The 72089-nt window shown below is 37.2% G+C and overlaps 1 long non-coding RNA gene across 2 annotated transcripts; it reads left to right on the plus strand.

Moving 5' to 3' along the window:
* Positions 1-474: 474 nt before the first annotated feature.
* On the plus strand, positions 475-31749 carry LOC113254877 (uncharacterized). 2 transcript variants are annotated; one of them, XR_006409458.3, is made up of 7 exons: positions 475-2663; positions 11868-11945; positions 12544-12672; positions 16803-16992; positions 21191-21263; positions 26943-27085; positions 28830-31749. It is a non-coding gene; the product is annotated as an uncharacterized LOC113254877 (long non-coding RNA). The 2 variants fall into 2 exon arrangements; XR_006409459.3 differs by lacking the exon at positions 26943-27085.
* The last annotated feature ends 40340 nt before the right edge of the window (positions 31750-72089 follow it).

Below are 72089 nucleotides of genomic sequence, written 5' to 3' on the forward strand. Positions count from 1 at the left end.
GAAAACCCAGAAATTTATTGTCTCATGGTTCTGGAGGCCAGAAGTCCAAAGTCAGAATTACTGGGCTAAAACCAAGGTGTGGGCAGGACCACACATCCTCTGGAGTCTCTAGGGTAGAATTTTGTTTTTGTTTTTGTTTTTTGTGGTTTTTTTTTTTTTTTTTTTTTTTTTGCCTCTTCCGGTTTCTTGGAGCTGTTGGCATCCTATTGCTTGTGGCAATGGGACGCCAACTCTAATCTCTGCCTAATCTCTGCCTCTGTGTTCATATAGCCTTCTCTTCTTTTGTCAGCATGATTGCCCTTGGCTTCTCTCTTATAAAGATACTTGTGATTGTTTTTAGGGCTCACCCAGATTTTCTTTCTTTCTTCTTTTTTTTTTTTTTTTCAAATTTTTATTTAAATTCTAGTTAGTTAACATACAGTGCAGTATTGGTCCAGATTTTCAAAATAATCTCACCATTTCGGGGCACCTGGCTGGCTCAGTAGGAAGAGTATGCAACTCTTGATCTTGGGGTTGTAAGTTTAAGCCCCACATTGGCTGTAGAGATTACTTAAAAAAATAAAGTCTTGAAAAAAATAATCTCACCATCTCAAGATCCTTAATTTAGTCACATTTGCAAAGACCCTATTTCTTAATCCTGCAACATTTACAGGTTCTATAGATTAGGATATGGATATATTTTGGGGGAGGGGCATTTTTCAGCCCACTAAAGGTATCCTCTTCGGGTTTCCATTACAATGTCTAGCCCTGTTTTATGAATTCAATAAACTTCCCTTTCCTATTCCTTTTCCCTCTCTTCCTCCAAGTCTCCATATCTGTCCTCCATAGCACCTCCTTCCACCTACAAGCTAAGTAAAACTATAAAATAGGCGTGCCTTCCAGTCTTTCCTTCGTAATTACTCAAAACCATTGGGGCACCTGGGTTAAGCATCTGCCCTCAGCTCAGGTCATGTTCTCGGGTTCCTGGGATCAAGCCCCACAGTGGGCTCCCTGCTAGGTAGGGAGTCTGCCTCTCCCTTTCCCTCTGCGTCTCTAGCTGCTTGTTCTCTCTTGCTTGCTCTCTGTCAAATAAAATCTTTTTTTTTAAATCTTAAATAAAATAAATCTGTAAATTCACTTAAAAAAAAAAAACCAACCACTTATGTAGTGAGTCTAAGTGCAATACCTTAGACTTCGGAGGATTAAAAGAAAAGAAAAAGAAGAAGCATTCCCTAAGCACAGTAGCTTACTCTCTGGAGTGGGAGATGGATAAACAACCACTTGTAATGCAAGGGAGAAGAGTATATGACTTACACAAAAGTATCTGCAATGCACAATAAGGTAATAAAGAAATTAATGATTGTTATTGAGAGGTAGAGGTTAGAGAAAGTATTTTGGAGCCAATTAAATTTGAACTGGGCCATGAAGATAAGAAGGATGTCAATGGGTTAATAATGTTGGAGGAATTTTACGGGCAGGAGGAAGGCACAGAGGAAAAAGAGCTCTCTCTTTTTCTCTAGAAAAATCAGTTTCTTCTCACTTCGCTCTGGCTGCCTTAAACATTCCCCCTGGGTCAGCCTATCCAAACCTGCTTTCTCCTCAGGGCACTATGTGGGAAAATATCCTCTTCTTTAAATCTCCCTCCAATTAGCTGCTTCAATCTAGGTGTTGAAAGGAAAATAATATGATTAATCTAATTCACTATATGGTGCATGTGGCTGATAGCTCCTACAATCCCCTAGAACAATAAGGGGAGTTTCTTAACACCAATAAATTTCTGTTGGGATTTTATGCCATGTGTAAAATTATATCCGGGAAGAGTGTGTTCCGAAATCACTTCTATTAAAGAAGATTACTCTAAACGAAGAAAATGATAAGCATAGGAAATATTCCAAGTGGTAAAAGTGCCTAATTAAGCAGCAAAGATTTTGAGCTGTAGAAGACCACTTCTTATTTTTTTATTCTCCATCATGCCAATGTTGTCAGAAGAATTCTGCCTCCCGATCTCATTCCTACCCTACTCTCCAAAAAGAGGAAAGAAAAAAATCTTATTTTTAATTTTCTCTTTGCATCTTCTAAGAGGCAACTTGGGAAGCAATGGACAGAAACAAATCAGGCAACCCTCCCTTTTTTTTCCAGCTAATTCAGAATGAATTGGATTTACACAAGCAACAGTGCTTAAGCAAAACCGTTCCTATGGTTACACAGGCGGCTTTCTAAATGTGGCACAAGGTGCAGGCAGCCAAAATGACTTGACTGTTTATGTTAAATATGAAGTCTATTCCCTATTGAAATTTAATGATCTACTAGCTGCATTTTACCAGCTTGCACCCTGATAAAATTAACATTTCGAATACATTTGGAGAGATAAATTGCTTGAGCAATTGGTGAGTATTCACTCATTTTTATTTGATCACATCAGTGATTCCGATGAAAGCATTTCGCCCGTACTATTAGAAATTGGGTCTACAAATTATCCTCATCTCTGGGCCTGCAAGTCCCCAAACACGTTTTATTATCTTTTTGCAGGTTTGCTGGTGCCAGATGTTAAACTTAACACTTGGCAAGAGAGCTCAGGAAAAAAATCTGTATTTTTACTTTGATAGCAACCAGGCAGAATAGAATCAACACTGTTTCCTGTGGCATCTCTGGAGCCACCCAGCAGTTCTCAGATATCCAACAAGGTGAGCAGTTCAGCCAGGGTGAAGGCTGCTCCCCACCTCCCCCTGCTTCTCCTGAATGAAAAAGACAATCTGTCTGTTTTGAAAGGCTGACAGGAAATTGGAGCCGGAAAAGATATATTCGCTGAATATTTTAGCTGACACCATTCAAATTTGCTACATAAGGGCGTTCCTTGATGTCTGTTAGTGGGAACCTCCCATTCAGCAAAAACAGAAAACGAAAGCAGCCTACAGGATGCCAACCTCCTGTATGTATTTACATATTTAGTTCAATTTAACTAATATTTATTAAGCATCTTTTATAGACTAGGCACGATGTAAAAGACTATGGTTATAGAAATACAATACATAGTCCCTAAACACAAATAGCCCTTGGTCAAGTAGAGAGATGGTCAATGAACTTTGTTATGCCAGGTCTTTCTTCTCAATAGCTGACTATGTGTATCTCCATCTCACCGTTATCATCTCATACCAAACACGAACGTCTCACTAAAGATTTGAGTTGTCAGAGAAGGCTTACTGTGTACATATCACCTGGAGTATCTCCCTAACTCATTTCCCCTAAATCACTCTTCAGTAAGGTCACCCACTGGAGAATTTCCTCTTCCTTCCCTCTACTTCTACAGAGCCCCAGTTCACTAGCATCTGTCTCTTTCCCCCAGGATCCCCCTGCCAAAACACATTCAGGCTCAGAAGAGGTGTGAGCTTTTCTATGCAGCGCTCAAGTCTTCATTTTCCAAACCTGAGAAGTATGAACACTGGGATCTTAATAGATGAGTTATATGAGATTCAGCTGCAATGCATTTAAATCCTTGCAACACAAGTTTATCAACACTTCTCTAGCCTTTGCTCGTGAGAGGCAAACTATTTCATTCTAAATCACACACCAGACAAGCTGGACATTTAATAGTGGTTTAATTATAATTTATCTCTTGAGATGAATGCACTTAACAAATTTGACACTTGAGAATTTTAATCTGTTTGGGGAATTTATTTTGAATTGGCAAGTAGAAATACATTCATCATATATTGATTCCCTTGTCATGGTAATTCCCAAATTCAAGTTACCTCTTAGAGCTCTAATTGGTCATTCTGGAAGTGATTCATTATGGTCATTGTTATTAATATTTTTGTTGAAATTTTTAGTAAATTTCTCCCTGTAGAATGTTCATTGAATGAATACAAGATGCAAATTTGTCCTTTTATTTTTGAAAAAATAGCTTCAAGATCTCTTCTTTCAGAATAAGTTTCGAGGGACTGGTCTCCAAAATACGAGAGACTTATTGATATATGTGTGTTTGTAGACTTTACAGATGATGTCCTGAAGTCTGACAGTGGTTTGAGTTTCAAAAGTGATCCATACCTTTTAAGAGAGTAAGTTCTAACAACTGAGTATAGTTCAGAGGAAGTCTACTCTGCATTTCATAGCTTGGGGCATATTTTGGAGGAAAACTGCTTTCTTCAAACCTCATTTCTCTAAGAATATGGGGGTTCCTGAAAAGGACTTAGAGTTTGTTAGATAAAGAACTGAATAGTCTCCTAAAATCCAGCTTCCACATCATCAATTATTCACCAAAGTTCTACTTTTTTTTTCTGTTCCTAACAAGTCCACAACTCCATTAAAATATTGTTCTGATGAAGAAGAGAGTTGAGGTAAATGCAAATTTCTTTTTCCTGAGAGACTAGGTCTTCATAGAGAGTTCCATAATGGTAGAACTTGGATATAAAACTACAGAGTTGGATTTTCATTCTGTAGGAATGGCTATTGTGGGAGATAAACACTGAACATTTTTTAGTAGAGGAGTGAAATTATCGAACTTGATTTTGGACAGATGAGGAGAATATTACAAAGGACATCACAAACTTGACAGCATGGGGTCATAGACATGAATGTTACGCCAAATCAGAGAGCCACATGGTTTTAACTGCAGGAGACAGATCATTTCTATGTACCCAAATGCCAAGAAGAGCACTGGTCTGCAAAAACTGTTTTTCCAAGAAATGATGAATCATTTTCCTGTCTGAAATTCACTATTTCAAATTCAAACAGGAATGTTTATTATGCAGTATCTTGGAATACATATTTGCTTTTTCCATCCTTGTTCTCTTTGCCCTTTTTATTAAAAAAAAAAAAAGTGGGGTGGGGGAAGACAAATGATAGCTCTGAGTATCAAATGGATTTTAAAATAATGACTCTAAAATATTGATGTCTCAAGTACAAATATAAGGAACTTTAATAATTGTTTTCAATATGCAATTAAGGAGATTTAAATAATATTTTCATGGAGTAGAAACAGTTAATTTTCCAGGGCTGATTTCCAGTGTTCACATCAACAGTCCATGCATAACATAATGTAAGATGTATTTAAATACCCGAAAGTAATTTCATCGGGCAATGAACCACAGTGTTTTTCCCGTTTGTTCTTACTGGGAACACACTCACCAGTTCACTCGGCATCCATCACTTTTATTTTGTATCAGATACTCATTGTCTGAAGTAATAATGGATGAGTGATCCAAAGAAGAGTGTATTGCTTTGAACTGCTGACACAGTGAAGAATGCAGCATTATGCAGGGTTGTACTGCTAGCCAGAATACCCACGTTTAGCTCATAGCTCTTTCCAGAAAGCATGCCATTGCTCCCCCATTTCTGTATAATAGGTATTCTATAGTGGGTGATTAAAAATGGAAGGTTTTCTCGTTTTGTTCAATAGAATGGGAAATGGTATACAATGTATTTAATTTTAATCATAGCACTCCATGGACACATTTTTCATGAACTATGTTTGAAAGCCTGCTTTTCGTTTCTTTAGTGTAAAATATCTTGACATAGTAACCAGTGTGAGACAAAAAAATGAAAGAGTGCTTTTATATTTTTATGTGAATTGTTTGGGATGCAAACTTGCATTATGTAAAGTTAAAGTTGTGGGGGGAGGGTGGAATCTATCTCACCAAAACACGACAGGCTAACCAAGAAAACATAGAATCAAAGTAGCACCTTTCATTTTGCCATTTAAGCAAGATTCTGGATTTGTGATTGTTTTCTAATGACCCATATTCAACGCAATGACACAAACCCAGGAGATGTCTATCTACAACATGAGACCATTTGCATGAATGTTGTGGCAAAGTGGACATAGTTTACCACAGAAAAGAGAGAAGACATTTTTTTCTTGGTACCACAAAGGTGAAAATCTGTGTATGTTTTAGAATGCTGGAAATGTGTGAGTGTGTGTGTGTGGCTATCTGTGTGTCTGTGTCTGTAGATACAGATATGTATGGGTATCATTTTTAAGAGATATATATATTAAATGGAGTCTTAAATTCAGGGAAGAGGTAGTATGTTTTTGTTCATTGAATTTAAAAGTCACCAGATTGTTAGTGAGAATTTCCCTGGCCTTTCTGTGAGCACCAAAGACTGTGACTAGCATGGAGTTGTGTGAGCTCTTCCTTTGTACATGGTGAGATACACATTTTGGTTTTTTTCTACCATTTGATTGCATATAATATTGAGACTACGTCTATGTCTTTGATGATTTGGGAACTTGAATTTCTGCATGGTAATACAGTGCCCGATAGCCCAGATCCAAGTTTCACTTTCCAAACTACAAAGAAGACCCTGGAAATGGGAGGAATGGGGAAAAGGCCAAGCTACAACTGTTGTGTTGAGTGGATGGAATGGAAAAGGATGTGCAGCATTATAAAATTGTCTGGGTAGCTGAAAAATATTGGTCTCTAGACTTGAAGTTGTGGGAGATACATAAAATGCATGTTAACCTCATGGCATTATGCTTGACTTACTAAATATTAGTATTACAATTTGCCTTTCCAATTCTAAAAATTGAATGTGTCCATTATCCCATTGTGGTTTCTTGAAAGTTCTTTCTAGTTGAGTTATAGACAATTGATGCTATTCTATATTTATACTTATGAAAAGTCACAAACCTCCTTCATCACTGCTTTGAAATCCTCTGAATATCTTCTAGAAAATATCATTTGCAATAACAAAAGTCCTTAGGTTTCAATCATACAAACTTATTTCTTGACCTGTTACAATTTCAGTTGGATAGTTTGCTGCATGATAACATGAAATGAATATATTTGATGAATTTTAGTGTTGACCATGTTGGAATATTTGGAGGAATTTTCCTCTGAAATTAATTTACTTTCAGCACCCAATAGCTACTATTTTCCTTTCTAGTGAAGAAAATTCTACTGGCCTTTATAGTAGAAGAAAATGACACTATTGCCTTCCCTTTACAGGAGGATTTTTACTTGTTTCTCCATTAGTGTGAATAGATTCTCATTGATCCATTTGCACTCTGTTACTTTGACTCTCTCGTGGTTGAAGGCACGGTTTGTGAAATGTTGACCAGGGTAAAAGGAGCCGTGTAGATAGCTGAGTGCTGCCACATTCTCTGCTGGAAGTGATCTGGCTCTGATATTATCCAGTTTCTTGGGTAGGTCACTTAACCGGTCCCACCTCAGCTTTCTCCTCTCAACTGAGTTACTTGGACTAGATTATTCTTTGTCCATATAGAATTTTGAAAAACATATTTTTGTCTCTCCCCTGCCCCAATTTTATTAAGAAAACCTTCATATATAAAGACAGATAAAAGAACAATACAATGATCTGTTATTCACCCCACCTATATTTAAAAATTGTTAATATTTTTCCATTTGTTTAAATTTTATGAACCATTTAAAAGTAATTTGCAGACAACATGACACTTTACTCTTAAATATTTCATCATGAATCTTCTAAGCATAGCATTCTCCCACATCACTATCATACTTTCATCACAACTTAAAAAAGTAACAATAGTTAAGTTAACTGTGTTTCTTATCCAAATCAAATTCAAATGTCCCCATGTGTCTCAAAATTGAGTTTTCTATTCCCTTTGTCCCACCTTCACTTAGGATCTAGTTCTGTTTCTTACATCACATATGGTTGTTATTTGTGACAACTTACAGTGGCATAGATTGCATGGGCTTTCACGTGACGGTTGTTTTTCATTCCGTACCAGTTGATTAAGAAAATACATAAGTAGCAAAAATAAATAAATGAGTGAACAAGGATACCTAGTACATGGTAGGTATTTAACATTTCTTTGCTGAATACATGATTTTGGTAATGTCTTTAGGTGTCATTGCATTTTACTAAGCACAACTGCAACGGAATATATTTGCAAACCAATAAGACGTGTCTGTGTGAGAGGCATTTTTAAATTCAGTCCCTAGACTCCAGAAATTGCTAATGTGATTTTGATCATGGACTATGCACCTGGTGTGGAGCCAAAGGCTGAGTATTAGCTCATTTAATCTTCACAACAAGCCCATAGAGTACCATTTTATAGATGGAGAGACTGGGCATATTAAGTATTTTGCTAAAGATTTCAGAGTTAGTAAGAGAAATAATCTATACCAACCTGAGCTTGAGACCTTATCACAAATACTACAGTACTTTGCAAGACAACACTTGCTTCATGAGGGGAGTTCATCTGTCCTCTCACAATTCCTCCTCAGCCCCATCTAGCAGATGGCTTGGTATCTGTCCACTCAACTGTCCCAGCAGAAACACCGGCAAACACTTAGCTTAGTTATTGCTGTGGCTTTAAGGGAACTCATATCTCTGCAAGGAAGCCCTTTGAAATACAAAGGATCAGTGCACAGCTTTTTGTTCAGAAAGATCTTTGAGCAAGGTCATGTCTGTTTCCTGAATGAACAGGGTTAGGATAGGAAAACTGGAGAGTTTCCCAGCTCCAAGAGAGCCAAGTTTTCACTGTGTCATTTCATTCTTCTCTTTGAAGTAAATTCCCAGAAAATCAGACACACCCATATCCAAACTTAAGTACAAAACACATCCTACAGCCAACTGGGCATGATTCAGGGAGTCTGCCGCCATTTTGGACTGCCTGTATTTTTGTTCCCTTTCATTAGTGAAGATAATCGCATGTTTCCTATAACTTCAAAAAAGTGCAGATTAATCCAGCACAGGCATATCACTGTAAAGGATCCTAAATTGTAAAGAGGATAAGTCAGAAAAGGGAAGAGATCAACTTTACTAAACATCCAGTCCCATCACAGCTGCAGATTTAGTTTGGTCTGTTCTTTCAAACTGCCTGTATAGACTCTCCCTTATTTTTATGACTTCATTTCCCAGGAAGTGAATTTTTATCGTTGATTCTGTAAATTAGTGGTCTGCTAACTTAAAATAGATATATTCATACTCTTTTTTTTTTTTTTTTTTTTTTAAGAACAGACCAGGAGTGTGAGATTATCCTAGGGCCAAGTTCAAGGCATAAGTCATTTTTTTTTTTAAGATTTTATTTATTTATTTATTTGACAGAGATAGAGACAGCCAGCGAGAGAGGGAACACAAGCAGGGGGAGTGGGAGAGGAAGAAAGAGGCTCATAACAGAGGAACCTGATGTGGGGCTCGATCCTATAACGCCGGGATCATGCCCTGAGCTGAAGGCAGACGCTTAATTGCTGTGCCACCCAGGCGCCCCATATTCATACTCTTAAGGAGAGAATCCTTCCTAACAATCCAAGTAGATGAATTAAAAAAAAAAAATAGTCCCCAGATAAATGTCTGGCCAGCAGTTGGCCTTCTTTGTGGGATTAACTTCAAATCTGCTAGCACATTTTTTTAAAAACACGAATGAACTAAATTAAATGTCAACAAAAGTCAGAATTAATCATAAGAGTGATCAATACTCTATGTGAGAGAGACTTGTTCATCTGGATATAAAAACACTGTCTGTGAGACACATATTTTTAGATGCCTTATAAACGAAACTTACGGAGGAGAAATCACACAAGGTTTGACCACAGATGAAATGTGGATCAGTCCCACGACTTTCTAGTCACCTAATTTGTAAGTGCCCTGAATGCCTCTCATTCTGGGCACTCAATAAATACTAAACAGGGCAGCAATTTCCTTTCCTGTCTAGTCAGGCTATCATTATTTCTGTACAGTCTCTGAGCTAGTGAGCGCATAGAAAAACACAGTTCACCGCAACTTGAAATATGCCTTTTGCTCTCCCACCTCCTCTTTTCCGTGTGCCTTCCGTTGCTATAAAACCTACTGGAAATCTATGAATGTTAGCTCTCAGTTACCACTTATTAAACCTTAACCTTTACTCTCCCAAATGCCAGGTTCTAGCGCGTCTAATCAGCATATTTTATGCCCTTTTCAATCAGCCCTTTGGTGATGTTGATTTGCTGCTAAAGGAAGTTTATAAAAAAAGAAATCCACTAGCTTTTGAACATGTCTCAGTTCCTTAAGGAAAATGGCATTTTACGTAACTGCTCGTCAGGATGTTTTCAGTAGTTGCTTTCTCCATTTTGGAGATCCTTGGGGAGAGTTCACTTGTACCTTTCACATCTCTTTCATTTATTGAAGTCCAAAAATCCCCAAATCATTAACATCCAAATATACTTAATACCCATGGCATTGAGCCACCTTTCACGCTGCTGGGCAGCCATCTCTGTCACTACACCCCATGATATAAGTCCTATGCCTCAAACATTCCCTTGCCTTCCAGGATGCCACACTTTCTACCTCACTGGCTTTTCCTTTGCAGCCTCTTTAACTGGCTGTCCTCTCTCTGTCCTTTAAATGTCAGAGAGGTTTAGTGTTCAGTTCTCTAGCCTCTCCCGTCTAGGGACATTCGCTCCTTGGGAGAGCTTCTCATCCCTCTAGCATTACGTATGTAAAACTTCTCAAGTTTTTCTCTCCATTTTGGAGCTCTGAGCTCCAGATTATAACACTCCTTATTCAACGTCTTAACTGAGTGTCTGTAAGGTTTTACAGGTTTACCACAACAAAAAGTTGAACTTTTGATATTTTCTCCAAAACTACACTTCCTCTAGACTTCCCATTTTAATAAAATGTGCTACCATTTGGTTGGTTGGTCAAGCCAATATCATATGGGGCATCCTTGGTTCCTTTATTTCCTTCCTTTTCCATATACAGTAAAGTGCGACTGTCTCTTTCTCCAAAATATAACAAGAAGTTGTTCCCTTCCGTCTTCACTGACAGGACCCTCACCCAAGCTACCATCTTCTCTTCCCATAAACTACTGAAGTAACCCCTAGGCTGCTTTCTAGCTTCAGTCTTTCCCCTCGACAGTCTATACAACTGAATGATTTAAAAACATAAATATGCATGTAAGATGATGTATCTTGCTGGTCGAAACTCTAAAATCGCTTCCCATTAGAAGTCAAGGAAAATACAGCTTCCTGACAAGAGCTTACGAAGCCCGGCATGGCCTCCCTGGCCTCATCTGCCGCCACTTTCCCTTCACTTACGCCGTTGCAGCCACTCTGGCCTGCTTGCTCCAAACACACAAAGGCCAACCCGGCCTTGTGGCCCAATACTTGCTTCTTTCTTTGCCCGGAACAAGGCTTCTCCTTTACATCATTCAGGTCCTTCCTGCAATACCATCTCAGAGAAGTTTCCCCTGCTCCCTCCCCCTTTGAAACTGCTCTGCCCTATGTCTCCAGTCTGGTTAAACTCAAACTCCACGTGCTGCTTTACTTTTCTTCATGGCATCATTATTGCTTGGAAATATTTATTTTTTTAAGCAGTCCATCACCTGCCTCCTCTACGAGAATGGAAGCTCAGTGGGGACAGGGACTTTTCCTGTCTCGTTCAGAAGTCCTGGGTAAATAAGATCATCTAAGTCATCCTGTGACTTGTTTGGTTCTTTATGAATTATGCTATTTGTTCATCTGTTTGTTTTGATATCAGTGGTCCACTAATTTAAAAAAGAAGATAGCTACACTCTTACAGAGAAACCCACCCCACAAATCTGGGTAGATACGATTAAAACAGCAGCAAGAAACAAAACAAAACAAAACGAAACAAAAAACTGTTGTTATTGCTGAAAATTTGGATTTATATTGTCACTTAGTCACCTGAAAGTTTTGTGTCCGAATCTCTAAACGATTATGGCAATGAGGCTTAAACTTTAATGTTCAAAATACTCAGCTAGGAGAGCTAACTTTATGGTAAATCTGGTTTCACTTCTAAATCTTGATTTGTTAATAAACCCCCAGGTGATGTTGACATAGCTGCTGCTTGAACGGCTTTCAGAAATACTGGGCCGTGGGTTTTGTAATTTCTTTCATAATTTTGAGAAAAATAGATACATACCTATCTGATTTACCTCTAATGGAGAGACAAATGTTGTCACTTAGGTGCCGGTGTTGGGTTCCCAAAGAGCACAGCTCAGTCGTGGGAGATATCTGTCAACCATCAGGAAGCCCAGGTGACGAGTAAGTTGAAAGCAAAAACTTCTGGACGTTCCATTGCAAGACCACATGGAGAGGATACGTAAGGAAACAGAGACAGAGACAAAGAAACCAGAAGACCAGGAAGACAATAACAGGAGGAAGAACAAAGCCTAGAATGGGAGCAGAGGTTTTCTTTCCTAAATGGGACCCAAGCTCTTCAGAAACTGCCTGGGGCAGGTTAAACTTGCCCAGGCGATAACAATGCGAACAGAGTTCTGCCCCCCACAGAGAGTGCACCAGGAACACGCTGTGACAATACAAAGTAGTCAGCAAGCCCTCCGCTAACCCTTCAATTCCCAGGTCGCTCAGAGTGGGAGGCAACTGGATAAGAGTTTTAGCCAGTGAGACAAGGTCGTGGACATTTTTTGCACCTCGCACACTTACTGTGATGTGCTACGCAAACTGGGAGGTAGGCCGGGGATCCCAGAAGGACAGTTTTTGAATTTGACATACATTCTGCGATTTCAGTTCTCGCCAGTATGCCATCTTAATGTCATTAATACCACACGTCATCATTTCCCATTCCCATACATTCAGAGGGATTAATTCTATTGTTTCTTATTTTTCTTTCATTTTATAGCGAAAATGTCCTGAGCACCTCTTTTGGGTCCTTTGAAGTGTAATAGCAATTTTAATCAAATGGTTATTACTGACATTCATTGGAAGCTTACAGATGAAGGAACTGAGGCTCAGAACTGGGAATTCAAAGGTAGGTCTGTCTAAACGAAGCCTGTGCCTTGAACAAACTGCCTGGAGTCAATGCTAGCAGTCCAGCCTTGCTTCCCCTCTCCCCAGCGCTTCCCCTCCTCCCTACCCCACAAGTTGGGGGTACCAGAAGCTCCAGGAGAAGTCCCACCCCGCTACCAAACTGGAATTCTAGGAGCGAGGAGGGGCTACAAATAGAGGTGCTGAGACTGTACCCGTTGGTCTTGGTGGTGAATATTCTGGTCTGGTTGGCAGTATTGACATCAGGCTGAGGCCTCCCATCTTCCCCATCAGTGTTTGACCAGTCTGCCCTCCTGGAAGTCTGACTGCTTATTCCTTCTCTGTTCCACTCCCACTCCCTGAAAAGTGAGCCTAGTCCAGAACTCCAGCTGTCAGACTTTGGTTACTTGAAACTTCTGCCTAGTTCTTGTTAGTAATTTTCCTTGGTAGTGGTCACCGATTCCAATATCATACCTATGATCCTACACTGACTTTTCTTACCTATATCTTGGACACCTGCCAATTGCCAATGAGTAGCCCTTCTAGAAACCCTGACACCACCACTGTCCTACCCTATCAGCATATGATACTACCCCACTGTGCCTAGGGTTCCCTGCACTCTCTCAGATACTGTGGTTTGCACTGGGGAGACCCATGCCTTTAAGACTGATTTGTGGGGGCGCCTGGGTGGCACAGCGGTTAAGCGTCTGCCTTCGGCTTAGGGCGTGATCCCAGCGTTATGGGATGGAGCCCCACATCAGGCTTCTCTGCTATGAGCCTGCTTCTTCCTCTCCCACTCCCCCTGCTTGTGTTCCCTCTCTCGCTGGCTGTCTCTCTCTGTCAAAAAAAAAAAAAAAAAAAAAAAAAGACTGCTTTGTGGGCAAGAGAAGCGAGAGAAGGATGAGATCTTCGTTAGATTTACAGTGAACTTGTCCTAGCAAATAGGCCAATCTCACTCCCTGTTTTCCGGCCAGAGGATAGGGACCTGGAACATGAAAGGATTTGACAATCAAGTTAAAGGTGAGTTCAGATTTCTAGATAAGATACGCTTCAAATGGTGTTTATGCTGTTTGGATATCAGGCTCAGGAAACTGAGCGGGGAAGAAACCTGTTTCCTTCCATCGCCTGGCTAGATAGATAGGACACAGGAGGAAATCCTGGTACAGAGCTATTCCTGTCGCAGGGAGGCAAAGGATCCTGAGTGGAAAATGGAGCAGACTTTTCCATTTTTTATCCCCTCTTGCCTTTTATCCTTTAGCAGAATTTATTGCAGTGATTTGCCTAATTGTCAGTCCTCCCTGGGATAGTGTGATCCCCGGGAGGACCACCGGAGGCCCTTCTGCTCACCATCCTGTCCAGTGTTGGGTACAAAGAATGTGCTCAATCCCTGCCAGTTGCTGGAAGCAATGAATCAGTGAACGTTTAAAAGAACAAAAGACCCTCATATTAGCAAATAAACTATATTGAAGAGAACACAGGTCCCGACTCACTTCACAGATACTAGACGAGATACCCTTAAGTCTTGCTAAAGCCACCTCTGCAATCATTTTAAAAGTCAAGATTATAATGATAAGCAGCAGAACTGTGCTCTTCATATGCACATTGCACTTTTCAAGTGACAACTGCAAAATATCTTGCTACAGTCCTTAAAGCCCAGAAATAGTTCTATGTGAGGTCTATGCCAACAGAATGGATATATTTAATACACTGCTGGCTAAAAGCCATGTAAAACTTCTCTTTTTATTTCCCCCTCACCCTTCTCTCTCCCCACGTTAAGCGTAGACCTAGGCACCATGGTGCAAAATTCTACAATAATATCACTCCTGGAATTACGTGGCTTTGGTACATTTGTACATAACTGTTCTAATGTAACAGCACGAATTTTCCCCGTCCTGTTTATTTCTCTGAAGCTGTAATAAGCAATCCTGTGTGACATTGCCTGTGGAGCCGTTGCCAGGCAGCAGAAAGAGATCTACAGCGGGAGGCGGGAGAGCTGGGGGAGGAAGGGAGAGCAGGGAGAGAGGAGGAGGGGAGGAAGGCTGAGCCAGTGGGGGCTGGGTTCCCAAACTGCTGAGCCAGAATTCCATGTCCTCGTCATCCTTCATGTTCCTCGAGCATAATGAGCCAATAAGCTGAACCTTAGAGGGGAAATAAAGATGGAAAAGAAACAGTTGAATGCTGTCATTAAATAGGGTGTCAGAAATGTTTCTTATTTTGTGAAGAAAGGGTTTCAGATCAGGTTTGTGTTTTTTTTTTTTTGTTTTTTTTTTTCCTGTTGAACTTTGCTTCTTGGGAAATGCAGCTCTACAAATATCATAAAAGAGCCGGCTTCTCAGCGGGCTTGCTTTGCTCTAGAGCAACAAACAATTAGCACATAGTATCTCCCAGCACTGTGCATGGGGCACATACACATTATGACTTGAAAGGTTTCAACTTCTCTCGCGGCGTGGAAAAGTAAAACACAGAGAAATGGTACTCAGCCCTTTACAGATATGCAGTACTGGGAGGCACCGGTGTGCCTGTGAGCCAGGAGGTTATCCAAGGTGTTTCAAGAAGCTGGCTTTCTCGGTGTGAGGCTTTGTGTAGTTTGCAAAATTGGGAGCTACAGCTGAATCCCATCTCTTGGCTTTATAAGAACCTTGCTCTAATGAGATTAAAATGATTGGACTGGGATCTGAGCAGAAGGGGTGGGGGCAGATGGCACACAGGTCCCTCCATACTGGCCTGGATGTCCCCCAGCACAATGCATCTTGCCTTTTGCCAGCCTTCCAAGCTGTCTGTGACTAGTTGGACACTCTCCAGTGGTAACAGACAATGATTTTTATTTAGATGTTTGATTATTCTTGTTAATCAAATAGAACCAGAACAGAAGGTTTGTTCAAAACAAACAATGTGTTTACAGATAGCTCTACTCGTTGGAGGCACACTTGAAGGCTCTGAAGTTGCTAGTCATTCTTCTCAGAGGACAGAAACCTGCCATCTGGGAGAGAAAATGGGACAAAACATGTTAAAATGGCAAGAGGATCCAAGTGAACCTGGAGTTAATGTAATGATGACCGGGTTCATTTTTCACTTTAGCGATGGGAACTAAGGAGGGGACGGGGAACGTAAAATGGGGATGATCAACCCCGAAAACTGTGAGAAGCAGCACATGGGCTCTCTCCCCCATTCCCTGTTGTATATTCAAGCTTATTTCTCCTGTCCAGTGCCTGGCCTTTTAGTCCCAACTAAGATCATGAATGAATCAATCAAGGATAATCAGTGATTTTCTGCACATTTTAGGGAAAAGGTAAAGTGTCAGGAGAAAAATACTCTTTAGCATAAACCACACAAAGAGATAAGAAGGGGGTACAGATATGGGATGCAGCGAAGTGGTGACATGACCGAAAGTGAACCAGCAAACCAAACCCACCAAGAACCAGGGCTAGATGCAGGCGCAATCTCACTCTGCTGGTTTTCGGAAGGCTAACAACTTTTCCTATGGAACTGCAAAATATTTACAGACACTTGACAGTTCTCTAGGTAGCACAGTTGGAGAATGGACACTCAAGCTCTATGGAATGTCCTATGCTTGAGGTTTTGTCTATACGGCACAGCAGGGGAGACCAGTCAGGGAAGCTGCTGGTTCGCCTGACCACACTGGTTAATGGCCTCCCTGGAAACGGGAGATGAAATATCACACTATTTCATGTGAAATTGCACTTGCAATCAAAGCAAAAGGGAAAAATACTCTGGAGTCAGTCTCATAGTTGTGCCACAATGGAAATTTCTACCAAAGTCTACCAACGTTTTTTATTCTTTATAGATTTTATCTCTTAAGTTTAGTTTTTATTTTATCAGAGTTATGCATGACATAGAAAATGTTAATGGAATTTTTCCGACCCTCTTGAAGTTGATAGTAATGGATGACAAAAGGCTCACATTCTAATGAGAGAAGATAGACCCTATAGGCAGGACTTGTCAAGAAGTAGTCAAAACATGGTACTGTGACCTTGAAACCATATCTACCTCCGGCTTAGTTCTAAGATAATAAAAGATAATGAAAGGCCATTTTTGTAATAGAGCTAAGTCTAACGTGAATGCTCTAGCATCACCCCTTCATTTCCTTATTCTTCCCTCTCCCCAACCATGTAGGAGGATTCCACAGGACTTATGTCACCACAGGAAGGAGCATGAGGGACTCTTAGGGGAAATGGACTTGTGTCTACTGATATTTAGGCAGCCATGGGTTTGAAGAACAGGAGCATTTGGCATTGAATTTGTCCAGAATGAAACAAAGGCATCATCCTGGATCATGAAGAAAGTAACACAAGAGGATAGAAATGTAAGTGGCTAACTTTTTATTACTAAGACAAAGGTTCTGGTCCAATTGAAATTCAAAGTGAAATACATCTGGTGGATTTAACTCAGTTGGAAAAGATTAGACAGATTCCATTTTCTACATGTTGATAATAATGCTTAGGGAAGGACTAAGGAATGGAAGAGATCAAACGCACAGCCTCCTTATAAACACACCTGTGCACAGCACTTAGAGTGTACACAGAATAGTCAGCATATCTTTCCTCCTGAGGTTTAGATTGTTGAAAAGGTGTTAACGCAATTCACAATGGGGTTGTGTTTTTTATTTGCAGTGCAAATAGGAAAGGACTTTTGATCCGAAGCCTTCCCAATGCAGAAGCAAGACATAATTTTCAGGGTAGGAAAGATAAAGAAAAATAGAATCTGCATCTCCTTTTGAAGATTCCAGCTCTAGCTGCCAAGAATAACAGAACAAATAGATTCCTGTGAGAGGATAAGCACCTTTTCAATCCTGGGAGCTCTGTCATTTTTCAAAACTAGCACATTTTTCATAGTTTGCCACAGTGATCGTCAAGTGGATAAATGGATATGGTCAGAAGCAAGTTAATTCCCATCTAGTCCCTTTTTTAAGGATAACGGATATCCTCAAAGAGAAGTGGCAAAAGGCAATGGTAGGTGAAGAAAATAAAGGCACAGTCAGAAAAGGAGTTGATTCAGAAATCAATTAAAATAAAGCACAGCTTTAAAAGATTCCTTAAACTATTCACGTGTTGCACTACTGGAAAAGCACGGTTCCTCTCAGCTATTTCTTCCAAAATGTTTTGTTTTTGTTTCCAGAAATAACAGGTTTAATTAAATGTGCAGGATACATTCAAATGATCCAGACTAATGCACACAGGGATTTTGAAGTCACTTAGAAGATTTTAGAAAGGATTTTGATTTGCTGGGCTCAGATACTAATGAAGAAAGCTGGTCTTAGGGAAAGAGCATGAATGCTGTGTATGGCTCTGTTACCACTGTCAAAGCCACTTATTACATTATTGGGAAGGAATGGTTTTGAAAGTAGCAAACATTAAGTAAACTGGAAAGGAAATTAGCTTTATTAAGCTCCTTCTATGTGCCAAGGTGTTTTCACATGCACTATTTCGATTAAATCTTAAAACAACCCTGAGGAAATGGATATTATTGCCCCATTTTTAAGGGGCATGAGCCAAGAACTTAAGAAAGCCAAGAATTTAAGAAAGCCAAGAATAGTAGGGTATGTGGACCCAAGCCATCTCATGGCAAATCCAGTTCCCTTTCCATTACATTGACTTGTCCGCCATGCTAATGAAGATTCATGGTTAGTAAATGGTGCCCCTGAGCAAGAGATCAAGGTGTCCGGTAATGCACTAAAATATTCTACCCTTTGAATACAAAACAACAATATCCTTGAACAGCCCAGCTAGAACACATTTGTATGTTAAGGATTGTAATGCAACATCAAGCATTCAACAGAATTCAACAGAAACGCTCACAAAATGTTGACAGTAAGATTTACTGAACTTGAATACAAATGCTAGTTTCAGGAACACATAATGTGACCTCAAGAATTATTTTTGTATGAGAAAGGAAAAGAGAGAGTGAGAGAGAGAAAGCTGCAAATCAATCAAGGCCACTGGAACTATCTGCAACTATGTTGCTATTTATCTGCGATTAGAAATTTGAAAACCAACTGTATAAAAAACTTAAGTTTTAAAAGGAATAAATGCATTATACATGTCACTAGTAGTACCGTCTTTTTCTATAAGCCACAAGGATAATGAATGAAGCTCAGCACATACTATAAGTAGGTCGGACGAGCTTATATTTTATTACTACACAGAATAAAGAGCATAGTACCCTGGCAAGTCACATGGGTGTTTAGCACTGGACTGTAAGTCAGGGGACGTGGCCTCCAGTTCTATTAACTATTCACATGAGATTTTTTTCAAGTGAATTGGTCTTTCTTGGCCCCAGTTTCCCAGATGTCATATACAAATAGACGTCAACACACATCAGCACTTACGAGGATGTATAGTAAGTGGATTCGTAGCATGTATTTTTAAATGAATTTATAAAATAAGGAGTTGGGTTAGATTTTTTTCTAAGGTCTCGTAATAATCTAACTTTCTATTAACTGGGATTTATTGACATATCCAGATACCGGATTCTTCCAGAAGTTATTCAAAATAAAATACAAGGATAAATGAGCTTTCCTCCGAGTTCTCTGCCGAGGACACAAAGCATGTCAGACTTTTTCAGCTAAACAAATGTGACTGGAAATAGGATATGAAGTGTGAAGAGAAAGGAGGATAGATTTACAAAGAAGCTAGAACATCTACATAAGACTTCCCATGAATAATGTGCTATGTCGTAGGAAGGGTATGGAGACAGGAGCCAGCACATAGATCAGATTCATTTCTGGTTCTAGCACTAAACATCTCCATGCCTTTGGCTGTCATTTATTCTCTCTGGTTCTTGGTTTCTTCAGCTGTAAAATGAACTGTAGCAGCATAATGTAGAGGAAAAATGAGGGATGGGCCAAAATGCCAAATAGCCAGGAAAAGCAGATCTTTGAGGAAAATCCACATTGTGAAGAAAAGCACCATATTGAACCAAACAGAAAAACCGATGCCACGTAATCATATCGGTGTAACAGTTAGAAGGAAATTTCCTTATTATTATTATTATTATGATTTTCCAGTAATTTCATGTTTATCCACAAAACAAAGATAAACTAGTATGAAAAATATCGAAATTCTTTGCAATTAGAAATATCATCCTCCAAATACTCTTTTCAGTCTGTTTATTTATATAAAAAGTAGGGGTCTGGAATAACTAAGTTGCAGAAAGCTGGGTAAAGAGAAAACAGAATGAGATGGCAAATACAAATTTAAATATTATTCAACTACTACAAAAAGGAGTGGGTCTGAATGTACTGGTGTTAAAAGATGGTTTTTATATTGCATTAAAAAACAACTTATAGAACAAAACATGGATTTGTTTTAAATATGTATATGGAATATATATATATATATATATATATATATATATATATATATATATATAAATGTATTTAAAGATTCTGAAAACTGGTCCCCACTGGGGAATTTACCAGGACTGGACACTGGGTGAAAGAAGTGATGTGAAAGCAGTTTTCACATTTACTGCTTATACTTCAAATTGTATGGACTGTACCCAGTGAGAATATATGTATGCATTACACTGTCATTTAAAAAATAATTTTAGGGACACTAATGAAAAAAAGAAACAAAAAGAACATGGTCTACAGAGTCAGATAGTGCTGGGATTTATCCTAACCCTATTCCTTATTAGCTCTTATATTTGAATAAGTTAATTAACTTTTCTCACTGACGTTGTTCTTATCATAGAACAGAGATAAAAATAACCGTCTCACAGTGTTGTGATAAGGATTAAAGATAATGTATGTAAAGCACCTGGAACATATTCAAAATTTAATAAATTGTAATCATTATATGAAGAAGATAGATGAGATCATCTGGTTTTATTTTATGGATCAATGAAATAGATTCTCATTAGAACCCTTTATTGCCTGATACAAACCCCTCTCCTCCTGCCCACTTGGTTAAAAAAACATTGGAGGATGGGAAAGAGAGACTAGAAGATGAGTGACAGAATGGATGCAGCCACACAGCCTTCTGGGGCAGCTCTCCAGAACATGTGCCGATCAAAGCGGAAAGGAGAGCATTGCACGGGTCTTTGCTCCTGAGAAACTTGCCCCCGTGTGGCACATGAAAGAGATGAAAGGATGAGTAGAGACTTGAGGACGCTTCCTTTGGCCGCGTTCAACATCCCATTGCACAATTCTGTCTCCTTACGGCTTTTTTCCTCCTTTCCACACTCCTCCTTGGAGATGTACTTGGCGGGAAAGGAGAGAGGCTGTGATTTGAGGCAGCTGGTCATCCGACCAACCAGCCTCAGCTAAACCATCAAGATCAAAACATGGAAAATGCCTTTCAGTCTGTGAAGCTTTTCCTAGCAGGAAAAGCAAAGCAGCACGACCAACACAAAGTAAAGAGTTGCGGGTACCCGGTTTTCTGCAAACTGATGTAACCATGGCTCAGAAGAAAGATTGGAGCTTGGCAGAAGGAAGGAAAAATGGTTGAAATATCAAGACCTGTTTAATGTATCAGGGGACAAATACGTATTTTTGCTTTTAGTTTTTAGAACCAACAAATGAAAATGGCTCACAGGCCCTGGACTTAAGGAAAGGAGATGATCAAGGAGATAATGGTGAGTGCCCTCTGGAACTCTATTCCTCCCTGTTTAGGATTAGGGTCACAGATACACTTAGTCAAATTTCTTACAGTTCTTACTTATTCAAGATCACCCTTAGCTCACATAGTATGTAAAGAAAAATGTGTTACTTCCTCTGGGCAGATATGCCAGGGAAGATGGCTGTGCGAACAGAATATGGGCTGGTCTTTAACCTCACTTGCCCCTTTGGGCTGGCACCCTTGTGCAGTGAACAACCTGCACAACACTATGCAGCAGCCCTACTCTCATTTACACAAAGTGCCAATCAACCTGGAACACATGCTGTGTTTTGTCATCTTCTTACCTTTGTTTATGTGTTTTCCTTCCTCTGAGCTTGAAACTGGCCAGAACTATGGTAACTGCTTTGAAATTAATCCCCCCAACAATCCCAAGAGTTAGGCATAGTATCATCCATTTCTTCCAGATGAGAAAAGCCAAGCTTCAAAAATGAGTTGAGTTAGTCACCCAAGGCTGCTGCATGGTTCATTAGTAACAGAATTAAGTTTGAACCCAACTTCGTATGGCTCAGGAGCCCATTTTTAACACTGAACCTCAGTCCCTTTCTAACCACAAGGTTGAATTGATATTCAAGCTCTTTGAAGTAAAATAATTAAAATTTCACATATTTAAGTATAAGGGAATGTCCTCTCTCTAAATATTGTTAAGAATTCCTTTGAATTGCCTAAATAAAGGTCATTTTTGGAAGCAATCCTAACACATAGGCATTTTATTATATAGCTATTAAAAGGAATTCCTATGGCCTACATCAGTGATAGTGATGACAAGTGCACCAGTCTCCAGTTCTGAATTCAAATAATTCTCTCTGCCGTCGTCTGAGTCTCTCAGTTGAATTGACCTCTTGTCCCCAGTTGCATATTTCTGTGTGTTAACGTATCAGCCCCGTGTTGGTGCAGATAGAAATAACCCATCATGTGAGCTGTTTCTTAACTCCAGGTCGAAGAAGGACAAAAGACTGTAAAGTGAGCTGCTATAGATGGAGGAGAATCTCCTCCACACCTTAACTCTTTGTCAAAACGTACTCCTGACACTGAATTATTAAATAAACTGTTGGAATATGAAGAGCCTTGGGGGAAAAAAAAAGCCCAATTTCCAACTCAAGATCAAAGAGGCTCACTCAGCCAGAAAACAGTCAGATTGCTAGGACGATGCTTTAAAGCAATTCTCCATCTGGTCTGCTTTTGAAAGATTAGCAAATTAATCACATGGAAGTATGAGCAAACAAAGTATAAAGCCATCCACAACAAAAACAAACAAACAAACATACAAAAGACATTCGCAACACAAAATACAAAGCAAAAGGAATGAAGATAACTGTAGTCCAAACTCTATACCCTAAAATACCTTTCCTCGCATAAAAGGGAAATTTTTAGAAAATACAGGTGAACTTATGGCAATAAGAAAGCGGAAGGAGAGACGACAATCACTAGTGCTACCCACCGAACATTTTCAGTCCTCTACCTTTCTGTGTATGTGGTACGACTCTGTTTGCAGTCCCTTGTGGTTAGGTGGAGTTATATAACTAGTGTGAACCAATGGATTCTGCTCAGAAGTAATATGCATCATTTCAGGGCTAGAGCGTTTAATTGACATACCTTGCAAAGTGCACATTTGCCTTTAGCACCAGACTGGCAATGTTTGCTGATTCATCACCCTGAGTCCCCGTGTGGCTACTACGAACAGGACCCCAGTGGCAACCCAAGACGATCATGGACAGTGGCCAAGGAATACATTTTGTCATTTTAAGCCCCTGGAATTTTGCTATTTGCTACTGTGGCATGAACTAGTCTATCCTAACTAATCAAACATTAAGCAAGACCAAGCAATAATGAGAACAGCAACTGAACCACTGACATAATTGTTGAATTTAGTAGTTATTAGAAATATGATAATCAATAAGCACAAAAGAGCACACTAAAATGCAAGACCAAAGAACAAATATGGAAGATGGAACCTGAAAACATTATTTGTGAAAAATAAGAATTCCTAGTAAAGACAAAAATAATTCAACTAATCTTATTAAGTATAAGAAATTAAGACTTTGAGGGGATTAAAAGCTCTTCTCATATCAAAAGAAATTACTCAATGTAACAAAGTAAGAATATAGGTTACTAGAGTCACATATTAACAAACCAAAAAAAAGAAAAAAAAGGTGGGGGTAAAGCTAAAAATCTGAGATTGGGAAAAAGTTTATCAATAAAACATAAACAAATTTAAACATTTAAAACAATCTAGGTATTTAAAAAAGAGAAATGATTAATTATGGTGCTTCTACTTTATATAGTATTATATATACATTAAAATTATCATTTTAAGGATTAGGTGAAAACAGGATAAAATATGTATCATATAATGTAACACTTAAAACAATGGAATCCCTAGATTTTAGTTTCCTTATAAACATAGCTTTTCTAGATTTTGCATTTCAAATGGGCAGGAAAGTGAAATTTTAAAAATTGTTATACTAGAGCAGTAGAAATAGAGATTATGAAAATATTTATTATAACAATTAACTATAGTAAGCATTTAAGTTAATGCACCAAGACTGAAGAGCATAAAGAAAGGCCTCTTTGTTTTTTGAATAGTTGATTTAAACGAGACAGATTTTATGCCTGAGTACTCATACGTAAGCAATATCATAAAGCCAAAAATTTTATAAGAAATTATCTCCAACTTTTCTATCAGAGATATAGTTTTTGACTGTTTTTTTTTTTTTAAGATTTTATTTATTTATTTGACAGAGAGAGAGACAGACAGCAAGAGAGGGAACACAAGCAGGGGGAGTGGGAGAGGAAGAAGCAGGCTCCCAGCAGAGAAGCCTGATGTGGGGCTCGATCCCAGAATGCCAGGATCATACCCTGAGCCGAAGGCAGACGCTCAAGGACTGAGCCACCCACGCACCCCTAGTTTTTGACTGTTATCATTTATTCTGAGTTAAAGAAATATGGAAGTGTAAGGATTTACTATAATAAATTAATCACTTCTAAGAAAAATACTTAATTGGGGTGACACAATTTTAATCATTTTTGTAGTATTTCTATCATCATAATTAGTCTAATGCATTATATTTTCATTACAGGGTGGCGTAATTCTTTTTTAGCAAGATTATTAGTTTCTGTTGGAGGTGGTGGGGCCATGTTCCACTGTTGTGTTTGACCTATGTCAAAATTCTTTCTTATTGAAGAGTAAATCTTATTGTTGATTGACAGAAGCTGACAAAAAGACATCAGAAGCTTGATGAAGACAGTACTTGTTGGACTTTTAGATACCGAGGTCATGCATAATTTCTACATTTGCTTTAGGAATTTCGGTAGAGTTACATCCTTAAGGACATAAAATACATGTTACAATCACTATTACTGATAGTATCTTTAATGAGTACTGAGCACACAAATCCAGGACTGGCCAGATACAAAGATAAATATGCGTTGGTTTAGTAGCTATAATAGATTGCAAAGGCTGCCGGATATACTTCAACATAGATCACTGACTTCCAAAGCAAGGCTAACTGGCTCCTATGTTACCAACATAATGTGATGCACATTCAACATCATTTCACTTCTATTGAAAAAATTATGTTATAAATACATTACATGATGGAAGAAAATGCACTAAAATTTAAATATGGATATTACTGGGAAGTGACTTTTACTTTCTTCATTTATTTTACTAGTTTTCTGTAATCTCTATAAAAGCATGAATTATTTTTGTAATAAAAAAATTAAATTTAGGCTATGCAGAAAGTCACCTTAAAAAAAGCAAGCTAACAGTCCTATTTTTTAGAATTTATTTTATGTCATTTTATTTAAGTCTATATGTGGTATAATTCTCATTCCAGAATGTGGAGCTAGTCTTTGTAAATAAATCATTTTATACATCAAATACCTTTCTAGTAGTGACACTCCCCACTGCACCCCTACCCCAAACCCCACCTTCGTCTGGTTGCATGGAGTGTTTGGTGTTGCATTATATCAAAGGAATCCCGGTGAACAAAACGACGTAGGTAGAATCCTTCACCATGTTCTGTCTTAGCGAGGCTTATTTTTTTTTCAGGTATGCTGTATAAATACACTGTCATTGGCTCTCTACCTCCTGCAGTCATTTTCAAGGACTTAGTATTAACTGTGACCTCTTCGCCCTGTGAATATGGAAAATTCATTTCAGATCACACTCTGTCATTTTCAGTGATTTTAATGAATTATGAAAGTCTGATCTTATAAGACTCGGCCACCTACATCCTCCCCCAGTTCTCCACACTTTGCATTTCCCATTGCCTCTAGGCCTGAAGTTTCATTCATTTGAAAACTATTCTTGGAAAGATCTCCCCTCCTGCAGCTGTTAATCTGTCATTAATGGACCATAAGTCATTCAGATATACTGCACTATTATGCAACCTCAACAGAGTGGAAAAAATCATTTGCTTTACTGTCAATGTAAAAACTTTTATCTTTTTTGACAGTTTTATTCAGAAAACCTCAGCTTTATTTTAATTTGATTCTAATGATGGTTTTCAGAAAATGAGTAAGTAAAAGTTTAGTGCAATGACAGCTGTCATGATTTCTGTGGTGGTTTCTTTCAGGGGTATTTACTGAAAAGATGCATTCCAAATTCAGTGCATTACTTTTTGGCACAGTGGATGGGAGTTAATTATTCAGAGCTGATAATGTGGTAGTATTTACACAGTCAGGAATTTAAATGAGAAAGGCCCATTCGTTTCATCTCCTCTCTCTTGTCTAGCTAGAATTTCCTTGAGCAAAACTTAGATTCACAGATATCCCCATAGCTTTGAACTTAGAGCAATTGTTGTTAATTGTAAGGATGAGGTAAAATGACCTTCACATTTTCTATTCATAAAAAGAATGACTGAAATGCAGTGGAAATGAAATGGCGTTTTGCTCTTTCTTTTCTTTTCCTTTTTCTTCTTTTTTACCTGTGAACTGCTGTATTGAAATCAAGGGTAGAGGTAGATGCACCCATCTGAGGCTGCTCTGTTTTGGACAGTCATGACCTGAATTGAGCATAACTGTGGTTCTGTCCTTTCAAACTCATTTTCATTTAGTGGGGAAATATTAACCACACCTGAGTTGACAAGTCTGGAATGAATTTATGCTTGGTTGGTAGTGGTTAAAAGAGACTAAAGCCTCTATTCTAAAAAGAATTTTATTTGGAAATATTTACATCAGCTTTTCACAAAGTAATATGACCAGCTGAAGTCTACATTTGCCCACGTAATGGAGTATCTAATGGCAATTCATTTGGTTATCAGTAATTCTGCTGTAGAATATCATCCTTCACAGAAATTATGGCAGTGAGAGCTAAGGAAACAAAGCTATGCACGTTTTCAGGAAAGAAATCTATGTATGAGCAATCTGAAAAATCCATCGCTGTACAACTGCTAAATTAATAACACTTTTAAATGATTTTAACACTTCATTGTGGTTTCAAAGAACAGCCAGCTAAGGTTAGCTCAAGAATGAACATTTAATATAAAATCGAAGGTGGACTTTTTCCTCTCAAAACTTAATTTTATTCAGAATTGCAATGACGTGAAACAGGTAACAAATAAAATACAAGTCAAAGAGGAATAGTTCTTTTGTTTGTTTAATTTGTTTTATTTGTTTCTTTACCTGGATAAAGGCAAAGGTGGGCGATAGCTGCCATGGAACAGGTGTAGAAAAAGCCTGGAAGAGGAGTATCCTCAAATATTACACACAGGTGTTTCACACAGTTATTTGCAGCAATGCATTGTCCCTGGGGAAATTGACATAGCCCAATAAAAGGTAACAGTAACATCATGTTCTATATTTTGCAATTTTGTTATTTGGTATTAAGTGAAAAGGAACAAAGCTCTTTTCATTTTTCTTTCTTTCTTTTTTTTTCTTCCAGATTGCATCTTTAATGCTAAATTCCTCAGACTTCACTGAGGAAAAAACATGTTAGTGAGAGGATTATGTTCCCATTCCACCCTAATTATTTTAAACTGAAAAGTTCAAATCAAACAATGAAGCTTTTCTAAATCTGAAAATGTTTCCAATCTGAAGATCTAAAGGCCCTAATAGTTTATAAGCTCTGACTGCATAATTTAGGCAGAATGGTAAACACAGCTTCGAGAAATTTTAAGCCACGCTTTCTAGACAGCCTTAGCTTTTATCCTCACTAGATGAAATCTTATAATACCTTACTGAATTGCTCCATTGTATTTAAACAAAAAAACATACAGATTTAGCAAATGTTAAAAAGGACATTAATTTCACTGTACTTAAGAAAAGGCAATTCACTACTTAAGAGAAAGTTATACACGGGACAACCATCTAATTCTTGTAGGCATATATTTTGTTAATTAACACAGGTGAAAGTTTGCTTTGCAAACATCTAATGGGTGGGGTGGTATTCCTATCAGAGTAATCCTGGGAAGGAGGTACTCTGATGCCTGCTATAATTTCCAACGGCTTACATTTAATCACTTTTTGTCTATTTAGCTTGGGTGTGGGCCATTCATCATTGCACCAAATGTCCCTTCTCTACAGGAGGGATGGGCTCTGCAAAGTCAGTCCTCTGGACTTCATTAGCAGATGTCAGAAGGATTGAGAGGGAGGAGGGGGAATCATTCCTTCTCATGCACAGGCATGGTGATGTTGCCCAGCTGTAGTCCACCCAGACATCAGAGCAGACACACCAGTTCCCAGCTGAGTGTTTCCAGGGTCAGAGCCAGCAGACATATAAAAGAGAAATACTTATTACCCATCCAGTCCTTTGGGACTGATTCCATATTTACATGCACAGCAATCTCAAGCAATTATATTGTTTTGATTCATTCTCAGTGTGTTTTTTTTAATGTTACTTAGGGGTCCTGAGAGCCTGTTTAAATCCTTACAGATTTTTCAGTTCCATTTGCCTTCCATGATTTTTCAGAATTTGTTTTCAATTAGTTTGGAGAGTGAAAATCTGGTTTGGAATTTATGCAAGTTTGAAGAGACCACTCAGCTATTTACTGCCAATGCATATATTGTTTTTTTTTTTTTTAAGATTTTATTTATTTATTTGACAGAGATAGAGACAGCCAGCGAGAGAGGGAACAGAAGCAGGGGGAGTGGGAGAGGAAGAAGCAGGCTCATAGCGGAAGAGCCTGATGTGGGGCTCGATCCCATAACGCTGGGATCACGCCCTGAGCCGAAGGCAGACGCTTAACCGCTGTGCCACCCAGGCGCCCCAAATGCATATATTGTTTAAAACCACGAGATAAAAGTGTTTATTGGAAGTAGTACTTTTAAATAAACAGGTTATTTTCAATATCTGAATAAAATTACTTGGATTAACGTCTTTGAGGTAAGGCCATGTTCATTCTAGCCTTGATAATTCTCCGCTCTACCCTGAAGAACACTATCTTTCTTTTTTTTGCAGTTAGACCAAATGAAGACATATAATAAAAATTGTTACTATTTATTTAATAGGAGCTATATATACATTACTTAATTTAATTCTAATAACAAATATATTACCCTGCTTTTTATCCCTATTTCACAGATCAAGAAACTGAGTCTCAAAAATATTTGATGGAAGTCTATCTGGGTCTAATGCCAGGGTTTCTAACCAATCCACACCGTAATGTTTGAATACAAAGAAATATCCTGCCATTGGTTGGAACCACTCCATCTTTTCCTCTGTGAATTCTCTTCATGCCTGGTGACAGGTATGGCACTTTCACTTTCTTTTTCAGTTTGCTCCTTAAATTGGTGGCAATACCACATAGCAAATAAGGCCACAATGCTTGGAGTCTGGCTGAACTTGGGTTTGAATTCTAGCAATGATCTCATGAATATGAAACCAGAGGCATAAGCCACAAAAGCAAGAATAGACGCACCACATTAAATTAAAAAGCTTCTGCACAGCAAAGAAAAGAATCAATAGAGTGAAAGGCAACTTACAGAATGGGAGAAAATATTAGCAAACCATATATCTAACAAAGGATTAATCTCCAAATTATATAAGAAACACCTACAACTCACTAGCAAAAAAATTAATGACCCAATTTAAAAATCAGCCAAGAACTTGAATTAGACATTTCTCCAAAGAAAACATGCATATAGTCAACAGGTATGGGAAAAATTGTTCCATGTCACTAATTATCAGGGAAATGCAAATCAAAGCCACAATGAGATATCACTTCATACCTGTCAGGATGGCCATTATCTGAAAAGCAAAAAGACAACAAGTATTGGAAAGGATGTGGAGAAACTGGCATCTTTGTAAATTTTTGGTGAATGGAAAAGGGTGCAGCAGCTATGGAAAACAGTGCAGAGGTTCCTCAAAAAATTAAAGGTAGAAGATATATGTTGTAATCCTAGAGAAAACACACACACACACATACACAGAACAGGCAAAGCAAAACAGAGAGGTATAATGAAATACCAATTAAGAAGTGAATGGGAATAATAAAATATACTTAACTAATGCAAAATAAAGCTATAAAAGAAGGAAAATAGCAAAGAACAAATAGAAAACAAATAACAAAATGGCAGGTTTAAACCAATCACAGCAAAAATTATATTAAATGGAAATAAATAGACTAGGTGCTCTTCTGGAATGGCTGAGTAGCTCCTACAAGATGGTAGCCTCTCATAGATAACCACTATAAGGTCTAGACAAAATACTATATAAACAAACATAAAACAAACCAAAAACAGTGCTTGAAGGCAATGAAGAACTAGTAACAAAAGCAGTCAAACTCTGGAGGCCAGGAGATATCTGAGAAAGGCAACAGCACAGGGTGACTTACTGGGCTTTACATCTTTTATCTTGAAAGCAGGTGAAATTTGGAACACATGGGGTGACTAAATTTTAAGTAAAATGCACAGACTTTCTTTTTTTTTTTTTTTTAAAGATTTTATTTATTTATTCGACAGGATAGAGACAGCCAGTGAGAGAGGGAACACAAGCAGGGGGAGTGGGAGAGGAAGAAGCAGGCTCATAGCGGAGGAGCCTGATGTGGGGCTCCATCCCATAACGCCAGGATCACGCCCTGAGCCAGAGGCAGACGCTTAACTGCTGTGCCACCCAGGCGCCCCTAATGCGCAGACTTTCTAAACTGAAGAACTAAGGGATAGAGTCTGGGGAAATTCCAGCTGCTTAAAAGAAAGTATGCATTTTGGAGCCTCTGGGTGGCTCAGTCAGTTAGGCATCCAACTCTTGATTTTGGCTCAGATCATGATTTCAGGGTCGTGAGATAGAGCCCCATGTCAGGCTCCATGCTCTGTGGGGAGTCTGCTTGAGATTCTCTCCCTCCCTCTCCCCCTCGCCCTCATGCAGCCACTCTGTCTCTGTCTCTTTAAAATAAAAAAACAAATAAATCTTAAAAAAAAGTATGTATTCTGATAAGGAGAGTGAGAGACTGGGAGTGCTAACTTTGTGTAAACTCTGCCCAAATCTCTGATTTTTCTCTGAAATATGCATGTGTGGGACAGACGCCAGTTAAGGGGGGAGGGGGAAAAAAGTAAAAAACAAAAAACAAAAAACAAAAAGCCACAAACACACACACACACACACACACACAAAAACCAAAAAAACTAAAGTTTGAGATGCTATCAAGAAAGTTTGGAGTATAAGACCAAGTTGAAATTTCCAGATTCCATATTTTCTACAATATGACATTCAAATGTCCAAGACACAATCCAATTTTCTCATTTAATAAGAATGCAGAAAAACATACCCATTTCCAAGATAAAACAGCAATCAAAGGAGACAAACCCTGAGAAGATCCAGCTCTTGGAATTCACATACATGGATTTCAAAGCACTACTATAATTAACATCAGGCTGTTTTAAAAAATGCTCAAGTGAATGGAAAGAGGACATCTAAGCAGGGAAAAAAAGTATATAAAAAAGATCCAACTGAAAGTTGTAGAATTGAAAAATACAATATGCTAAAAAAAATGTTCACTGGATGGGATGATCAGTAAAAAAGGAGATGACAGAGTAAAGAGACACTGAACTTGAAAATAGATAAATAGAAATTACAAGTTTTGAAGCCTAGAGAAAAAAACATGTAAAGAACAGACCTTCATGGACCTCTGGAACAGTATCAAAGGACTAATAAGTGGAACTGAAATTCCAGAAGCAGAAGAGAGTGAGAAGAGGACAGAGAAAATATTTGATGAAATAATGGCTAAAAATATCCCAAATTTTGTAAAAGAAATAATTTATAAATTAAAGAAAACTAGCAGACCCTAACCAGGACAAATACAAAGAAAAGCATGACTAGAAACTTCACAGTCAAACTTCTAAAAACCCAAGATAAAGAGAGAATTTCGAAGTAGCCAAAGAAAAATGACACATTAGAGAGGGAGCAATAATTGGACAAATAAAGACCAGAAGACAGTGAGGAAACATCTTTAAAGCGCTAAAAGAGGGGGAAAAATCCAAAAATTACCTGTCCACTCCAAAGTCTATATCCAACAAAATACCTATCAAGAAAGAAAGAGGAAAAAAGACATTTTCATGGGGAGGGGGGGCAAAACCTTTTAAAAATTATCCTCAGTAGATCTACACTACAAAAAATGATAAAGGAAATTCTTCATTATGAAATAAAATACAGTTGACCCTTAACACGGGTTTGAACTGCGTGGGTCTACTTAATCACAGGTTTTTTTCTTTTCTTTCTACCCCCTCCTCCCCAGCTCTGCAAAAAGCTTTCTTGTTTCCATTTGATTTGGGCTCCAGGGTTGTTTAAAAGTTGCCACGTGGCTGCGGGGAAAGGCGAGGCAGAAGCCATGATACCAGGGGGGTGCCAAGGCGATGTCAGGGGTGCCAGAGGGGCCCCTCAAAGGCGGCTGGACTCTGGAGGTTCCTAGTCTTGCTCGAGGGTGAGCCTTTTCAAGAGATACTCGTCCAGCCCAGGCTAGCCTCACGGCCGGCCAGCCTGCAGCGGTTAGTCAGGTGGTCGCCCATCTTCCTGAGGAGTTTCACCTCCTCATCCAGGAAGTGGTTGTCCGGGAAGTCACTGCGTCTGCGCAGGCAGAGCCCGGGGCGCGGAGATATAAAAGGGCTTGTTTCTTCTGCAGAAGCACGGGAGTTTGCATGGCGTTCAGGATTTTACCTCTTTATCTTGGGTCAGCTTCCGGGCGTCCTGCAGAAGGCCGCTGCCGCTGCTCTGGTTTTGCATCTTCAGTCCCTTGCGGCTCTCCTGCTTCTCCTCGGCCAGCTCCTAGAAGTGGCCCGAGAGCCCCGTGGAAATAGACGCCGGGAGAGAGGTAGGGGTAAGGGGCCGGTAGGTGCCTGTCGACTGGGTGGTTGATGGCGGCCTCCATCTGCGTGCGATAATTCCAACAAATCTGGGAGTTCGCGGTTGATTAGCAGTAAGGAGCTACTTGGAGGTGGAGGTAGGGGATGGCTGAGAAAATTATTTCTAAGGTTGCGACTGGAAAAAATGTTGGAGGGTGGTTGGAGGCTGGAAGAAGTGGCAATCTCCGGTTCTGTTCCACCTGAATATTGTTGAAGCAAAAAGCAGAACCAGGGGACCACTAGGCATACTGCTTACATATAGATGTTTTACGGTACTGTAAATGTATTTTCTCTTACTTATGATTTTCCTAATATTTTCTTTCTCTAGTTTATTGTAAGAATACGGTATATTAATACATGATACAAAATATGCGTACATGAAGTAAACAAAGTATGTGTTAATGGGCTGTTAATGTTACAGATGACTTCTAATCAACAGTAGGCTATTAGTAGTTAAGCTTCTGGGGAGTCAAAACTTATACATGATTTTCCACTGCCCCAGGGATATTGGCGCCCCTTATTCCCGTGTTGTTCAGGGTCAATTGTAATACCAAATGAAAACTCAGATCTTCAGGAAGGAATTGAGATTGTCAAAACTGGTAAATAGCTGGGCAAATTTAGAAGCCTATTTCTTTCTATCTTAATTTCTAAAAATAATTAGGACTAATTAAATCCAAATTTTAACGTGTGGGGTATATAATGGTGTAGCGGTAATGCCTATGACAACTATAGTATAAGGGAATGTGGAGAGGAAAATGGATCTGTAACATTGCAAGGTTTATATATTTTTCAAGAACTATTACAATATTTATTCTAAGTAGGGTGAAAAGTCAAGTATACATATTGCAATTCCTAGAACATGCACTAAAATTAATGCAAAAAGATGTAACTAAACAGTCAATAGATAAAATTACTTTCCAAGCATGTGAGTAATCTAAATACTCCAATTATAGGACAAAGATTATCAGAATAAAGAAGCTTTTTTTTTTTTTTTTTTAAGGAACATGCACATACTAATTTTAAGAAGGGTACAGTAGCTATAGTAATATATTAGAGAAAATAGATTTCAGGGAAAGGAGTATTACTAGAGGTAGAGAGGAACATTTCATAATGATAAAAAGAACAGTTCTTCAAGAAGAATAAATGTGCGTGTACCCAGTCTAATAGCAGAGTTTCAAAATGGGGCAAATATAACAGAAAATAAAGGAAAAACAGATGTATCTGCAGTTACAGTATGATATTTCAAAACTCCTCTCTCAGCAAATGACAGAACTAATTGAGAGAAAATCAGTAAGAACATAAACAACTTGAAAAACTTTATTCACCAACTTGATGGAATTGACATTTATAGAGCACTGCATCTAACAACCTGAAGAATACTAATTCCTTTTAAACAAATGCACACAGAATATTTACCAACATAGGTAGGACATATCCTGAGCCATTAAAAAAGTCTCAGCTTCAAAGATTGAAATTATTCCTAATATATTTTCTTACCACTGTGAAATTAAAGTAGAAGTCAATAAAAAATGACATCTAAAAAAGCCTCAAATATTTAGAAATTAATCGACCCCTAAGAAACTTATGAGTTAAAGAAGAATTAACAAAATACAAAATATTCAAAGGTGAATGATAATGACAAAAAATTATAATTTGTGGAAGGTAGTTAAAATAGTGCTTAGAGGGAAATTTATAGCTCTATATGTTTAGTTTGGGGGAAAAAACAACAACAACAAGGTTTACAAATCAATCATCTGTCCTTCCAACATGAGAAGTTAAAAAAAGAAGCAAGTTCAAATTGAAGTAAGTAGAATAATAAAAATGAGAGGAGCATAAATTAATGAAATAGATAAACAATAAAGCAATTAATTAACTGTGGTTCTTTCAGAAGTTTGTTAAAATTGATAATCTACTTATGTTCACCAAGATAAAAAGAGAGTACAGAATGGCCAATGTCAGTAATGGAAAAAAAAAAAAGATGCTAGTAATCTTATACATATTAAAACGATAAAAAGAAATATTAAAAACATGTCAATAGGCTCAACAATTTTGATGAAATGGGCAAATTCCTTGGTGGGGGGAACAAACTGATAAAAGAAAAAAACAATTTGAATAACCTAGGATCTCTTAATGAAATATAATTATTAATTAAAGTAATACCCCAAAGAAAGTTCCAGGCCCACATTCCTTCACTTGTGAATTCTATCAAAAATGTAAGCAACAAATAATACATATCCTATATAAACTTGTTTACAAAATAGAAAGGAACACTACAACTCATTTAGTGAAGTCATCATTAGCCCAATACCTAACACAGAAAAAGTTATGACAATAAAATATGTCTACAAGGCTGAAATCCCTCATAAGCAAAATTCTTTAACAAAACAGCACCAGTATACACACAACACACACACGCACCCCTGAACGCAGCAGTGAGGTTTATCCCATTTCTGCAGGTCAGCATTCAAAAGTCATTGTAATTCACAACTTTAACAGAACAGTTCAGAACATTCTAGAAGATATATAAGCACCAAAATAAATGCACAGAAAACATTTGACACAACCCAGAACTCATTTGGATCAAAACTCTCTCGAAACAAGGAAAAGAAAAAGACTTCATTTTGATGAGCAGCATCTAAGAAAAACCTATAGCTAGCATCATACCCAATGATGGATGACCGAACACTTTTCCCTGGAGTTTAGGGCCAGCATATCTGCTTTACCACTTCTATTCTACTTTGTAAGTTAAATTGTAACCAGGGAAATAAACTAAGATTAAAAAAAAAAGTCCTGTAGATTGGAAGAAGTAAAGCTGTCTTTATTTACAGACAGTATGATAGTACATAGAGAAATGTTAAGCAGTTTACCAAACAGCTACTTGAATAAGTGAATTAGGCAAAATTTTATGATACAAGGTCAGTTTATTTCTGTATGGTAGCACTGAATGAATGGAAATGATTAACAAATACAATTTACATTAGCATTAGAAAACAAACTACTTAAGATAAACTTAACATTAAAGTAAGTACAAAGCTTGTATACTGAAAACAGCAAAACACTACTGAGACAAATTAAAGAAGACTTAAATAGCGATATATCATGCTTATGTGTTTTGGAAAATTCAGAACTGTTAAGATGTAAATTCTCAAATTGAACCATAGCTTCAATACAGTCTTAACCAAAATTTCATCAATTTTTTAAGATATAAACTGACAAGTTACTTCTAAAATGTATGTGGAAGTGTGAGGACTTAGAATTTTAAAAAATCTTGACAAAGGAAACAGCAATAAACTTTGAGTACTTACAAAAGATTTGAAGACATAAAAAAAACTAAAAAGATAGTATGCTTTTGACATTAGAATATATCAGTGGAGTAGGTTAGAATCCAAAAATAAACTCATACTTTAATTGTGAAGTTTCAGCTAACACTCCAAATTATTCCAATGGGGAAAGAGGTGTCTTCAGTAAATGGTGCTGGGACAACAGGCTCGTGATATGGAGGAAAAACTTTGTCTCATGCCGCACTTCATATAGAAAATTTAACTTGAGATGAACTAAGAACCAAACATAAAAGCTAATAGTATAAAGGTTCCAGAAGAAAACACTGAATAATATTTCCAATACCTTGAGATACACAAATATTTCTCAGGACATAAAAAGTCAGGACATAATTACAAAAAAAATTATTAAAATGTACATTATCAAAATTGAACACTTCTTATCAAAAGACGGTATTCAGTAAGTGTATAGATAAGCCACAGACTGGCAGAAAATATTTGCCATGCATATATCTGACAAAGAACTTATATCCAGAATATACCCCAAACTCCTAGAATTCAATAAAAATAAAGACAGTCTGATCAAAATATAAACAAAATATATGTGGTTGCCTCCATGAAAGAATGGTGAATTTATTGGCTGGAAGGACACTGGGATTTTTCTGGGGTGTTAAAATGTTCTATACCTTGATCTAGGTGTGGATTACATGGGTATATGTTATTGTCAGAACTCATCAAATGATACATTTAAGATCTAAGACCCTCTCTTTTTGTAAATTATAAATGAAAAAAAATAAAGTGTTACTTTAATTTCCAAATTTGCTACAACACCAATCTGGTAATGATTTCCTCTTTTGTATCATGTAAGTTAATCCCAGGTCAAATAATTTATTTTAATAAAAATGCAATACATTTAAAAAGATCATCATTGTTATGTGCTTCAATCTAGAAAGCTTATTTGCTGGAGGTTGTATGGAAACAAAGCTATCATCTGAGCTCAGGTTATGGTAAATACTGTTTTGCGTGGTTAATAGAAGTGTTTACTTCTCACTTAAAAAGTAAAAATATATATACTCATTAATCTTTCACTTGCTAATACAATAATAAGATCTGACTTTTAAGAATGAAAAAATGATTCTTCAGGCAACATGATAGAGCAAAAAGAACAGTGGACCAAAGTCAGGAAGTCTAACCTGTATTCTTGGCACTGCCACTTTGTAACTGTGCATTGAACCCTAGAGAAGTCTCTAGCTCTTTGGCCTTCCCTTCTCTCATTTACAAAATGAAGTGATTGAACTGAATGACCTCCAAGTTCCTTCCTCCCTCCAACATTCTGTGATCTATGATCCATTGCTTGAACTCTGATCATGGGTGTCCTCTGTTTTGACATTTTAATATGTCATGGCACTTATGCTTATTTTCATTCATTATATCGTTATTCAAAGTTCAAATTCAGGAAGCTATTTTAAGAATATCAGAAATATAAATTAATTTTAGTTGATATTTATGATCCTGTTAGCACATTATTTGTTGCTAAGGTCGTATAAAGAACTAATCATTCCCACTTTGATTCCATAGGCATAGTGTATATTACAATAACATAAATCATATTAATGTGAATGGGGGATTAATTTCAAAAAGAGACAAATTACATGCTTGCTTAGTATTTCCATATTGCATGTTATGAATTTATTTCTTATTCATGGTAATAACATTAATTACAATAAATTTGTTATATATTCATGTAGACATCACACACTTCCGGAATTTAACATTTATAATACATGAATAAATGGCCACTAGCCTTTTATGCTCCTATTTCAAATGTAGTTACTCAAATGAATAGTCACAAAATTAACAAGCTATGAAACCAGGAAAAAACAATCTGGTAATTGCATTTTGTTGATTTTTGTCACAATATCAAAATATATAATTGCTTACCTCTGGCATTTATTTAGTAATTTCATGTTAATTATTTATCAATAGCCAATGGCCTAACTGGAAATTACTTTGATTTGGGTTCAGCAGTTTAAGACGCTGGTTTAAGAGGGCTGGGTATTCCGCGAAACCAGTATTCTTATTAAAATATAGTCTGGCTTCATGTTTATGCTCCTTCACGTCTCCTAATTTTGTTGAGAAAGGATATGATATAATGCAAAGGATTAAAATCAAGACACCAGAAAATGGGTTGAAATTTAATTTGTACCCCTTAAAATAGGCTTGTTTTAGGCAAGTTTCTCAACTTCTCTAGACAGACAATATGCAGGTAACATATCAATGTGATTCCAGTTGTGAATATACCTGGAATTCTAGAAGTAGTCGACATTAATTGGATATAGATTTGCATCCCATGGCTTCAGCCTAACTCCTACCTTCTGTTTTCTTAATCCTTTCATTTTATAACTACTCTATTAGATGAAAAACTCTTCCTCTATTTCCTCCCTCTGTGTTCTCATTAATTTCCTATCCAGACTACTATATACATCCCTGCTGTGTCATCGAGGTTCCCAGCTCCTTAACAGTGGACCTGTTGGCTCCCACCAACAGGGACAAATCATCCTGTCCCCTCAGCCTCTTCCTGAAGCACTTCTGCTTCATTTGAGGATGATACCCTTAAAATGCCACTCTTCATTAATGATATTGGAACTCCAAAAAATACTGCTGAAGAAAATTCTTCCCTCTCCAGTTCTTAATAGCACTTCATTGGACACCGAACTAGCTTTCTTACTGGCATGCTTTATTTTCCTATAGCCCGTCATTCATACAGCCACCTGATTCATTCCTGAGTCACTCCTTATATCGTTCCCTGGCTCAGAGATCTTTATTGACTTCTTATGGCTAACATGATAAAGTCTAAGTTTATTACATGAGTTTTAAGGGCCTCTGTTAATCTGCCTTTCAAATCCTGATCTCTATATCTTCCTGCAAGACTTTTAGTCAAACTGAACTGTTGCTTGTATACCTTCTCTTCTTTATATTTTCATAGTTGTGTTCATATTCTCTCTACCAAGAGAGTATGATTCCCTCCTAATCCCACATGCTTAAATGATGCCCATTTGTCACATACAGACTCCAATTCAATCTCTTCCTGAAGTTTTCTTGGGTCACTGTAGGAAAGACTCTCTTCCCAAGAGCATGTTGGTTATCCCTCACACTTTCCACATGTGCCCATCTGTTGAGATATATGTCTTATCTCCCCACATGTTCCTCGGTTACAGAACCCATGTATGATTTAGCTGTGACTGTCTAAAAAGATAGCACATGGTCTACAGAAAACAGCTTCAATCAATGAATGAAAGAAAATAGCTCTGTCTTATTAAAACAAAATGTCTTCCCATAAACTTTGCTGAAATGGCTATTTGCTGCAGAAAACAGACATCATATCTATAAAAGAACACCAGTGGAACTAGATTTGGCAAAAAGACTGAATTTATTATGATGGTAGAAGAATATCTCAAGTACTATAAGGGCTGCCAATTAGCAGGACTTGGGGATGAACACAACCAAACACGGTCCACTGTGGGAAGACTGGGAAATCATTTCTCTCCATTTCTCACCTGTGATTCTTTCTGAATATCTGACATTGTTTGATCTCTGTTGCCAAAAACTGACTTTTTTGCTTTTCATCCCATATTAAAGATCTTGGCTGCAACAACTTTGACTTTTCACTTCTAATCTATTAAAGAATATTTATACTGCAACTCAGATCTCTTAGTTATAATTCCCATTTTCTAATGTACCTGGCATTATCAGTGCCCATCTTTAATCCTGCATCCTTGATTAGAGAGCAGAATCACATTATCAGACTTTTCTGGAGAAACTGCCCTTTCCCCAAAATACATATGATTATAGTATACACCATGGCTCCCTTTCACATCCAAGGATGTCTGTAATCATTTGCATCTTTGGGAAAGAAAAGCTTCTTGAGAAAAGTGTGTGGGTGGCACAGGCAACCCAGTAGGTGGCCATGCCAGTGGCCAGACTTCTAAAGCAGCCTGTAAATTATAAAACTTAATAACCCATTAGTCTGCAATTTTACCTGGCTGCTAGTTCTTCAAAATTATTTTCTGAAGTACTATTCCTTTACATTTTGTTCCAGATGCGTTAATTCAGTCATTGGAGCCATTACTATTGAAAGGTTCAAGTCAGCATTAAAGCTTTTGATGAAAACTTATGAAATCATTCTGACTGCTCCAGGCTGTTTATCTTTGAAATTGACAAAAGATAGCTTTTGTCACCAACAAGTTCCCGAAATAGCCCCTCATCTTAAAATGAAGATAGAGTCATCCAGCAAGGTGTAAAGAATCATTATTCTTCCATAGGCTAGAGGACAACTGACCTCCAACATAGGATTTCATGAGATTGAAAAGGAAGATAAATCAGTCTATTCGAAATACAAGTTATTTTGGCCATTAAATGTTCATTGGTTTGGCAGCCAGTTTCAGGCATGATTGGAAAGAATTTTTTTTGACCCCTAAATCTGTCTGATCCCCTTCTCTGGTCAGAAGATCAAGTGAGGTGAAGTGATCCAAGGACCCATGTGTCAGGGGAAGGTAGAGGCAGAGGTTGAGGTGTGAGGTGAGGAACTGAGGGCAAGTTTGGGAAGTTGTTTCCTGGACCTGGGAAAAGTCAAAGGAAGGAGAGTCCGTCTCAGTTGGGATTAAGTGAAGGACTGGAATCTAAGTGGGGTTTGAATATTGATTGGGCTGGGGATGAGGCAGAGGTAGGTAATGAGGAATCTGAGAATGAGGGTCACGGAACAAGCAAATGGGTAGTGGTCTATAGAAAAATCAAGAGTACTCACGACAGTTATTTACTCTGTTCATGCAGTCCTGCTTTGCTTAGTTAGGTTTTGTTTTGTTGTTTGGTTTTCAGTGGTCTGAAATGGTATATACAAAAGTTCATTCTCACATGGCTCTCCTGATGTTGGGTGCTGCTGTTTGACGGGTGGTGTGACATAAGGGATAAGAGAAGAGTTAAACAAGCACATGGGGAATTGGACATTAGGCCCCTGACCTCTCCCCTGTGTCCCTGGAAGTGAAGGCAGACATATATTCGAAACCCTACTTTTAGTCCTTTTTATTATGATGGGCCACAAATGATAGCAATTAATCTGGTGGGAAACTTGTTAATTTAATAAAATTATAATATTCAAATTTCTGTTTAGCCTCTTATGTCAGTAAGTAATGTATTCAGTTGCAACAACCAAAACTCTCGAATAGGAGTTGGTGTCTATAAAAAAATTCACAAGTGTGGACAAACCGGGGCTAGTGACAGTTCTGTGACGCCATCTTTCCTTTCCACCATCCTTAGAGCATAAGCCTTTGACTTGTGATAGTCACATCTTGGTTGAAGAATAGCTGTTGTACCTTCAGAACCTTTGTGTCTGCCTTCCAAGATGAAAAAATGAGACTGGAAGTCTGGGTTTCTGATTGTTCTAAATAGAATTGAGAAGCTGTTAATTAGCAAGCAGAGAATAAAATTTGAGGAGGCAAGTTAGTGATATTTGCCTCACCCTTCCTTTGATCAATTAAATCCATACCTTTTTCATTTTTTCTTCTCTTGTTTTTTCTTCATTAAAAGATGAAGGTGAACTATGAGATGAGGTTGGTGTATGGCTTATAATCAGTCCTGGGAACTGGGAATTGACATTGCCCGTGTTGAGCTGGCCTAGTCTCTACTTAATTTTTCAAAGGCAGGTAAGGTCTGTTGCATTATTGGTGGTTCATACAATGTCTGCAAGTCCTTTAACTTGACCCTCTGCACATTAGTCATGAAGGAGGAAGAGGGCACAGGTGTTTGGAAAAGAAATGGCCCCGTTTTGTGGTGTGACCGTGCGTAAAGCTGTGGCTCAGTGAGGAAATGGAAACCTGTGTGCTGGGGAAAGGTGAATTAGGAAAGGACTATGTCTGGTGTGTGAAGTGGTTGGAGTGTTTCTTATAATATTAGAGAACTTAGGAGGGATTTAAGCAGTTGAACACATGAAAAGCCAGAGGAATCCCCAAGAGGTGAGTGGGATGATGACAAAGAGCACTCACTTTTTTTTTTTGCACCTGTGCACTAACTGTGAGCATTTGAACTCAGAAAACTTAAAACCTATAATGCCCTTATTCTTTATTTCACCACATTAGACTTCATAGGAAGTCACATATCAAAGTAGTTTTTCTTTATACCCTTAGCTGAATTTAAAGTACTCTTTTTCTTCTCTGTTTAAAGAATCACAGATTGATACATATTCATACTTAACATAAAGTAATTCAGTTTGGTTCAGAATTGGAGGACAAGTGGGGAGAAAAACCAGGGATCAGAAAGATACCTGCTCCACCAGCAGCTTGAATTTACACAAGCGCTATACCTCCATGGTATCTGGGGCCCACTCCTCACATTAAGGAATTTGTTGTTTTCTGTTCCAGACAACCGAATAAACTACAAACTGTACTGGGAATAAAATTACCTCCTGTGTTTGAAATAGCCCAAACAACAGCTACAGACAAAACAAAGACACACTGCCTCTACCCCAAAGGAAGCAAAGGCCCAGATCTTTACACTAAGCCAAAATCCATAAAAAGGATCAAATAAAGCCTTTAATCAATTTAGGTTTCTTTTCCAAAGAGAGAAGTTGAGCACATTACTATTTCCTGAATTTAAAATTTAAGAAAAGAGTACAATAAAATTTTATTTAGTTTATTTTGTTTGGCATTTGAGATGTATATTTCTCTGGGCAGCTGTGACAGTTACCTGGAAAAATATTATGTTGAAATAAAAAAGATCAGTTCAGTTCAACAGATCTAGATATCTAATCTGCCATTTTACAGTCAAGCTGTGTTAACTCAGGAACTCAAAAATTCTCTGGGACTCTGAGTTTTACCTATACAATGGGATATTTTTTTTTTTTTTTACTCCATTCAGAAATACTCCATTCTTTGTTTCTTTCAAGGAAGATTCGGCTTAATCTTTGAAGCTGTTCAGCCAAAGTATGAGCAGAGAAAGCGATTCCCTAAATAATGTGATCTAAAAAGTAGATTATATTCCTCTGGATATGAGTATATAGTCAGTCGAAATATATAACTTCAATAATGATTCAGTAATGATTCATTTTTTTTTTTCTTGAGAGAAAGCACAAGCAAGAGGAGGGGGAGAGGGAGAGAGAGAGAATCTTAAGCAGGCTCCATGCTCAACACAGAGTCAGTTGTGGGGCTCGATCTCTCGACCCTGAGACCACGACCTGTGCTAAAATCAAGAGTTGGATACTTAACCTACTGAGCCACCCAGGGGGTCCTATAGGTGCAATCAAATTCCAGCCGACATGGTAAGTTTTATGTGACCTGAAGAGTGGTGCTGAAAGGAAACAGGCTTCATGTTCAAAAAGAATTTTAATGCCTTTTGTTGTAACTTAATTCTTTTGGATCAAGTAATTGCCAATTAGCACCTTAGTCCAGATTTACTGACAACCAGATAAATGTAATAAACAAAACTTGAGAAGGCGAGAAACCAGAAATTGAAATGGTTTTGATGGGGTTAGTGAGTGAATAGGAAATAATCCTCTTATTTTCACCTTTTGACTCTAAGGCTTATCTGTTTTCTTTAAATTTTCTCTGACCCAAAGTAATAATGACATTTCTCTAAATGTTGTGCTGTGTTTGAAAACCTTTCACCATAATGTTGTTCTCACCAAGGTGGTAGTTCTCAATGGCTCATGGAAATTTGTGTGCAATTTGTCTAAGCTATGAGAAACTAATAGCAAGAAAGGATTTTTACCAGAATTGGTAGATGCATTCATGTTTGTTTGCCCTAGCAATATTTCTCCTAAAAGAGGGCTAGAAAGCAAAATGATGAATCCTTAATCTCTCATGGGGAAAAAGAAGAAAAGATGTTTGAAATTGCCTTTTTAAGTGTAGTAACTTTGCAATAAAACAAGACGGCTCATTTTTTGCTGATCCCTTCAAAACCCGGAAGAGTCATTTTGAAAGCAACATGGCAATATGAGCTGACTCCCAAAGTGTCCTTTACCTTTCACTCTGGTGATCCCTCAAAAAGAAATCCTTCCGATAGGACTCATGGTTCTTTGTATGGAGATAATTACTACAGGATTAGCAGGAATGGAAAGTAGCTAAAAGAAACTTTGAAAGTAACCTAAATGTCAAAATGTTTTAGAATGCTTTCTTTTAGATTTGAGGATCACATTACCTCTATTCTATAAAATATTTATTTAAAAAGATAATATTATTTAAACAGGCTTCTACATCAATTATAGGACTTTTTAACCATTCCATTTTGCTGGTACTGTTTTGTGAATATCATGATGCTAAGAAAACATGGCCAGAGGGGTGTGTGTGTGTGTGTGTGTGTGTGTGTGAGACTGTGAGAGAGAGAGAGGGAGGGACAGGCGGTCGAGGGGGAGAGCCCTTGATGGTATGTTTAATCTTACCAAATAACAGCACAATGTTATATGTGAAGTAGTAATGGGTAGATACTGAGATATGCATATTGCTGTGGTGTTTTGTTTTTCTAAATATAATTTGAGGGACTCTAGGAAGGCAACTGTAGAGTTATGGAAGATACTTTTTCAACTCAAAAGCTGTGTGTGTACAGGAGAAACACGATACATTTCTATGTGCTTGGCCATCTGTTTGTCTTGCCCCGGACTATGCTTCTGAACAGAGACTTTCTAAGGTTAAGAGGACAGTGAGACATGGAAGATCCTCACCACCTATCTGTTGGCAAATGTATTTTTGCATTAACTTTCTCGTTTTAGAACATGAGCAGAAAAATAAAACACATGAAATGTATGAGAAAATCATGCAGATGAAGTGAGAAATATTATTCTGAGGCATCAGAGAGAATACCAGCTCTCTGCAATTGATCAACTAAAAGAACCAGAAGAAGACCTTCTGGGTGTTTATAATAGGTTGAGCAGAGATGGGAACAGAATGGGTTGAGACAGTTACTAGAGGAGATGAGATTGAGGGGAAAAAAACAGGAGGTACAAAGCAAACAAACAGATTAACAATAAAAAGAAGGGGGGAATGGTAAACTAGAGATATTGGGACCAAAATTCAGTAGAAGAATAAAGTTCTGCAGAGAAAATACTATCTAGTCAGCATAACAGAAAAATGGAAGGAAGAAAGGAAGGAGTGATATTAAAATCTAACTTGTATATTCTCCCCCAAATAATAAAGACAAGAAGAAAGGAATAAAAATAACTGAAGATAAAGAGAAAAAGAAGATTTAATATTCAGACATTGTAGATGTTCCCCAGGTGTAAGCCAAATAAAATAAGGCAACAGCCAAGAATAAAAATATAAATTTAACCAAATTGGCAACTATAGTTAATAGTTTTGAGAAAGAAAGAACCTGGTAGTACAGATGAAATGAATCATGATCTTTCAAACAATTTCGATGACAGGAGAGCCACATATGGATACTTTTTGCATAATTATGGTAAACATAAAATTCTACAAATATCTAGACAGAACAAACACAGAAATAAAAAAGTTTACCTAATTGAGGCTTTTTTCCTTTGTTACTAGATGTCTAAATACTGCTGTTGAGAAACTATTCTGGAAAATCAGAATTTGAAAGCTAAAGGTCACAACTCAAGCCTTTTATTTATTTGTTTGTTTATTTATTTATTTATTTTTATTTTTTAAGATTTTATTTATTCAACAGAGATAGAGACAGCCAGCGAGAGAGGGAACACAAGCAGGGGGAGTGGGAGAGGAAGAAGCAGGCTCATAGCGGAGGAGCCTGATGTGGGGCTCGATCCCATAACGCCGGGATCACGCCCTGAGCCGAAGGCAGACGCTTAACCACTGTGCCACCCAGGCGCCCCTCAAGCCTTTGATTTTAAACTGACTTGATCTTTGTGGTCAAGGCAACAGAAAAATCATCAGACAAATATGTAGGGACTCAGAGAAAATGCAATGTGCCCGACTTTCTTGAAAATCTTAGAGGAGGTAAATAAATATTAAATTCCTCATCTTCAGAAAGGGGAAAGGATATTGTTTCATTCTAAACTTAAAAAATAAGTAATTTATTTAAATATTGTTTTTTTAAAAAGAGTTAACAAATGGATTAATAATGGAATGTCATTTTATGATTTTTTATTGAAGTATAATTAACATACAGTATTACATTAGTTTCAGGTGTACAATATAGTGAGTCAACAATGCTGTACATTACTCAGGGCTCATCATGATATGTGTACTCTTAATCCCCTTCATCTATTTCACCCATCCCCCACCATCTCCCCTTTGCAGGCACCAATTTGTTCTTATATTTGAGTCTGGGTTTTTTTTGTTTTTTTTTAATCTCCTTTCCTTTTTTAGTTTGTTTTGTTTCTTAAATTCTACGTGTGAGTGAAATCATATGGTATTTGTCTTTCTCTGACTGACTTATTTCACTTAGCATAATACCCTGTATTTCCATCCATGTTGTTGAAAATGACAATCTCATTCTTTTTTCTGGCTGAGTAATAGTCCTGTGTGTGTGTGTGTGTGCATGCGTGCGCACATGCTCATGTGTACACACACACATACATACCGCTCTCCTTTATCCACTGATCTGTCAATGGACACTTGGGTTGCTCCCATAATTTGGCTATGTAAATAATGTTGCAGTAAACACAGGGGTACATGTATCTTCTTGAATTCGTGTTTTTGTTTTCTTTGGGTAAATACCTAGTAGTGGAATTACAGAATCAATCTTCATAATGTTTTCCATATTGGCTGCACCAATTTGCATCCCCACCAACAGTGAACGAGGGTTCCATTTTCTCCACATCTTTACCCATGCTTATTATTTCTTGTTTTGGGTCTAGCGATTGTGACAGGTGTTAGCTGATATCTCATTGTGATTTTGATGTGCATTTCCCTGATAAGTGATGTTGAACATCTTTTCATGTGTCAGTCATTTGTATGGCTTTGGAAAGATATCTATTCAGGTCCTCTGCACATTTTTAATTGGATTGTTCTTTTGGTGTTGAGTTATAGAAGTTCTTTGTATATTTTAGATATTAACTCCTAATCGGATATATCATTTGCAAATGTCTTCTCCCCTTCAGTAGGTTGCCCTGTTTCCTGGGTGGTTTCTTTTGCTATGCAAATCTGTTTTATTTTGGTGTAGTCCCAATATTTTAATATTGCTTTTGTTTCTGTTTTCTCAGGAGACCTACCTAGAAAAGGGCTTCTATGGCTGATGTCAAAGACATTACTGCCTATATTTTTTCTAGGATTTTTATGGTTTCAGTTCTCATACTTAGGTCATTAATTCATTTTGAGTTTATTTTTTTGTATGATGTAAGAAAGTTGTCTAGTTTTATTCTTTTGCATGTAGCTGTCCAGTTTGTCCAGCGTCATGTGTTAAAGAGACTGTCTTTTCCCCATTGTATATTCTTGCCATCTTTGTCATAGGATAATTGACCGTATAATAGGGAGTTTATTTCTGAGTTCTCCTTTCCATTGATCTATGTGTCTATTTTTGTGTCCGTGCCATACTATTTGATTGCTATAGCTTCGTAGTACATCTTGAAGTCCAGGATTGTGATACCTCCAGCTTTGTTCTTCTTTCTTAAGATTGCTGTTATGCCATTTTAAATTTAAACATTCCTGGAGCGCCTGGGTGGCTCAGTCAAGTGTTTGCCTTTGGCTCAGGGCATGATCTCAGCATCCTGGGATTAAGCCCCATGTCGGGCTCCCTGCTCAGCAGGAAGTCTGCTTCTCCCTTTCCCTTGGTTCCTTGCCCCCACCCCCTCTCATGCTCTCTCTCTCAAGTCAATAAAATCTTTTTAAAAATAAACATTTCTCTATTGGTCATTTTGATAATTTTTTTTTCCAATTATAACTGATGCTAAGGTGAACCTGTTTCATAGAGATCTTAGAATTTCCTCATAATTATTAAAATTGAACAGAAATTAAAGCTTAAATTTTGTAGAATATTCAATGATATAAAAAATTTTATGATGTGATATTAAGAACAGAACCAGAAAACAGAAGAGTCCCTGTAAATCATAGACTGAAAAACTGTGCTTATAAACACACATACCCACAAGGAGGGGCATCACTAAAACCCTAAAAAGCAGCTATTTGCTGATCATGAGATTGGGAGTTATTTTTATTATATTTGAATTTTTGATATTTTCAAATTTCCTTCAATTTTTATGTATTTTTATTATAAGAGAAATGAATTATCAAATTGATGAAAAGTCAATTTGATTAAAAGTGAATATATTTATAGAATTTTAAATCAAGAAAATCTATTTCTGCTGTTTTGTTAATCTATTATGTAAAGATAACTGGGTTGATATTCTTCAATTTTAGAGTATATTCTTGACATTTATTAAATATTGTAAATATGTTATATAGATCATGTCATCATCATTAGGGATTTTTTCAATCATCTGTGAAATAATTACAGAAAACTATTTAGCCACTCATATGTGTTTTTAATTTTTTTTTTTTTTTTGAGAGAGTGAGAGCGCACGCGGGAACGCACCCCGCCCAAGCACACAACCAGGGGGCTTGGTAGAGGGAAAGGAAGAAGCAGGCTCCGGAGCCTGATGGAGGGCTTGATCCCAGGACCCTGGTATCATGACCTCAGCCAAAGGCAGACGCTTAACCAACTGAGCCACCCAGGCACCGCTTAGCCACTCATACATTTTAAATGAATATAAATGTTTTGCCATATGTAGTTAGTTGCAAGAAACATAATTTCCAGTGTTCTGGAAATACATTTAATTTTATTATTTTTTCTTCCAAGCTTTTGTTTAAATTCTATTTAATTAGTGTATAGTGTAGTATTGGTTTCAAGAATACAGTTTAATGATTCATCACTTACATATAATACCCAGTGTTCATCAAAAGTGCCCATCACCCATTTAGCCCATCTCCCTGCCCACCTCCCCTTTAGCAATCCTTAGTTCTTTATAGTTAAGTCTCATGTTTTGCCTCCCTGTTTTCTTATTTTATTTTTCCCTCCCTTCCCCTATGTTCATTTGTTTTGTTTCTTAAATTCCACATATGAGTGAAATCATATGGTATTTGTCGTTCTCTGACTAATTTTGTTTAGCATAATACACTCTAGTTCCATCCATGTCATTGCAAATGGAAAGATTTCATTCTTTTTGATGACTGAGTAATATTCGTGTGTGTGTGTGTGTATTACATTTTCTTTATCCATTCATCAGTTGTTGGACATTTGGGCTCTTTCCATAATTTGGCTGTTGTTGATAATGCTACTGTAAACATTGGGGTGCATGTGTCGCTTCAAATCAATATTTTTGTTTACTTTAAATAAATACCTAGTAGTACAATTGCTGGGTCCTAGGGTAGCTCTATTTTTAACTTTTTGAGAAACCTCCATACTGTTTTCCAGAGTGGCTGCACCAGTTTACATTCCCACCAAAAGTGTAAGTGGGTTCCCATTTCTCTGCATCCTCTCCAACACCTGTTGTTTCTCGTGTCGTTAATTATAGACATTATGACGGGTGTGAAGTGGTGTCTCATCATGGTTTTGATTTGTATTTCCCTGATGATGAGTGATGAGCATCTTTTCATGTGTCTGTTAGCAATCTGTATGTTTTCTTTGGAAAAGTGTATATTCATGTCTTTTGCCCATTTCTTAACTGGATTATTTGTTTTTTGGGTGTTGAGTTTCAGTTCTTTATAGATTTTGAATACTAACCTTTTATCAGATATGTCATTTGCAAATAACACATCTTTCCCCATTCTGAAGGTTGCTTTTTCATTTTCTTGATTGTTTCCTCCACTGTGCAGAAGATTTTATTTTGATGAAGTTCCAGTAGTTCATTTTTTTGTTTCTCTTGCCTCCAGAGATGTGTCTGGTAAGTTGCTATGGCCAATGTCAGAGAAATTACTGCCTGCATTCTCCTCCAGGATTTTGATGGTTTCCTATCTCACATTTAGGTCTTTACTCGTTTTGAATTTATTTTTTGTGTATGATATAAGAAAATGGTCCAGTTTCATTCTTCTGCATGTTGCTGTCCAGTTTTCCCAACACCATCTATTGAAGAGACTGTCTTTTTCCCATTGGATATTCTTTCCTGCTTTGTTGAGTATTAGTTGACCATATAATTGTGGGTCCATTTCTGGGTTCTCTATTCTGTTCCACTGATCTATGTGTCTGTTTTTGTGCCAGTACCATACTGTCTTGATGACTACAGCTTTGTAATACAGCTTGATGTCCAGAATTGTTATGCCTCCTGCTTTGCTTTTCTTTTTAAATGTTACTTTGGCTATTTGGGGTCTTTTCTGGTTCCGTATAAATTTTAGAATTGTTTCTTCTAGCTCTGTGAAAAATGCTGGTGTTATTCATTAGGGATTGCATTGAATGTGTAGATTGCTTTGGGTAGTATAGACATTTTAACAATATTCTTCCAATCTATGAGCATGGAATGTTTTTCTATTTTTGTCTTTAATTCCTTTCATAAGTGTTCTGTAGTTTTCAGAGTACAGATCTTTTACCTCTTTGGTTAGGTCTATTCCTAGGTATCTTACTGTTTTTGGTGCAATTGTAAATGGGATGGATTCCTTTATTTCTCTTTCTGCTGCTTCCTTATTGGTATATAGAAATGCAACAGATTTCTGTATGTTGACTTTATATCCTACAATTTTGCTGAATTCATATCTCAATTCTAGCAATATTTTGGTGGAATCTTCTGGGTTTTATACGTAGAGTATCATGTCATCTGAGAAGAGTGAAAGTTTGACTTCTTTGCCAATTTGGTGCCTTTTATTTCTTTTTATTGCCTGATTGCTGAGATTAGGACTTCCAGTACTATGTTGAACAACAGTGGTGAGAGTGGACATCCCTGTCATGTTTCTGACCTTAGAGGAAAAGCTCTCAGTTTTTCCTCATTGAAGATATTAGCTGTGGGTCTTTTGTATATGGCCTTTATGTTGTTGAGGTATGTTTCTTCTATCCCTGCTTTCTTGAAAGTTTTTTATCAAGAAAGGATGTTTTTTCTGCATCTGTTGAGAGGATATTTTGTCAAATGCTTTTTCTACATCTATTGACAGGATCATATGGTTATTATCCTTTATTTTCTTAATGTGGTACATCATACTGATTGATTTGCAAATATTGAACCACCCCTGCAGTGCGGGAATAAATCCCACTTGATTGCTGTGAATAATTCTTTTAACGTACTGTTGGATTCGATTTACTAGTATTTTGTTGAGAATTTTTGTATCCATGTTCATCAGGGATATTGGTCTGTAATTCTCCTTTTTAGTGGGGTCTTTGGTTTTGGAATTAAGGTAATGCTGTCCTCACAGAATGAATTTGGAAGTTTTCCCTACATTTCTGTTTTTTGGAACAGTTTCGGAATAGGTATTAACTCTTCTTTAAATGTTTGGTAGAATTCCTGAGCAAAGCCATCTGGCCCCGGACTCTTGTATTTTTGGAGATTTTTAATTATTGATTCAATTTCCTTGCTGGTTATGGGTCTATTTAAATTTTCTATTTCTTCCTGTTTCACATTTGGTAGTTTATATGATCATAGGAGTTTGTCCATTTCTTCCAATTTGCCCAATTCATTCACATATAATTACTCATAATATTCTCTTATAGTTGCTTTTATTTCTGTGGTGTTGTTTGTGATCTCTCCTGTTTCATTTGTGATTTTATTTATTTGTGTCCATTCTCTTTTTTAAGTTTGGGTAGGGGTTTATTAATTTTGTTAATTCTTTCAAATAACCAGCTTCTAGTTTCATTGACCTGTTCTACTGTTTTTATGATTTTTGATCATTTATTTCTGCTCTGATTTTTATTATTTCCCTTCCTCTGCTGGTTTCAGGCTTTATTTGCTGTTCTTTTTCTAGCTCCTTTAGGTGCAAGGTGTATTTGAGACTTCTTGTTTCTTGAGAAAGGCCAGTATTACTATATACTTAGGACTGCCTTTCCTGCAGCCCAAAGATTTTGGACTGTCATGTTTTCATTTTCATTTGCTTCCATGTATTTTTTTATGTCTTCTTTAATTTCCTGGTTAACCCATTCAGTCATTAGTAGGATGTTCTTTAACCTCCAAGTATTTGATTTTTTTCCAATTTTTTTCTTGTGGTTGGCTTCAAGTTTCATAGTGTTGAGGTCTGAAAATATGCATGGTATGATAAACTTTTTATACTGGTTGAGGTCTAATTTGTGACCTAGTATGTGATCTGTTCTGGAGAATATTCCAGGTAGACTTAAAAAGAATGTGTATTCTGCTGTTTTAGGATGAAATGCTCTGAATGTATCTGTTAAGTCAATCTGGTCCATTGTGTTATTCAAAGTCATTGTTTCCTTATTTATCTTCTGCTTATATGATCTGTCCATTGCTGTGAGTGGGCTGTTTAAGTCCCCTACTCTTATTGTGTTATTATCAATGTGTTTTAGTTTGTTATTAATTGATTTGTTGGATAGACTCCTTTATTATGATAGAATGCCCTCCTTCATCTCTTATTACAGTCTTTGGTTTAAAATCTAGTTTGTCTCTAAGTATGGCTATTCCAGCTTTCTTTTGATGTCCATTAGCATGATAGATAGTTCTCCACCTACTCACGTTCAATCTGCAGGTGCCTTTGGGTCTAAAATGAACAGCATATCAATGGCTCTTGTTTTTTATTTTTGTTTTGTTTTGTTTTTATCCATTTTGATACCTGTGTCTTTTGATTGGAGCATTTAGTTCATTTACTTTCAGAATAATTATTGATAGATATGAATTTAGTGCTGTTGTAGTACCTGTAAAGTTGCTGTTCCTGTAGGTTGTCTCTGTTCCTTTCTAGTCTTTGTTGCTTCTGGTCTCTCTTTCCAACTCAGAGGGTCCCCTTTAATATTCCTTGAAGAACTGGTTTAGTGTTCATGAACTCCTTTAGTTTTTGCTTGTCTTGGAAACTCTTTATCTCTCCTATTCTGAATGACAGCCTTTGCTGGATAAAGTATTCTTGGTTGCATATTTTCCCCATTTAGCACATTGACTATATCATTGCCACTCTTTTCTGGCCTGCTGTGTTCCTGTGGACAGGTCTGCTGCTAACTTTGTGTGTCTACCCTTGTAGGTTAAGAGCCTTTTGTCCCTAGCTGCTTTCAGAATTTTCTCTTTATCTTTGTATTTTGTAAGTTTCGTTATGATATATCTTGGTGTTGACCTGTTTTTGTTGATTTTTGAGGGGAGTTCTGTGCCTCTTGAATGCCTGTTTCCTTCCCCAGATTAGGGAAGTTCTCAGCTATAATTTGTTCAAATAAACCTTCTGTCCCTTTTTCCCATTATTCTCCTTCTGGGACTTCTATGGTATGGATAGTATTATGCTTTATGTAGTCAGTAATTTCCCTAAGTTTGGTGATCTAATAGTTTTCTTTCCTTCTTCTTTTCATCTTCATTATTTTCCATAAATTTGTCTTCTATATCACCTATTTGTCCTCTGCTTCTTCCATTTTTGTTGTGATTACATCCAGTCAGTTTTGCATCTCAGTTATAGCACTTTTTATTTTGGCCTGACTAGTTTTCAGGTCTTTTATCTCTGCATCCAGGGTTTCTCTGGTGTCTTCTATGCTTCTTTCAAGCTCAGCTAGTATTCTTACAACTGTTGTTCTAAATTCTTGTTCATATATAATGCTTATATCTGTTTTGAGAAAATCCCTGGCTGTGATTTCTTCTTGATCTTTCTTTTGGGGAGAATTTCTCCATCTTGTCATTTTGTTTAGGTTTCTGTCTTTTGCGTACTATGAAATATTGTTGTGTTTCCTGCTCTTGAGAATAATCTATATTAAGAAGGGGTCATACACTGTCCAGGGCCTGGCACTTTGGGAAGTATTTCTGGTGTATGCTGGGTGCACTCCGTTTTTGTGTTCCGACTGCTCTTTCCCACAGGTCAGTCTTTTTCAGAGTTCTTCCTTACTTGCTGTGGGGAGTGTTTGGACCTTTAACTAGGTGTTCTTTGATTTGCTTGTTAAAATAATAATAATCATAATAAAAGTCTGATCAAAAAAAAGAGAAAAGGCCAACAATAATAACAAAAAACACAAACAAAAACCAATAAGCCTTATTCCAAAGAAAAAGGAGAAAAAAAAGAAAGAAAGCAAGCAAGCAAGCAAGCCAGCCTGGTCCTATTTCCACCAGAAGTAAAACTGTTGCTTTGGAGTACTCTATGATCAGTAGACTTGGTGCCTGTAGGGAGTCTGTGCTAGTCTTCTTGGGGAGAGGCCTGTTGCCCTGGCTCACAGTCAGACCTCTCCTAGTAAAGATGCACCTGCAGGATGCAGGGGGGCGGGATTTTGTATGAGTGGCTTCAGCTTTCACTGGGGGCACGTGTTGCTCACTGCAGTCCAACTGTGCTGTTGGGTGGAGGTGAAATGGCATCACCCTATGCGCTAATCCCCAGAGAGGGGAGCTTGTGTCTGCTGCTGTTCAGGAAGTCCTCACAGAAAAGTGAATGATCTCTCCCCTTGTCCCAGGCTTCGATCAGTTCTCTCCAGTGACCCGTCTGTGCCTGGGCTGGCTGCATGCCCAGCACCACAGTTCTGTGTTTTATCTCTGGTACACAGCTGGATTCAAAACTCCAAATCTTAAAGGACCCCACATGGTGTGGACCTGCTCCACTCCTCCAGAGGAGAGCCTCACCCCACTGTGTCTGGTGCTGTTTATTTCCAGAAAAACAGTCACACAGCCACAGAAGTGCTTGGAATTTATGGTGAAGCACAGTGAAAAGCAATGACCAGGTTATCCACCCTTGGCATGTGCCTCTGTCCCTTGCCAATGAATGGCCACTCAATGGCAACCACCAGGTCTTTTGTCCTTGAAGAAGCAATATACGCTCTTCTAAATGTACTCCAGGAGGGGGAACGTTTTCTCCCAGTGTGACCCAGGGGATCCCTACACCACGCTGTCTGCTCCTGGACCTCTGTCCTCTTTCTCCACAGGAGCACTGCCATACCCATTCAGCTCAACTCCAGTGAATGCCATGGACTTCCAAAACCTCAGAATTTGAGCTCTGCTGCTTGCAAAAAGTTACAATAGTCAGCTTTTCTCAACTTCCCAGTCAATGGTTTTGGGGAAGTATTTTTCTTGTGTGAACCCAATGTGCAGCTCTCTTTTCCCCCCATGTCTTTCTCTCTCTCTCCTCTCGCTGCTGAAAGGGTTCCCTCCCCTCCGTGGCACATGGGCTTTTCTCTCCGCCAATCATCTTCACACCTCTTACCTGCTATGTTTACTCCCTCTAATTGTGCAGATTGTTCTCTCAACCCTCAGGTAAATTTCCTAGGTGTTCAAAATGATTTGATGCTAATCTAAATGTTTTTGAGAGATGAGGCGAGCCCAGGGTCCCCCTACTACTCTGCCATCTTAACTCCTTCCTCAGAAATATTGACATTTTAAACAAAAACTTACATCCCTTTTCAAATTGTACCCAATAGAATCTAAATAGTATAAATACAATCGAGATGCCTTAGTAGCAACACCCATTTTTAAAAGCAAAAAAGCTCTTCAGAGACAGAAATTTTACATAATTTTTCTATATCTTTGAACTTATATTTTTATTCTACTTTTCCATGTAATTTTATTATTTTTTTATTTTTCAAAATTTTTACCTATTTCTCCTTCTGTAACAAACAAATAAAAATGAGTATGAGTTTTGATGTAGAAGTGTTTTAATTTGCTTCTGAACATAGGGCCTAAAATATTAAAATTGTTCTTCTGGATTGATTTATCATAGTAATTATTAGTACACAATTGATAAAAAGATCCATATACAACATTTGCTGAATAATAAGCATATAAAATTATTAGAAATGTATAATTTAAACATACTCTGTGTATTTTAGATGAATGTTAGTGTTATTAGTGAATGTGCTTATTGCTCAAATAAGACTGCTTTAACCTTCAATTCAAATCCTATGTTGCTTTTTTTTTTTATAAATGCAAATCCTAAAATACCTGTTCATCTCAATAAATAAATAAATAGGTGGGATGGAAAGGAATTGTTATTTGCAGTTTTATTCAGTTATTTAAACTTATTCCCAATTATGTCAAAGAATCACAAAGTGCTCTATTACTAAAATTTAATGATCTGTAAGGGGATAAGTAATGTCTTCCTTAAATTTTGTTGGAAATAAAATATGAAAACCACCTGACTTGTAAGGACATTTGTTACCCAATCAGTAGAGTTCACTTTCCTAGGGTACAGGAATTAAGCCAAATACATTTTATATACTTACCAATTTGTCACTAATTTTAGTGCTACTATTTCACTTCGAGATACCTTATTTAGCCTAACATACAAAAAAAGCATTTGGAGGAAATCAAATGTTGACAATGTCAACATCTTTGCTCATCTATAATACTTTAAAAAATAAAATCAGTAACCAGAATTAAATAGGGAATATTTCTCTTAACCCTATGAAATTGCCATGATCCACATAAGTGGATCAGTTGCCTCTTCTAGCTCCATCTGCTTTCTGTCACTAAACTTCAGCTTTTTTTCTAAAAGTTTATATAATAGAATAATACAGTATTAGTCTTTTGTGTCTGAGTCCTTTCACTTAAAAAGTGTTTTGAAATTCATCCCTGTGTTTTTCATGTTATTCATAATTCTTTTATGTTGCTGAATAATGCTATGGACGTACCACACTGTGCCTATCCTTTCACCAGCTGAAGGGTATTTGGGTTGTTTCTCACTAAAAGCCTTGGCAAATTAAGTTTTTATAAATATTTGAGTCTGTTTTTATTTCTCTTGTGAAAATACCTGGGAGGAGGACTGCTACGTTTCGGGATTTTGGATGGGTTTGGGATGCATTTTTTTCCCTTCCATTTAAAATGTAGAATATAAGCTTTTACTTTCCTATTTTTCGCTATTCAACGCATTTTGTTTTTGAAAAGATTGGATTCAAATAACAAGGGATACCTATACCAGCACCAAATAATAAGTCTCAAGAGCTAATGCTTCCAAATTACAGGTGTCCATTATTGATACACTCCTACTCACATGAACAGCCCTATGCAGCCCCTAATCACTATGTAACAGAAAAAAAATTATCTAGAGAGAGTTTATAGTAACACTGAGAAACATCGGGGAGTATACTTAATAAAATATAGCATATATTCTATAAAAAAAAAAAAAAAACCGACCGTATTGTCAAGCTTTCATGACTATGCTGAGAGAAAGTGCTTGCAATATATTAAAGGTTATAAAATTATATAGTAGTTATGATTTAAATCTTCTATTAAAAAATTTAATATATGTATACATAAAGCACATTTACTGTATCTTAAGATATTTCACATAATTTTTATTTCCCATTTTGTTTATTTTCCCATTTGTATCTTTTTATCTTATCCAATTTTTCTGTATTGAGGATCTATATTTTTATAATGAAAAAACAAAAATCTTAACATTTTATTTGATCTTCACATGAGCAAGTTTTTCAAAGGAAAATATTAACTCAAAAACAATTGATAAATAAAAGTTCTGAAAAATTTAGCCCTTTATAAAGGCATGTGTACCATAAATAATTTCAAAGGCAAATTACACACATGCTGATAAAATATTAGTAATATGTTTAATTTGTAGGGGAGTTATAACAATATATAAGACGGTACCCCAAAAGTAAAATATTCCTATAGAAAAATAAGACCAGACAATTTACTAAAGAATTACAAGTAGGCAATAACATAAAGAAAAAAATGACTGCTTATATTAAGATAAATTAAAATTAAGACCTTGCATTTCAACTATTTTAGTGGCAAAAGTTGAATAAAGTAATAATAGCTCAAAGGACCATACTCCACCTTTAGGATGAGCTGGGGCAGAGAAAGGGAACCAGACGCAGAGGTGAAGCCTGGGTGACTCAGAACCAGTAGAGGCAGGATACCAGAACAAGAGATCAGCAGGGGGCTTTGGATACAGCAGAGGTGGAAACCACTATCCCACGTGGCTTTCCAATGTAGAGGGGATAGGGTGCAAGCCATTTTTATTAAACTGTTAAATGACCCCATAAATACCTGGGAAAACCCAGAACCTAACACCTAGTTTGACATTCATTTATATATATAAATTTACTTTACCATTTTTCATTGTTTACTTATTTGCATTGGTTTTGTTTTTAGCCATATGTTGTACTTCTTACCCAGCTCAAAATTTCTACCAGTCAGGAATTATATAATGTATTTCTTTTTTATGCAGTCCTCTAACCAAGGCCCGATAAAACACTACAGTTTTTTTTTATACAATAAAGCATGCACATCATTACAGTTTAACTGTGGTCCCAGTCTTGCATATATTCCATTCAACAAGTATGATTCTTGCAGTTATACGGCACTCTCTGTTTTAGAAGACCATTCTGTAACCTTTATTTTTCCCCCCCTACGGTAACATTGTAATATATGTCCCTTGAGGGAATCTTCTTACAACAGGTGTGTCCTCTTAAGTGCGATATTCAGCTGGTACACAACACTGTAGCCAAAGTTCTTGTTTATCATCAGTGTCCGTGTGATTGTTCTATGCCTAGTTCAGATTGGTTGATGTTCTTTTTTTTTTTTTAAAGATTTTATTTATTTATTCGACAGAGATAGAGACAGCCAGCGAGAGAGGGAACACAAGCAGGGGGAGTGGGAGAGGAAGAAGCAGGCTCATAGCGGAGGAGCCTGATGTGGGACTCGATCCCATAACGCCGGGATCACACCCTGAGCCGAAGGCAGACGCTTAACCGCTGTGCCACCCAGGCGCCCCAGATTGGTTGATGTTCTTGATGTATGTGTTGTTAAACATTTGATTATTGCTTCTTTATTATAGTATCCCTTCGAAACATACACAGTTCCTGAAACAATATCCTCTACATTTTGCTCCATCTCATCTTATCTCTACCAATGTTTTAGAGGACTTGCTAGGTTGACACCCGGACCACTTCCTATTCGATCTTTCTCTTAACCCAGTCTGATAGTGTTTGATTTCTTTTCTCAATAGGTCATGCTGGGCCTCCTTCAAAAAGTGGCGTAAAAGTAGAGGCTGGCTACAATGGTTCAGGACGTTTTCTTGAATGTAGACCCAGAGTTAATTCCTAGCAGTGGCATCCCCCAAGGGTTCTGAAACTAACACCATGATAGACAGGAGCAGGCAGATTACAGACCGGTTTCCAGGTCCAAGTGGAACAAAATAAAAATCAGTGAATAAAAATGAGAACACAAAGTAATGCATGATAAGGTGGGATACAGAATGATAGATGGGGTAATTTTAGTCCTGAGGTCCAAGCAGCTGCAACTTACCTGGCTTCTGTGGCATTCCTTGAAGTTTAAAATTTGTTGTGGTTGATGGGAAATAAATGCTTGGCAGGTGGTAAGAACTTAAAATGTCTGTTTTCTTAAGTAGATGTGGAACAAACTAGGACTGTGCATATGCTGTTTTATCTCTTTTATAGCAAGGAATAAATTCTGATTGGATACTGTGATTATTTAGCTGTGAAAAAGCAAAATTAAGATTAATATAATTATTTGTTGACTATTAACTAAATAACAGAAACTGTATAAAGTACGTTACCTAAAAATAATACCTAATAGTTATTGACAACTTACTGATTGCCAGACAATATTCTAAGTATCTTTATATTATTAAGTCATTTTATACTCTAAAAAAATTATGACATAGTTGCAATTGTTACTCCTATTTTACATTTCAGAATACTGAATTTCAAGAGAGGTTAAGACTTATGTTACATAGCTGATAAATGGCAGAGCTAGCACACATACACTTGTTCATACATAATTATATAAATAAATTTTTATTAAAACATGTATTATTATCCTTACAGCAGCCCTGAAACTAATATCTTTATTTATCTTGTTCTATTATATAAAATGCTTACTATACTCAGAGTGTGAGTAGCTTGCCACCAGTCATATAGGTTATAAATTGTGAAACCAGGATTCAAACCCAGGCCCATCTGACTGCAACTTCTGTCATTTTCTCACCATGCCAGGTTTATAATTTGTAGGAAAGAAGTAGGACTTTAATGAGTTACTCTAAAAGTCATTATAAAATGGAAACTAGGTAAGGTGCCTGATACTCATCTATTGTAGAATGTAATTGCAACAGTAACAGTAAGTCTCCTTTAATCGTATCCTTTATTTGCTTACCTTACATTTATTTTCTATTCTTAACAAGCCTGTGAAATAGGTTCTGGTACTAGTATTATCCATCTTGCAGAGATGAAGGGACAATTGCTTAGAGATAAAAGTACTTTACCCAGAGGTCGCCAGGCTAACTAAGTGGTGGAGGAAGATTCCTGGCTCTGAGCCCAGAATTCCTGTTATACCATAACACCCAAGTATGGCTTTTTGTAATTATGTCTGTTTTCAGATTTATTTTCTATATCCCTACTCCTCTGTCTCTTGACCTGGAATGAAAATCCAATCCATTCCACTTCTGGGAGCTTTACTTTTGAAGCCCTTCAACTTGGCTCCCAAAGAGGTCTCCATAAGAAGCATACATATCGTTGTTGCAGCCTGGCTGCCGTGACTGCTCTCTAAAAAGTTCCAATTCTGTTCTAAATAACTAAAACTCTAAGTGGAAGAAAAATATATCGGAGGTACAAATAATTGGGAAAGATAAAGAACTAGATGCAGGAAATAGCTGGGAACCACTGAAGGCCACCAAGTCAAGATCCAAACCGAAGTCATGCCCCAGGCACTATGTGGTTAGAAAGCACAGCTGAGGGCACCGCAGAGGGACAATTACTGGCTCCTCCATTGTTCTCTATTCATCATAGCACCAGGAACAATCACTAAATCTCTCCAAATCCTTGCAGCTCTCCTTCAAGGTTCTAACTCCCCGGTGGAAGGAACCCCTGGTCTGACTCTAAGTCATGTGTTCTTTTTCTAGCTTCCAAGACAAGCAGAGATGGAAATTTATTCTCTTTGGTTGCTGTAGTATGATGAGGCTCCATTAAGAATCAAACAATAGATCTTTGGAAACAAAACAAAACAAAAAAACAAATGTTCATTACAGACAGAAAGCAAATTTATACATCTTAAAAAAAAATCCCTTTTCATAATGGAGTTAAGCTCCTAGAGCTCAAAATTCAAGAAACTTAATCTCTCCTGTCTTCCAACATAGGTACACATGTGTGTACTTAACTTTTAAAAGATGTCGTGTGGTCTTGAGCAAATGACCGTACCCTAGCTTATGAGCATCCTCAGTTAGAAAAAAAGGTGCTTTATTACTCGTTATTCCCTCCCTGGGAAGCTAAATGGATTTATGGCAACCCTGGCTCTAAGAATGTAAAAATTCTCAAAAAGTGATCTAGGACAAATAAAAAATGTTCTTATTTTACGGTTCTGAGGCACAGAAGCTATTCTGCAATTTCTTTAGTTTTCCCAACCAAAACATTTTTCTATCGAGACAGATTAGAACTTGCTTGCTATGGTGAAAAAGGGCGCTATAAAATCTGGAGGGTTGGAACTCTTGACAACCTTCATTCTAAACTAAAGAAAAGCCTTGGAGAAATCAGTACTGATGTTTTGTTGGGCTCATGTGTACATGGTAAGATCACCCGTGGGTGTGTGCTGCCTCAGGGCTACTTGGCAGCTGTGCTCTAGCCAAGCATTCATTCACTGTGTTCTTGAATTCCAGTTCAAATAATAATACCTACCATTACACAAATATGCTATTCTCTAAATTCATGCAAATGTTGTTAATGAATGAAAGGAATGGAAATACATTTTCCAAATTAAAACTGCCATGATTATTCTAAATAAAATAAAATGAATAAAATTCACATATATCTTTTGGAAAAAATGGAGGAAATGAGAAGGAAAAAGGTTACAATGTTTTATAAAACAGTAACTTGACTATGGAACAGATTTATGATCACATAAAATTTTTAAATAGTGTAAGAGCTTAGTCTCCTGTACATGACAGTCTGAGGACATTTACAATTTTATTTTAAAAAATAAAAAGCTCTTCTTGAGCTACTGTAGCACCAAAGATGCCCTGAAACCTCAATAAAAATCTATTTTTACACTTTTACATGGGAAAGAAAAGATTGGAAAGAATATATAGAGCATGTAATACCAGAACCAACCTGCATATCTGAGTTGTAAATATCTTAAATAGGTGTTCCTGAAAAGGGCACAAATGGAATTGCCTGTTGCTGAAGCAGATTCAGGGAGCACACTATTGATCCACTGGTAGGCATAACTCCTTAAAATGTGTGGTTGTATTCTCCACATCAGATTACCAAATGTTGCCTGTTGATGATTCTTGTCCCGGAAAGGGGATGAAATAGTCTTAAACAAAAAGCCCTCTTCCTTTTTCTAACAGTTGACTTCTAACGAGATGAACCATTTGTGAAGGGGATAACATTATGATAAAAAACTTCCCTTCCTATAAAAAGTATGTTCATTCAAAATAAACTTTATTTTGACCAAAATAATTTGAACATAGTTTGCTCGAAGATATGTTTTAATGCTTGTTGGTGAAGACACTAGACCTGGAGCCAGAACCGGGGCCATTCCCTGGCCTGTCCCTGTGACAGACATAGAGAAATATAGAAACTTAGGGTTGTAGAGGAACCAAGTACAAAGACAAACTCAAGGTAGATGTTTTAGAGCCGCTACCACTCAGGAGTTGAGACAGGTGCTCTATTAAAAGAAATTTCAGTGAAGCCCTCAGTTAAGTTATATGTAATTAAATTGCAAATAGTTGGTCTGCAGATCCCAAGTTTGATCTGGGTACATAAAGAACTTTTTGAAAGAGTTCAGTAAAATATTAACTATTATTTTGCCAATGAAAAACATAATAAAAAACTAGCAATCCGTGTAAAACCTGATTTATGTAGAAATCTTAATACCATTGATAACATAAGACTTTTTATATCAGTTCAATCCACCAAAAAATATTAAAGCAAAGGTAACCTATGCCAAATATTTTCCTTCAAGGAACCAAGATGAAATTATACAAATGCCTACAAAGTAATAACGGGGTTCTATACTAGAAGAACAGGAAACAGGTGACACTAATTCTCACTATGCGAATCAAGGAAAACTTCATTGAGTAGACACTTGCTCTGGACTTTGAAATATGGGCAGAATTTTCGTAGATTTGAGGATCATGTGGGAGAAATCCAGGGAAGGAGAAACAATATGATCAAAGACATATAGGTAAAAGATAGTAATTTGCATATTTTAACAAAAAGCATTAGTAGTTGCACAGTACTATGTAGCTGAATCAGAAGGTAAAATGTGTAGTAAGAAATGTTGTCATACTAAGATAGGCAAAGGCTTGCTAGTAGAGATCTTTCCATCCTATGTTAATGAGTTTATCTAGAGAGAATAAACTCATTAACATGACTTTGAAATAGGAAGTCATCGTAGCGTTTAGAGTTGATAACATGTGCAGGTTCTGCAATTTGTATAGAATATATATGTTGAATGACTAAGCATATTGTGCTAAATTAAAAAGGAAAAATAGCTGTATACTAGGTACAAGGCTTAAATTAAAGTGGTTATTTCTATTCACCACAACAGCTACTCTCAGGCAAGTATTGTTAATTATACTGTAACAGTGGGGGGCCCAGAGGGTCAGGGAAGTTTGTTAGCTGGAGGGTAGTAGAGCCATGACTCATATCCGACCTTGTCTCACTACAAAGACCAGGCTGTACATCATGGGGCAGGTTTGCCTCTGGAGAAGCTGAGAGAAAGCATGACAGCGACAATGCCATGAGCATCATCTGGGGGACAAGATCTCAGTGCCTTGGTTGGTGGCATCTGAACATGATCTCTGGTAGCACACAAACTGTAAATATAACCGAGGGAGTAGGCTTCTCAACAGCACTTGCCCAGCTTCACATAGCATAGGAAGTTCAGAATCGCTTGTGGGAAGTAGGAAAATATTCTCTCCTTTCCATAGGAAAGCACAATTATTCACTTAAATAATAGTGGAAATTCTAAGAGATCTTTCCATATGCTGCATGAAGCTCACTGGAATGATTGGACCTTACGAATGTTCCATTTTTTCCCAAGGGAAACAAAAATCCTTCTTCATAACATTTTGCAATCACTACAGTAAAATATAATAAAACATAGCAAACTGTATATCTGCATTGTTTTATACACACACACACACATATATATATGTTAATATATGTTAGATAAGCAGCAAGCTGTTTCTTAAGTGCTCTAAAAAGGCATAAAGTGCAATTAATATATTCTTGGAAATCTTAGCCGTGATTGTCTAAATATTTTATCTTGAGGATAAATATTTCTTACTTTTCTCTAATAGACAAGACTAGTGAGAATATCAACATATATATACACTGAGTTGGAAAAGTTAGGAAGTTGAAAAATATGTCAAGTAACAATTTTTAGTAGTTATTAACTGATGGTATTTTTTGGTGTTTTAGCAACAATGAATTTTAAAACTGGTTCCTAGATATGTGTACACATACTCATCATGATGTGTGTGTGTGTGTGTGTATAATGTTTGTGTGTGTGACAGTACCCAATGGTACAATTACTTCTCTTTCTTTCTCTCTGATTCAATTGATGGAAGCAAATTAGTCATTCGTCAGAGGTTGGATGATTAACATGACCTGGTGTTTAAAACAGAGAGTGTACCTTTGTGTTTTACATTGAGAAAATTGGAGAAGGGGGAACCTTTTCTGTTTCTGTCTTCTTTCCCCCATTTTATCACATGACCTAATAAACATAATGGCTTCTTAGTACACTTAGAATATTAAACTTATTACCACGACCTGAAGGGCCCTACATGATCTGGCACTACTTATCTTTCTGACCTCATCTCCTTTCTTTCTTCTCTTTGCTGTTCCTTGAACATACCAAATATGTCTTCTTGAACCAGTTTACACCACCATTTTTATGTTGTGTGCTTCTTTTTTCACTTTTAGCTCATCATTGGTTTCCTAGGACCTAAGAATCTCTCTGAGGAGAACCTTACTGGGTGCCACTGCTGCTTCTCTGCACCCCTAGAATGACCGTTATCCTGGTCAAGGTACCCTCTCCTGATCCTTTCAGAGAACCCAGTCCTGGAAGGGCCAGAGAAGTCTGTGTTCTGTGCAGAGATGGGGAAAATGAATTTCCTCTCCCTTGGTTAAATCTGGACTTCTGGAAGACCTCATACTTGTGTGTCATGGTGTCATACAAAGTCTCAAGTCTCACTCTGCCTATATACCCCCTTTCTATCTATGGGATTTCGAAATTAAAACTTGTGGTTGGCAGTGGACACATAGCCTGTTGTCTTCCAGGTCGCCATCTCTGTACCTCTTCCAGTCCCACAAAAGTCCCTTCTCTCTGCATCAGGCAATATAGTCTCTGAGGTGAGGGCATGCTGAGATACAGTGTATATGTTGATATACAATGTGATCCAGTAAGATACAATTTAATACATATTCGTACCATCTACTGTGGGCTTGGGTTATACAGGCACACAAGCATACTGATATATATACATATATATATACAGATACACTGATATGTATGTGTGTATGTGTCTGTGTTACACTAAGTATAAATTAAGCGGTACATTTAAGAACTGGATCTGCTTTTTACCAGCTGTGTAAATCTGGGCAAGTTATTTAGTTTGTCCGAATATCAGTTTTTTCATCTGTAAATGGGGAATTTCAGTAGATTCATAGTATTTACAAATTTAATGTTCATGGTGTCAACATTGTGCAAGTGACCATGACGGACCATGACATGTGGTGATTTGTAATTTTAGTGAGGCATGAAATTGAGGCTTGTGTACCAAGGGGCTATTGTGCAGAAATGAGCCCGTTAGCTTGGGTGTGAGCCTTGTCAACTGCTCAGCAGGCAACTGGTCACATGGATGGTTGTTTTCTGCTTGACCCTGCTTACACGGTAAGTCTCTTGAAGCAATTTTTAAAATGCGTGGCTTTAGGGGAAGGGGAGAAAAAACCTAGCTGCTGGTGCTGGTGAAGAGAGATGAAAAAAATAAATGAAGATACTCAATCGAGTGATATTTTACAGTGAAAAACAGAAGTCTTCAGTAATTTTTTCCTGTGTATGTCCTAAAGAACTTAGAAAAATTATGTGGCCCCTCACACGTTTTAAATTGACATCTAAAATTTTCTGTCATACGTTTAATTACTTGAAAATGATGTAATTTCTAGAATGCTATAAATATTGGCAATTTTAAGTAAAATTATTATGTCATTCTTAAATCAGTTCCAAAGAATACTATATCAGAATGACTTGATAACTACCATTATCCTTTACAAAAACACATGAACAAGCTCTTTTTAAGAGTTGTATCAGTTTTATCTCCTTACACTTGTATTTCCATTCAACTTACACCACAGAATTTTATCTATCAAAATATAAGCTATATTTTATGTGTGAAAGTCTATTGATCACTCTATCATATTTCTTTGCAACAGAAACGTATGCATTTTATTTTTTGTAAATCTGCTGGGACCATAAAGTTCTGCTTAAAAAATATTTTGAGTTGAATTATCACTGTAATTTATAGTAGTATGCAATAGATAGAAACAACATAACAATATAATAAATGTTGGTAAGTCATCAGCATAAAAGAAGAAATTATTGGAAATGCATCTCCTAAGATATATGAAGCTTATATCTATGGGTAAATATGACTTGCTACTAGACTGAGCCAAGATTCAGCATTGATTCTATTAATATTTGTGTTTTTATAGATGGAAGTATGAAACAAGTGTCCACATAAAAATACAGATGGTAATGTAGGAATTTTATCATATTGGCACACAGTTCTTTGAACGCTTTCCAAGTTATGTGCCCCAGTAATTTATCATTAAAAATTATTTTAATGCTATATCAGCCAACAGCTCAATCAGGATCTCCTTCAATTCTGTTGAAAGACAACAATCAGAAAGTACTGGATTTGGAAATTAATTTAGATCATACACTTTCCCAACACTTGCAGCAGTATTTCGAATTGTCCTAATTTTAGATTCTCAGATATGTTTCTCTTTCTTTTTTTTTTTAAGATTTATTTATGACAGAGAGAGAGAGGGAGAATGTGAGCATGGTGAGGAACAAATAGGGAGGAGAGTGGAAGGAGGAAAGAATCTTAAGTAGACTGTGCACTGAGTATAGAGCCTGATGTGGGGCTTGATCTCATCACTCTGAGATCAGGACCTGAGCTGAAACCAAGAGTAGGATGCCTAAGTGACTGAACCACCCAGGCACCCCACTCAGAGATATTTCTATCCTGTAACTATGTACCATGATAGCATTAGGAATAAGTGACAGGTATGCTTTTCCTTTATAAAGTAAAAGAAGATTAATTGTAAAGAGGAAGTTGGAAGGAAGACTTGAGATGTAAGTTCTCCGTTAAATCCATTTTAGGGAACAATATATACGGAACTTCACAATCTAGAAATTGTTTTCCTAAAACTATCCAAGTACCTACATGCCTCTTGGGAAGTCTCCATACCTTAGTTTGAAGACCTCCAGTATTAGTTAAATATTAATGATAGAGTATATTTTAATGACTTCATATGTGGCACTCCCTCTGTACTTGTAGAATCATTTTAAAAATTAATACTTCTTTGCATTTTACTGTTGAAATGTTATTCTATTTGAGATACTTTAACTTTGAAATGCACACAAATCTTAGGAAGTATCCCTGTTGAACGTTCTACCTGTTGTGCCACTGTATAGGGTTAGACGGGAATTAGGTGAGATGAAGTAGGTAGAAGTGTTGTGTCCATTACAGAGCACCATGAAAGTGCTATGACATGGACGAACAGGCCTCCTTGTGAAGGAGAAGAAATGTGAGTAGCTCGGGGTGAGTGTGCAAAGTGCTGAGTTCTCAGAAGCCATTTAGCAGCTAAAGGGTCCAAACAAAGATTTTACTTCTGGACAATAGGTACAGAAGCAGGAAGCAAACATGCATTTGGCAAACCAAGTAAGAAAGAATTAAGATTTTAAAAACAGGATTATGCTTGTGTTTTCTGGAACCCAGTCTGAGCAGATGAGCCCATCTGTGGCTAAAGGTTAGTTCTGAGGTAAGAGAGAGAATTTATGCTCTGGAAGCACATTTAGTTTCCATGCTTTTTTTTTTTTTTTTCCCTCTCCATTTCCTTTGTTGTTTTGTGTTTCTCTTATGGTTTTCTTGTAAATGTCTAAATGTGCTTTCACTGAAGTCAGAACAAAATGGCTTTATATTCTCTGAAACCCATATTACATCAGAGATCAGACTGCCTCTTGAGAGCAGACACCAATAATCTTCTCACTGGCTCTGCATTTCCTCTCCCATCTCCTTCCAACCTGTTCTCCCCACAGCTGCATGAATGAGCTTTTAAAAATGAAAAATATAATACATTCTCTCCCTTTCTCCTAATGGCTTTCCACACAGCACTTAGGATGAAGCTTAAATCATTATGTAGCCTAAGGTAGTGGTATGTTGGAACTGGCTGTATAGGCCCACAAAATTGTTGTTAAATTATTGTTAAATTATTGTTAAATTTTGTGAGCTGATTGTTGAAAGCAGTCATCATTAAAAATTAAATTATTTAGCCCTACAATTAAATAAGTACTATAAAAAGAAAGGCAATAAATAGTCAAAAATTTTTATCACTTTCTAATTTGCACTTTTATCTGTGGTCTTAAGGTTATTTGTGTTTATTATATTTGTGTGGTGAGATACTACATATTAATGTGCAACTGCACATTTCTCTCCAATTTTGTGTTCAGTGACATCAGCTGCTAGCTTGGTATCGGTCATATGGTTATATTTATACCAAGGAAATCTGCAATGCTGTAAATCAGGTTAAATATTTACCTACATAGTACTGGGGAGGGATGACTTGAACCTGGATTAAAGTATAGAAAGGCCAGACTGATTTCTCCTTGAAGATTTTGTTGCATCTCTTTTTGGTATTTCCTTTTTACAATCACTCCCCAAAAAATAAATCATTCTAAATTGATGAAATTTGGGGCATCTGGGTGGCTCAGTTGGTTAAGCATCTGTGTTTGGCTTGGGTCATGATCCTGGGATCCAGTCCCATACCCCTGCTCAGCAGGGAGCCCCCTTCTCCCTCTAGACCTCCCCCCTGCTCATGATCTCTTTCTCTCTCTCAAATAAATAAAATCTTTTAAAATGGATGAAATTCATTTATTTGTACTCATTCATTTAATCTTTGAAATTACATTCTTTGAACAATCTTTGCCCATCATGTCCCATAAGACCTAGCATAAAGTTTATATCCTTTAAAAACTTTACTTCTCTGTCCCAGATACCATGAAACTTCTGCTTCTCCAGTATTTAAGTGTGTAGCATGCCTGACAGTATTATCTATTCGTAGTTGTGCTTATTGTTCTTATTGGTTAAAATCTCTTCAAACAACACAGTACATTATTTGAAGACTATATTTTGTTTAGTTACCCGGTGACACTTGGGAAATGAACTAACACCCAGGTATTTTAAGGTTAATTTTCTCTGAGTCCAATTGCTATAATATCTATAGGACTTTTCCTGAACTGCATCAAAGGATCTGAAAATTAAATTATGTTCTATTCAGCACTGCCAGTAATAAGGATTTGACAATCATAATTTGTCAATTTGCTTGATGGAACATAAGGCAGAATAGCATCTGGGTTAGCTTTTCCATTTTAGCATTGACTTTAAGATCTTCTTTGAGAAGAAACTGTTTCACAAGCCCATCAGGAGTAGAAATATGTACCATTTTATAGCCATTTTTTTTTCAGACTTTCCTTACACCTTTAGGAATAAAATGTGACGGACAAAGATTTTTGGGCACTTGTGAAATATTAAGTAGGGGATAAGGCTTTGGCTAGCTTTAAAACCAAAATTGTTTTTAAATATTCTTCCAAACAACAACCCCAAGCCAACCCAACTAAAACAAACCAAAACACAAGGTGCACGTTACATACACCCCACTCCAAATAGTAAGGGAATTTTAAATATTGTTAATGTAGCCATTTTAATTTTCTGGGTCACAATAAATGGTAACTAATCTGAACGTGTGAAGTTCGTGTAAGAGCTAAAGAAAGTCTGTAAGTGATAAGTAGACCAGAAGATCCAAGGGGTCATCTACACAAGCCAATGTTAAGATGGAAAGTTAAAGGGTTGTCTTTTGATCTACATGACAATTGCCTTTTAGCTGCATCAGGCAGATATTTGTTTAACAGATCCAAATATTTGTGGTTCTCAGAAAGAGATAATGCCTTTGAATTTCATCAATATTATATCTGGCTTCAAACAGAAGCATGGCTGGATGCAGGTTTTGTGAAACCTAAAGTTTAATACTTTGGGGGACCAATTTTTTAAAACTCAGTTACAAAAACAAAATTACATTCAATAATAAGTATTTAGAATGAAAAAAGTCATAACAATTATAACTTTACCTCATTTTCTGACCATATACTCCTCGATGGCCTCTTACTATGACAGTGGTTTTGTAGTATTTTCTATTTAGACAAGATTAACTCAGTCATTTCTCTGACAGAGTTGATCAAATTTTGTTGTTGTGTTTTTTTTAGGTAATTCAAATGCATAAAGCATGTGACTTCACACACAGATGTCCTCCCTGTTTGTGGTACAGTTACAGATTTGTGCCTCACAAACAAAGGGATTCTGATAAATTCTATTGTGCTTCATTCTTGTAAAAAAGAAAAAGCAATTGTGTGTTGCATTTAGATTGTATATACCGCAGTGGTTATATAGTCCCGCTGGGAGGAAAGGTTCATTTTACCTAGAGCGTTGATAGGAATCCATTTAACTCATGTAAAGATTGGGAGAATTTTCCACAGATTAACCTCTGTTTCCACACTTTTTTTTTTTAACCTTGTTTTTCTCCTTCCAAAGCATCTTCTGCCAGGTGTTGTTAAAACTCTTATGTTAAAATGCACCCTCCAGCCCTACAATTTCATGGCACGGTAGAGTGAGCAGCAATATTCACAGAAGGCATCTGTATGCCAGAACTCTTCATAGGAGTTACCACAAGCCATTATATCCCACTAAACCTAAATTAAATATGTCCCAAACTCAACTTCCCCGTCACTAAATGCATGGGCACCCTGAGAGCACCTGAAGAGAAACAGGAAGTTAGGAAGCAGTCTTAACCAATATGGTTGAATTATGTTATTTTTGCAAATGTTACAGAAACAGAAACATTTGAATACATTTCTAGGACTTATTTTTGGACCTTAGGAGGAGCCAGTGCATGTGAGCAGCTCTGAAGGTTAAACTCCGTTAAGCTTCTTGGGGACTCTGTCCCTGGATACTTTAGGGTGCACTGTAAAGAATTCTGGGAGTGTATCATGGGGGATTGGAATGAGCTCCACACTAACGAAAGGGAAGCCAGGTATCAGTTGTGAGATCTCAGAGGAATATGGGTAATCCCAACCATGTTCCTCCCTCAGAACTTCCATCTCAGGAAATGAATCCTCTTCATTCCTCTTTTCTTCACTATTACCTTCTTTCCATCAGCGAGTTCTGTGCATTATACCTCCAAACGCTATCACGTCTATCCATTTTTCTCCATCTTCATACTGTTAACTTTGGTCACCTCACCATTGGCTGTTGCCTGGCATTAACCAGGTTGCCTGTAACCAGCACCCTAAAAGACTTCATCATTGCCCTGATACCACACCTGCAATTCACTCCCCACAAAGAAATCAGGGGTATTGTTTAAAAACATTCGTCAGATGTGTCACTTTCCTGACTAAAATCGTCTAATCTCTTTGCATTGCCCTTAGAACAAAATAGCATCTCTGCTGTGGTCTTCAAGGACCTATAACTTTGGTTCCCACTTACCTTTCTACCTCAGATTATTCATTTTTTTTCCATTTCTGTCTTATTTATCCTCACTCTTTTTTTTTTTTTTTTTGCTTTTCTAGTTTCTCAAGTTCATTCCTGCCTTGGAAACTTTGTACTAGCTGGTTCCATTTCGTAGATGCTGTGGCTCCTAATCTTTCCTTGGAGGGTCTCTCCCTGGCTGAAATATCAGGTCTTCTAACAGGCAGCCTTAAATCATCCTATAAAAATGTTCTCCCTTGGTATTCTATAAAACTATCCTATTTATTTTGTTAATTCTTAAACTGTCCCTTCGTGTAGAATGTGAACAAGAAATGTGTAGGTCTTAATCATTTCAGTTAGAATATAGTGTCTAGAATAATTCTTTGAAAATGCTGAGAATTCAAATCTATTTGGTGAATGTATTTTTAAAGAAAAGGAGGAAGAAACGTTTAAATCTGATTGGTG

The sequence above is a fragment of the Ursus arctos genome, unplaced genomic scaffold, assembly GCF_023065955.2.
Source record: "Ursus arctos isolate Adak ecotype North America unplaced genomic scaffold, UrsArc2.0 scaffold_4, whole genome shotgun sequence".
Lineage (NCBI taxonomy): Eukaryota > Metazoa > Chordata > Mammalia > Carnivora > Ursidae > Ursus > Ursus arctos.